This window comes from Mastigoproctus giganteus, chromosome 1 (assembly GCF_048544385.1).
Source record: "Mastigoproctus giganteus isolate SK-2022 chromosome 1, ASM4854438v1, whole genome shotgun sequence".
Classification (NCBI taxonomy): Eukaryota; Metazoa; Arthropoda; class Arachnida; order Uropygi; family Thelyphonidae; genus Mastigoproctus; species Mastigoproctus giganteus.
Window position 1 is genome coordinate 194,186,263 of NC_143575.1, and position 69,292 is coordinate 194,255,554.

The following is a 69,292-nucleotide window of genomic DNA, read 5'->3' on the forward strand; positions in this document are numbered from 1 at the left end:
ATTCTACAGTTTCATTATACAATTACGTTTTTCAGTAGGCAAATAAAATGTTTACTGGCCAAGAGAAAAAAAAAAACTGTTAAAACAAAACTTTCCTATATGGCCACATTATAAACTTCTAAAAATTGGCTATTCAATACTAGAAAATGTGGGCTAATGCTAAGTTAAATATGCTTACAAGGAAATATTTTTATATATTTTAGCTCGTCTGCGTGGGTAGCACAGTGGCATTGTCACCATCCTTCCCACACTGGATTGAAAAGGCCTGGTTCGAATCCCGCGAATGAAGCGAGGAACTCTTATGGGGTATTTTTCATTCCGTGGGTGAGTTAGTCGGTCTCAGACGTAGATAGCAAGATATTTCGTTCAATAAACAGGCAAATCGACCACAGAACACACGCAATTCACGAACATAATGCACTTGGGCAGCTGAAAATATATTCGGTGGCCTAGTGTTACTTTTTTTTTTATATGTTAGCTTATTAAATATATATAAATAGTTAACACAATCTAATCCATCGAATAAAATCCTTTTAACAGATGGAAATCTTATGTTCCTATTAGTTTCATGTTCAAATAGATAATCTTTCCATATTGACCGTGGTATACTGAATATTTCTATTTCAATGTAAGCATTTTCAGAAGACTGACTACTATATACAGGGTAGTAAGAGAATGGGTCTGAGGCAAGGAGGCTTAAACAAAACAGAGTTTATTGATAAGATCATATTAGAAAAGGTCATACACAAAGATTCACAGATGTTGCAATGAATATTCCTTTAAGTAAACTGGCAGACTATCCGTGAGTATATAAATAGTGATTAATTCACTATTAGACAAATATAACGTCTATACATATATTCTCAGCTTGAGTGATAATTAACCAAAGTAAGGGATTTAAGGGATTCATAAGCCATTTAAGGGATCATAGTTGTATTCCATGTGTGTTGTTTCCTCTGGGAGTCTTCTTCTCGCATGGTAGGTAATGAGTGAAGAGATACATTATCCTATTTGGTATCAATTATTAAACATAGGTAACTTAACATTATAAGTATACAATAGCCTACGTGAGGAGAGATACTCTTAAATTAGAAAGGCTAATGATATTCCGACTTATCAATCTGGGGAAAATAATCCACCCTCCTTAACCAGACCACTACCGGGTATTCCTTCGTTCTCGGTCCGTCGCCTTGGAACTCTTTCTTCAGCTCTCGCGTTGCTGGTTCTTCCGACGTCTTCTCTTATGCCAGTCTTTCTCCCAGGGCTTCCTTGCTTCTCCCTCACCTCTCTCTTCCACCCGTATATATTTCCTTCTTATCACTTCACCCTTCGACAGTCTGATCTCGGTTTGTGCGAGGGAGTTCGCCTTTTGCGCTCATCGGGGGGGGCAAGGGCGGGGGAAGAAAGTGCGGTACAAGAGTGAACGGTCGGATTTGTTGCCCTACCTTTCGTATGTGGTCGCTGTCAGTGGCCATATCACTGCATGTGACGGAAGCTTAGCATCACGTGACGATGATACTTCTGTTTGATCGGTGCGAAGTTTCGAGCTGCCGGATCTCAGAATCTCTATTTCGTGGAAAAGAGTGATTTTGGAGTGCACCTTATCCCTATTTGGACGGATGACCGATTTGCATAGAGGTGGAAAAGAAGAAAACACTTCTCTACCCGAATATATAGTGTGGGAAAAGAGAAGGGGTACCGGTAATATGATCGGTAAAATGTATGCATTTTACACCCTTCACGGCCACCACTGAGAATTTAGCTCATGGATTTACAGACATGACAGAACTCATGACCGAAATTCTGAGCACTTACCGGGTCGGATTCTTGCTGGGGGAAGGGGGGTGTCTGAAAGTATGTCTCCTCTTACAACTTAACTAACAGTAGAAATTCATAATCAGCAAAGTGTCAAACATATAGTCTCTTAGGTTCAATTCAAAGTGATGATGATGAGTCAAAAGGGGTTGAAACACAAGTTGTGACCGTATGACGCTTGGGCAACGCTGACTTTCCCCAGAGTTTTCCCTTTTGATAGTCTCTTCCTAGGGACTCCTTGTCTTGGGTGCTCAGGGGTTTGGACTGCGGTGCGTGGACTACCTTACTAGGGCTCAGCTATTCACGTCTTTTTTTTTTTTTCTTTCTTTCTTTGAAGCGTATGATGTTCTTCCATGTGGTGGCGCGAGGCGGCCTTTTCCATCTTCCATGTTCCTCCAAGGGATTGCCTTCCGAGTTGGAAATGTAGAGTTCTCACGACGGCATCCCTTTGTGTTCTGTGCTCATAACGAGGATGGCATTGTGCTGCTTAGATGGAAACCTGATTTGACGGAGGTACGACAGAAAAGTCATAGTCCTTTTTTTTTTTTTTTTCCTTTTCTGCATGCATCATTTCTCATACACATAAGAACATGAAAATAAAAGAAAATAGTGTTACTGTCTAAATCACTATTATTTAAGGAATACTAATACAAAAGAAAACAACTGTTTCCGAAAGTAGCTGGGGCTACTTCGGCAATAAGGATCACCTTGAAGGGGTCTATTAATAATCGCCGATCCGTAAATAATACAATATGAGAAAATTATAAAGAATACATATAAATATATACATATATGGACTGGCCATTTAGTATAAGTTATCTTGTTAATCATTCCATACTAATGGCTCTTCTAAGCTTAATATTGAGGTACAGTATATGGTATATGGATAACATTAATTCGATATAAAATATTGATTACATCTGGATAGAAACTACCATGGTTAATAAGACTATGATACAATATGAATATATATAATGTTTTTTTTTTTTTTTTTTTTGCTTTAACACTCAGTCGTCCCACCACTCAGATTGAGCGGGTCTCTTTCTCATCTTCACCACCCCTTCTTGTTCCAACCATTGGGTATATGCCTTGGCGGCGTACACCGCGCAATGCTTCTCTGGGTGATCCCACTGGCACATAAACCGGTCATTCTTTCTGGGCGGTGTCAATGTCTCTTTCTCTGGACAGGCAAAGTTCTTGATGTCTATAACGATTTTATCCGGGAGAACTGTCTGGATATAGCACAATCGCTCTCTCCCCTCGGTGAGGATCGTTCTATAGGCCCTGGTGAGTGGCCTAATCCATGGACCGAAAAACGTTGCCGTGCACTCTCCGCGTCCCCATGGGAGGCCCAGTCGCTGGTCACAGAGCCAAAGATTGTAAAGCTTGATCTCTTTCGGAAGTGAGGAGAATTTTGTCGCTCTCTTCAATACAATATTCCTGTGGAGTTCCTCGCATCCGATGATAGCTGCTTCCTTTGGGGAGGGGAAGCCTTTCTCATCTTTACAAAACTGGATGTCGATGAACGCCCAGTTATTGAAGGGGACCAGTGGTGATTGTTGGGGACTCCCTGTTGATAACATCTGGGAGAGCGAGGACCGGATCGCAGTAGGCCGGAAAGGATGCTCCATGACCGGCTCCTTGGTTGCTGACATTTTTGATGGAGTGGAGTGGACACTGGTTGGGCAAAGGGATTGTCCTACTGAACCGATGTGAGCCGAGGTCACCCGGATTCCATATTGGTCATTGAGGAAATCCCTCCTCCTTTCGTCTGGCTCCCTCTCAAGTACTGGCACAATTGACACTGTATCCCCTCGAGTAGGGGGGGTACAGGTCGATAGCCCTGCACTTCCGGGGCTGGGCGCAGAAGGACGGTCCTGTGAGTGGTGTCCGGGCGTCTCCGGGAAACAGACCACGCCGACGATGGCACTGCCGACACAGATACTGGGGGCGTATCTGTGTCGTATCTTCCTGCCCTTTTGCTGGCGCACTGAACGTAGTTGCTGTCCCTGCATTCCAGCCATTGTCTAACGAGCAGCTGGGGTGGGGGAAAAATGGCTCCGGGTTGGCTGAGTGCTGGGGCCTTGGAGTCGGCTGCGGAGGTCCGGTCCTGCTTAGCGTCCTCAGAAACCATAGCACCATACCACCAATGCATGGGGGTGTAGAGGCAGGACCAAAGCTTAAGGAAAAGTCCCTGTAGGTCTCTAAAGATTGTCATTGTAGCTGCTGTAAATAGGAAAAGAAATTAGTACACGAGAATATTAACCTCACATATTCGCCATTTGCCTTACACTTTCAACCTTTTGGTCGGAAGGAAATCCTTTTCACTTGTACTCTTTTTGCTCTTCTTCCATTCGAAGGGTCTTTTCATTCATATATCTCATTTATTCGTCTTGTTCTCTTCTCTTTTACACCATACGCTCTACCCGCTCTTACTTACGAAAACATGCCAAACAGGAGGACACAATAAATAGTCCGAAAAGAGTCACTGAAAGAAGTATAATAGGAATTTTTACCCAAGAGGTGAACCAGTCACTGATTAAGTGATGCAACCTTGTCACCCATGGTGTATGACCTGGTGCGAAACTGGACGTATGAGAACCTTGCGAGAAGTTTGGGTGACTTATCTGTAGGGCGGGGTCTTCTAGGCAGAAGTTTATGACTGTACAGGCAGTAATGGTTCTGCCAATGAGGCAAACCTTTTCGTTGTGGCACTTGGTGTCTGTCTTAAATTGTATGGTGAAGGTGGTGAGCTTCTGTGTCAGCTGAATGGATCTAGTGGATATAGATATATCCTGGAAGTTGACAGACACCCTTCCGGCGAGGCCCGTTGATAATGCCTGGAAGGTGAAGGTTGCAAGTGTATTACACGCAAAACATCCTACGGGCGTACTGATCTCTTCACCAAACTTGGGACACACTGTGTGGGTTTCTAGGAAAAACTCAAAGCCCGAGAAGGATACGTCCAACGTTAATGGGGCTGATTGTAACATCTTTGAGGTAAGCCTCCCCGAAGGCTCCAACTCCAGCTGGTGGGAAACTTGAATTTTTGGGAGCTTATTTACTTTGTTGGCTACCATCTGCTCTAGGTAGGATTCGCTCTTCTGACACCTAACTCTGTCCTCTATGGGCGTGTAGGCATTGTAAATGACATTGTATCATTCGGTCATCGAATATGAATTGCTTAGAGACACTATAGTTTGATTGTACATCACCGATTTCCCCATATTTGGATCGGGATGCTAGGGCCGCCTTGTCAAGATAGGCTTCCGTGGTATCTCCAGTCCTTAGGATTAGATGATGCTCAAGGATGTCGGTAGGCTGATCCAATGCTCCCAGTACCTGTAGTTTGATGTTCTTTTGAGTGGTAGCGAAGTTTCTTATCGCCAGCGTCTCGGTTGTTTCATTGGCATGGGTTTGTACTTCCACTATGTAAGGGCATGACATTCTTTCAATTTTCCGAACCTCATAAACTTTTGCGAAGTCTGGGACTAACCAAACCTGATAATGCAAACAGGGTTGGCTATCGATAATGTGGCAGCTCGAGCCACTGTCTCCTGCGATTCAGTTTGTAATTCCTGGCCAACTCAGGGATTCCTTGGTTATTGCGGCAAACTTATAGCCCTGCTTGCAATGTCGCCCCCAACGACAGTAAGCGTTTTGCAGGCATGCTACTACCTGACTAATGAGATGAAGTTCTGTGGGGAAGGTGTAGTATATCCGCTTCGTATGCCAGTGACAGCGGACTTGCTTGAAGGTGATCTGCACCTGGAACAGAGTCTGTTGGGTGTCCGAAACGAACCAAAGGCACTGTTTATATTTTAGATTCAGTAACGTTAACTTTGGTGAGTTAACTTTGGTCGACATCTTGCAGGGACGGGACAGGTCCGCTTGACACTCCTTCACTGTGGCATGTAGAATTTGATGGTTAGTGCAGGTGGAGCTTACCATGAGCAAAAGTGCCGCTAGGCACAGGAGGATTTGTAGAGGGGCTACCTGCAAGAGTGCCTTGGTTCCATGTGGGCATGCTCCTCCAGGTATCCCTGTACCTGCCAGAAGTGGCTCTAAGTGCTGACCCTGTGGACAGGCCGGCAAGGCTTGTCACACGCTAGGTGAGCTTGAACCCCCTCCACGTAAGGCTAATCATTATGATAAATACTCCGGTCGTTTTGGCAATTGATTTCAGAATGAGTTTGAAAAACCACATTATCACGGCTGCGATAATTCCGAAAGCTATGTAGACACTGTATGGAATGATGGGGGGGGGGGGGGAGACAGTGTCTGTTCTTTATTAATTCCCAGCAAAAAATGCAGCTCATTCTTTTACATTCGTCTCGACCTGTCAGGTGTATCGTCCCCTGTATCACCTTACCTTGTCGTGATATGAACAGGAAATTCAATGGGCCGGGAGTTAGTACAAATTCGCGAGGCACCTCCGCCTGCAATGGTTCTTCGTTAATCACAAATGTTCTCTGATTTCCGAACTTTCTTATAATTAAAGTGCCTTTCTCTAGTGTGATGAAAACGGGATCTGTGAACATTACTTCCAAGCCCTGTTCCTCAAAATGGGCCTGTTCATCGGATAGTAAACGTCTCACAAGTCTGGCCCGTTGTAAAACATCTTGAGGAATTGCTAGGGAGAGTGTCTCCACACACATCCTGTATGAAAGAATGAGCGGATTTCTGATGGTCTCGGATCCAAACTCTGCGAGCTAATAGGTCTCCGCTGCCTGCCTTTGACAAACACATGATGACTCCTGGTCACATTCTGACTCATAACAGTATTCCAAACTGCCTTTGCAGAGGTCTCTGCCGCATTCACATGGCTCCCCACTCCTCTCGCATTGGTACACAACTGACGATCCATTCTCATTCAAGGTCTGCTTCAGAAGGAAATGCCCTGGTGGGACCAAAGTGTTATTTGACAGAAGGATTCTGGATACCCACTGTTTAAAGCAAGTTCCACAGTCTACCACCAAACAACTGTTTTGGGGAATTGATCTGAGCAAGGCCGTCGAGGGCTTGCGTATTTCACAAACGTACACGTCATGTTTTACCTGTACGCGTATCAATAAATGACTTCTGTATTCCTTGATCAACTTTTCATAATTTTTAATCATGTCACAAACTTTTACATGTTAAATTCACGTTGAATTTACACATCGTTATGAAATCCATGGTGTTTATATCAAAGCGATTTCATTCAACGGACCATTGAATTCGCGAAAATATTCTTTTTTTCCTTTTTTTTATATAAACACCGTACTCATAAAGTGCATCAATTTAAAAAATTAACAATGGAAGTTTCATATCAACAGGGGAAAAACTACTGCATAAACCACCACTATTACTAGAAAAAACCAGGACATTATTGCGTCCAGAAAAAAAATTCGTAACACCGGGACAAAACTCTAAAATCCGGGGGAACAGGGACATCTGGTTACCCTATGCTAGAGTGATGTTATTGAGGGGGGTTTCTCGATTTTGTATTCCAGGAGAACATCCCTTGTGTGGGTTTCCTTGACGCTACATAAGATAAGGGAGGTATTAGATGCTTTCAGTGGTGATGGATGAGTTTTAAGATGGTCATGTTCATGTTGAAGTTCTAACAATGTCAAGGATTTGTTACTGTAGTGCATAAGACTACATGACTTTATTTTGTGCCTCTAATTGAGTTGTACTTTGTTTGGGATTAGCGGTTAGTGTTCTCATTTATGATATAACGCTTTTAAACTCCTGGAGTTCAGTGAGTCAATGTTGTCTAAGGTCTGTAATGTCTAAGAGCAATCTAGATAGTAGAGCCCTACCTCCTCGTGGTGGGAGTATAAGTGCCCGTCCCCACCACGAGGCTAAAGGTCGCGTTATGAAATCTCTTATTCCAGTTTTGTTCATTTGAATTGATCCAGTTTGGGGATCTCTGTATTTGCTTATTATAATTAATTATAGAATTTGTTGCATGTGGGAGAAAGCCCAGGAGATGACAAAGATGTCACAGCTCATTCAAATGAAATGGAATTTCTTACACTTCCTGCATCAGAAAGCTGCTAACGAGTTAATGCTTAGTTTCGTCTATAGGATGACGTTATTCATGAATAAAAAGAACCAAAGAAAAAAAAAATGGGGGGGGGGGGGCGTTTAATTGTAAGTGGTTTCAGCAGCACATGCCAGCAAGAATGGGAGAATTTCCATTCTGAACTAGACGCCGACTTTCTTAGAATGCAACCGTTCTTCGTATATAGAAACACTTAACGAGATGCTAAATTTTTGAGATGTTCATAGGCTAACTATATGACTTAAATGTTGAAAACTTAATTTACAACAACACAAGAGAAACTGCAAACATCTGTCATCGCACTATATGCAGACTAAAATTTGTAGATCGCGTAATCTCTGTGAGAATCTGTCAAACGAGATCATCAGATCTTACTTTTCCTGGCAATTTTTTTTTTTTCTGGGGTCGTATTTTAAGTGTGAACGACCTTCTCAATCTCATAACACCTTCACTAAATGCTGTTGCCCCTTAGTTCTCGAAAACATGTCGCGTTAAACACATATTGGCAGTTCTTTTTATAAGGCATTGTGACCTTATACAACAGGCCCACAACCAATTATGTTGTATCCACAAACGCAACCGAAGATCTGTAATCGTGTTCTGTTCTTTGGACCGAAGATCTGTAACCGAAGATTTGGACCGAAGTTCTGTAACCGAAGATCTGTTCTTTGGACCTTAAATTGATAGATGTGTTCTTAGCATTTTTGAACTAATTGCTAAGGCGATACTAGTAAATTTCAGGTTCAAAGGAACAACTGATGACAAGTCACTGTCTGGAAACATTACATCAGTGGATAGCAGTTATTGTTAAATAAGCAAGAAACCTAAAGAAATAGCGCGACGATACCTTGCTAAAACACTTTTCTCTCTCTTCGTCTTCTCTCTAGATAGATCAACCTCACATACTGTTTGTTGTAGTATTCTGTGCCACTTTTCGATTTGCACACCCCAATCTGATCTGTATTAGCTTCTCATTTGTTTCAATGTAGCTGACTTCTATCATATCTATGGAATAAAGAACTGGCGCAGTTTTTTTTTTTTAGTTGTCTAGGATGAAATTCAAGCGCGAAATTTCCTGTGAAACAGAGACACGTTGTGGGGGTAAGAAGAGAGTAAACTTCCAATATTGTGGTTGGTTTAAAGAACTTAGTACTATTTACGCGGATTCAGAAATCCGCGTTTAGTTTTCAAGAGTCCACACAGTACTAAATAAGAACAAACATCCAGAAGTAATTCTAACCTTAGTATTCCTCTCTAATACAGATAAATGGTTTTTGCAAGAGGCTTCGTAGTCACGAGCACATTTGTAAACTTGCTTATCCAAGAAAATTATCCATACATGGGTCGCCTACCGCAGGAACCTGGAGAATTCAAATAATTACTAATGGCTGTCCTATTTTATGAAAAGAAAATAGGGCAATACTCAACGAGCAGCTTATACGCTCCTAATTGCAGAATATTAGGAACCAGAATTTAGCTGGCATTTTCCACAACAGCTAGATTGTCCAGGTATAAATTGTTTATCCAAAATAAAAATATACACCAGGAAAACTAATACTATATCAGATAAGTCTAGCACTCAGTAATCTACTTCCGTTTTTAAGATCTGTTTAAGGAAGCAATAGCTGGCTGAATTACCTCGAATGTTAAAGACTATCTAGTTAAGTTGGCACAAGTCGCTGTTTTGTGTTCAATATATAAGAGGAACTCCATTAGACTATAAAAATAAAATTTATTTAAAAAAAAAACTTTCCACTAAAAAAATTAAAAGAAGTAAAATACATAAAATAGGAACTGTTTCTTAAACGGCTCCGTCATCACCACTCGTTGCTGAATCTGTTGTTTCTCCTGCCATAAGTCTTGCTTCTTTCTCGGGAGATTTTCCACTACTAGGCTTACCGGGAGAAGAAGTCTCCACTGTCAATTTGGCTTCGCTAGCTCCAACCCCTCCAGCTTCTTTTGCAGCCATTTCCTCTTCATCCATAGTGTCCTCACTTGTCTCCTCCGAATCAGTCGGTTCACTGTATCCATTTTCGGTGGTGGTGGTGGTCGACCTTTCGCTTTCTTCGGAAACTGAAGAGCAACTTGATGACATCTGGAGGTCTTCGCTCAGAGCAGCATCGTTTCCCGGAGTAAGAGGCCTTGTGTCGGGGTCACAGTGAATACACGAACAAACACATCTTGGCCTTTTTTGGCCAGGTAACTTAATCATTCGGCATGCACATCCGACATCACAAATCCGCGAGTGTCCACACTGTGGAGAAGGACACTGAAGTTCTATTATAAAGAGAAAAATAGCGTTTTGGTCAATATTATAAATTATCCATTAATACTTTAAGACATTAAATTCAGCCATATCTGGTGAATATAAATTGTAGGTTAGGAGTATCAGCGACTAAGTCCATATTGCTCCGTATACTGTTTGTAAATTGAGTGGGTTCTGTGGTCGATTTTCTGTTTGCTAGACCAAAACCCGCGTTTCCGGGAGAAAAAGCTATGCTACCCTCGCTGAGATAGACTAATTTTTATGGACCTTTCTCACGTTGTGAAAAATTTCCCATAAAAATTCCTCAGGTCATCGACGAGATTCTCGCTCGGGTGTGGGAAAGAACGACGATTCTACCAACTATGCTACCCAAAAGGACATCAAGGTAGTTAAAAGATAATTTATTCATCCCACATAAATTTACTCGTGTAAAAATTCCCTTCTCCCGAGAGAAAATGACACTGGTTTCAAGAATTACTAATAATTCGACATTTCATAAGACTCCTTAGTTCGACTACTAGAGATTAAAATGAACTGGATCAGTAATCTTTATTAAACTAATATCAATAATAGAAAATATTACCAAGTAGAAGTGCGCTACCGAATAATACTATGTATAATTAAAGAAAATAACCCAGAAAACAGCACAAACCCACTTACAACGAACACCAATCAAAAAAGTTAAAGTTGTAGTTAGAGTAACATGTTGACTTAAAAATTGGTGCTTCAACACATAGAAACGCAAAGCAGTATAAGGATTTAGCAATCTTGCTAAATTATACACTATACGGAGTTTGTATCTTGATTTCCCCCCCCCCACCCAACCTCTTTTTACTTCTAAATACCACATGGTATAAGATAAAGGAGAATTTTTATTAATGTAAGAAACCCGCTTTATGTCGCCCACAATTCTTGAGATTAAATATAAGACTTAAGAAATAAAAAGTGCCCGAAAAATGCTAAATATTCTACTTTCAGAAAAGAACAAAAGTTGTTTTTCTACAACAAAGAATGTAATATCACCAGCCATAAAACTCCAAGTATTAAGACTTTAAGCACGTAGAACATGCCATCTAAAATCTAAATAATTCTTATGCCTGCCTATCGTCTACTTTAGGAAGTAATTCAATTCAAAGTACGAATATCTGGAACTGTTTTTAAGAATTAACAATTACTTTCTACAAGTTGTATTTTGAAATCACTTCGTGTTCAAAATAACTACCATAAAAACTGCTTACGCTTTTCTGGTGAATTTGCCGTTGCCATTTGTAAAAATTAAAAATTGATTTAAATAGTAATCGCGACTCGTACGTGCCCCTTCTCGGAGTGATTTTAAAAGATCATTTTCTCAAGCATGCGCAAAAGCTTGCTGTCGTCATTTGCGTATTGGAACAATACTTAAAGGGAAAGGAAGAAATCCCCTCGACATTATTGACTTCGGTGAAGCCAATCGATGCAATTTTTCCACTTGCAAAAGATACCATACACACTACTGCATATTTTGAGGGTAAAATTGTTATTTTTATCTATAGTAGGTGCTACACACATTTAACAAGTTTTAAAAAATGCAATATTTTGTGTGGCTTTTTTATGATTATGATACAACTACCCAAAATCCGGCAATGATCAGGTCCATCTCACAGCTACCAATCACGTGAGCTTTACGTATGAGGCTTTGGTAAACAAGTACAGTACAATGAATTGCAGAAGTTTAATCCATGGAGTATACTTTTGAAAATCGAACACGTCTGAAATGTGACGCAAAGCGTACATTATTATTTTTATTTTGAAGTGAAAACTTCTTTAGGCGCGCTCCAGGCAATTTTCAGATGAGAGTAACTTGCATTCGTGGATTTACAAAAAAACGCAACCAAAATGCGACCGAGCATTCAAAGAACTTATCTTGGAAGCTACTAGGATTTACATACCAACTAAGAAATATTGTTCAAGGTTTAGGCCTAAATGGATGTCAGATGAACTAATGAGACATATGGCAGAGAAGAAAAATGCATGGGACACATACAAATTAACACATGACACAGAAGCCTATGGTAGATATAAGTTGATCTGTAACCAAGTTACAAAGGAGGTTAGGCAGGCGAAGGCAGATTACGAGAAATCTTTGGCAAGGGCTGCAAAGAAAAACAGCAAATAGTTCTTTACTTATGTAAACTCTAGAAGGAAGGGGATGAATCAGATTGGTCCACTTGATATCGATGGTTCAACTGTTGATGATCCTGCTCAGGTAGCTAACAAACTAAATGAATATTTTGCATCGACATTCACACGTGAGGAGTTATTCAGCAAGGGGAATGCCAGAGGTGTATTCAACTCTGGCAGTAAGCTAGATAATCTTGTAATAACTGAGAGTAAAGTGGAGGAGAAATTGTTGAAGATAAACACAAGAAAGGCACCTGGGGTAGATGAGATCTATCCAGTTATATTAAAGGGGACAACAAAGGAAGTAAGCAAACCCTTAGCCATAATTATGAGAGCTTCCTTGGACTCAGGGGAGGTACCCATAGACTGGAGATGTGCAAATGTGACCCCAATTCACAAAGGAGGATCAAAGGCTGACACAAGTAATTATAGACTTGTGAGTTTAGCTTCTGTTCCAGGAAAATTAATGGAGGCACTGGTTAAAGAAGCACTGCAGGATCATCTAGACAAGATTTCAATTATAGCTCAGACACAGCATGGTTTTGTTAAGGGGAAGACTTGCCTGATCAATTTGATTGGATACTATGACGCAGTCACAAAAGAACAGGATGCAGGTAATAACTTTGATATTAAATACTTGGATCTTAGAAAGGCTTTTGTTACTGTTGCACATGTAAGACTGCTGCACAAATTGGAGCAGTGTGGCATTGGAGGCAAATTGCTGCTATGGATAAAGGGGTGATTGAGGGAGAAGACAGAGAGTGGTAACCAATGGACACTGCTCATCGTGGACTAATGTTATTAGTGGAGTCCCTCAGGGTTCAGTGTTGGGTCCATTATTGTTTTCTGTATTTATAAATGATATTGATGATGGTATATCAAGCTTAATGTCCAAGTTTGCAGACGATACAAAGGTTGGCAGGGTTGTTAAGGACACTACTGACGCTATGCTGCTGCAACAGGATCTGGAAAGGTTAAGCAGATGGGCTGAGAGGTGGCAAATGAAGTTTAACATTGACAAATGTAAAGTACTACATATGGGAAACAGCAACCCCAGAGCAACGTATCAACTCTGTGGTACTACACTGACAGTGGTAGAGAATGAAAAGGACCTGGGGGTAATTGTGCAGGCAGGTATGAAATTCTCTGAGCAGTGCAGATGGGCTGCAAGAGTAACTCATGGTGTCTTGTGGCCTCAAGGCCACACCTTGAGTACTGTATATAGGTTTGCAGGCCTGATTTCAAAAAGGCTGTAGAGCTGCTGGAACGAGTACAGAGAAGGGCAACAAGATTAGTGAATGGAACAAAGGGTTGCTCTTACGAAGAAAGGTTTAAGTTTTGCAAATTACAGTGTCTGGAGACTAGGCACCGGCGATGTGATCTGATAGGGGTGTATAAAGCCTTGAATGGTTTGAGCAGGCCCAATGCAGATGGGATTCTTCCTCTTGCTCAGAATAATCACCTGAGAGGGCATAAATTCAAATTGAGGAAAGACAGATGTAGGATAGATGTGCGGAAATTTGCCTTTAGCCAGTGGGTAGTTGGTTGGTGGAACTGACTTCCATCCCTTGTTGTGGAAGTTGATAACCTAAATAAATTTAAGGCTCAGCTGGACAGGTATTTCAAATGAATGGATGGGTGAAGTGGAAGTATTTTTTTTTTTTTGACTGATGCTGCATACGCTTGCTTTTTTGCATCATATGTCACTACTAATGCTAATACCATAAGTAAATGCATTTCAGGCATTTTGAACAGTGTTATAGTTATACTTGCGTTTCTTTCGGGACTGATTGCGAGATATCCGCTATTTTGCCGGGCTGGTTTTTATCTCTTTGCATATGCCATACAATATGCTCAGGTCTCAGGAACGGTTTGGATACTGAGGAATCTTAACTGTAGTATGTTCCTGAAAACACCAATATAGTTACGTAACTGCCTAGTGGCTTTTGTTATACTGGCGTTTGCTCATTCGGGCTTCTTTGGATGATATTAGCTGTGTTGTGGGACTGGTTTTCCTTCTTTGATTGCATGTTCCCGAAAGTAACCCCAGTTACTCACATGACTGCCTAGTGGCGTTTATAGTAGAAGAATGGGCTCGCACCCTAAAAGACCTATTCAACCGTGTAGGGAATAGAACGTGCACCTTCAACCAGCGTTGTCTTTCACTACAAGGCCCTATCGATTATAGTCAGATCTTGAAGTGCCGCAATATAAGTTCTTTATTCTAACGTCTATGTTCTGATCATCATGTGAATCGAGAAGAGGTCTGAGGCAGAGATGTTTAAACAAAACATAGTTTAATATTGAATTCTACTTTCTAATACTACATACATAAGAAATATTCAATTATGCCTTACTGTCACTAACAGGAAAGGAAATGACAATACATTTTGAGCAAACACAAACTCATATAAATGATCGACTGCTTGGCTTACAACATTATTAATAAAAGAGGCCACTCAGGTGTTCTCATGCAATGAGGTGGAATGTTTAGGTGTTCTTCATGTGGACCCTCGTCTGAGGTTCTCCTCTCACTTGTGCTGACGTCTCATGGGTTTTGCTTGATTACTCATAGAGGGGGGTACACCAAGCAGGACTACTCAATCATCATAAATGATAGTGGTAGTATCTGCAACTAACTTGATACTATATTGATACTATCTGCAAGCTGAAAACTGAGAATCTGAAATTAATGATATTATTTAATTTTATGTGTTTTTGATGTTTAAATATATTTCCCAACTAACTAAACATGGTATGGTGGCTCCAGCTGTTGGTGTTACTGCAAGTTGAAATGTGAGAATCTAAAATTAATGCTTTTTATTTTATTTTGTGTTTTGATAGTTAAATTTTTAAATATATATTTTTTTACCCATAGCTATGTATGACGGCTCCATATACCTCTACAAGTTGAATTTGTCTCCCGATGTTTAGAGACACATTCTGTCTTTGGAAAAACCTGAAAAGTAATTGTCTTGATATGTATACAGTATTTATTTATTTTTACCATCATCGTGAAACGGTGGCACCTTCTATTGGTCCAATCTGCAACTTGAATTTTTACTCTATATTTGAAATAATTTAATGCCTTTGACATTTCTAAAAGTAACTTCTCAAATTTTTTAAGGTTATTGATTAATGGAAAAATTAAAAACTTATTTTCTAGTATCTAAGAAAAAAAGACAGACAATATTTTTCATATAGATATGTTTTTATTGACAAATAGAAAAAAAAATATATATACACATAAAAATTACACGGTGGGGTTATTGTCATGTTGACCCCTGTAACAAAATCTTAAAGTTGGGTTGGCATCCCTGCTTCTTTTGACAGCAGCATCAACAGCTCGCAAACAGCTAAGAGAAAGACCATTATAAAAGCCACAAGTACTCCTGTTTGGGTTGTCGTATAAGTAAAGACTCTCCGTCTAGAAAAAAAATGTTAGAAGATTACAATGATCCTCGTGTCATGGGAAGTTTCAGTGGTGTTAATGCATTACAAAAACATACAAAACTACCCAGGCATGTCGTGAAAGAGTACTTGTCATCTCAGTCTGCTTATGTGAGACACAAACCTCAAAGAGTCAATTTTCCTAGAAACCAAATAATAGTTCCAGGACTACTGTTATACTGGAGTTTACTTACTATTATCGTTCGGACTTCTCTGGATGACACGTCTGTGTTACGGGACGCTTTTCCCTCCTTGAGCACTTGTTCTGTCATAACCCCAGTATACTCATGTGACTGTCTAGTGGTTTTCTATATTAGGACAGTGGTCTCGGCCCTTGGTAATCCTACCCAGCGGAAGGGAATAGGAACTGCAGCTTTGACCAAGGCGTTGTGATAATACTCAAAACCATTCCAATTATAGTCAGGAGTTGACACCGCGATATAAGTTCTTCTATTCTAATTCTCTGCGTATTTATTAGTGTGAATGGAGGATAGGTTTGAGGCATATGTTAAAACAAAACATGGTTTAATGCAATCTATACAGAAATGGTACATATTTAATAACTACCGCCCTAGTGGCAGTGGCAAGCAGTTCCTAAATCATCTGGTTACAATAATATAAACTGATTTTATGGGAGTACTTAAAAGTTCTTGGCATTGTTGATGCTTTGGAAATTAATGGGCTCTTCACAAAGGTGTTCTTCGTGTGGATACTTCATCTCAGGCAAGAACTGACATATGACATAATGGCTATACAAACATGTTGGGTGTCAATACTAAAATACCGCTCCATTTAGGATAGCACTCTTAAGATACATCATTTTACCTATCGTTAATTTGTGAAAACCGACAATCTAAGTGATGCGCTATTTAAGATAGCAGTATTTAAGATAGCAGATAATACTCAACAATACCAACATAATAAATCATATTCTTGAGGAGTAAAGTTTATGCATAGCTGTAGGAAGCGATTAGAACTTACCGAAGTTATGACGACTCCTTCGGCTACATACGGGGCTCGAGGTCGGTGTCCTCATCATCTTCCTATCGTCCTCTTTCTCCGTTCTGTGTCTCTCTTCCACTCTTTTCACCAGACTTCACTGCTAAGCTCACGACTACTCTTCACTACTCCAAAAACTGCTTACTCTCGCGTTGATCTCACGTCTTCCAACTCTTCTGTCGGTCTCCCGTCCTCCTGGTATTATGCACCTTATCGCGTGAACTTTCGCCACCCCCCGGAGTCCGATCGAGGGTGGGGGCACCTTATTCTCACGCTGACACGACCGATAAGCTCACCAGTATTTGCCAGAGAGAGCAAAAGCTCATATTTTTCTGGACTGGTAAACTAACTTCTCCCTAACGACTGCTTATCTAGAGTAGCGACAACAGTGAACAGGGGGGTTGATACAATATTCGGATGATATTCAGACGTGTGAAGTCTCAACCCTCCTGAATTTTGGACTCTTATCGCTATCACGAGCTGGTAGTCAAGTTTGCCCTGTGTGTTTCTTAGTAATGTTTTCACTGGGATAACAAAGAAAACAAAAACACCTCTTTTAGCATAAGGGATACAGCAAAAAGGGAAGAAAAAGGGGGGGGGGTATGAAAAGTAGAATGTAAAATGAATGCATTTTACACCCATCATTCCTGCCACTGAGAATCTCAGTCTTGGTACCCAACTAAGACTGCCATTCTCGACTCTCCTACGGGGTTTTTGACCGTTTGGTCAGGGGGAATAAACATGAACTTTACTCCTCTTACAACATATAAAAGAAATTAATTACTAACATATTCTATGGATATAGTAAAAAGAAATACAAGATACACAAAACAAATGTACAACACTTGGTTCGGTGAGTGAATATGATGAATTTACACTTTCCACGTTAATTTCTCTCCACACGGAGGCCATTGTCCGCACTTGTCTATTGAGAAATTGTTTTTTTTTTTTTTTTTTTTTTTCTTTTCCCTTTTCCTTTCTTCTTTCAAAACAGAAGCTTGTACTACTTCTGGTTGACATTCTATAGCTAGAGAATAAGTGAGCACTTTGAAGCACAACAGGGAACGGATCTGGATTTCAAGCTGAGGCTGTCAGGCGGTCAAGGAAAAGTTCTTCCGTAGTCCATGATTCGGCGAAGTTATCCTTCGGCAGGCCAAGGAGATATACTGGGTGCTTCTCCTTCCAAGGAATGTTCTGGGCACTGCTTCTATCCATAGTCCTTACTTGGCTCACAGGCACGACATAAAACATAAACAATCACACAATTAGTAACTGTCCTTAGGTTATGGACACAAAGCATCTTGAGGTTAATTAAGCAAGTACATTATAATTGTATACATGTAACTAAACATCACAATAACATAGACATGAACTAATAACTAAGATGGATCACTGCAACATCCATAACAGTGATACCATATATGTAAAGTTGACAAGAATATTTAAGTTAGGTCTATAATATATATTTTTTTTTTTTGAATATTGTTGACCTTAGCAATATCCTTACACAGAAATTAATGAAAATACAACTCTTCTGTCTTCGCGCTTAATGTTTTTCGCCTTACGTTTGGCCTTGTCTTTCTTGGCTGTTAACACATGGCCTGGTGGAAAACCACTTTCACTGTTCAGTTCTGAGGAAGAGCTTTTCTTACCTTTACTAGACCGATGAATTCCAGCCACTGGGTGCAAAGGTTCACTGTGCGGACTGCACAGTGGTCCGCCAGGTGGTTCCAGGGACAATGAATGGGCTTGTCTCTTGCATCAGGCAAGAATTCTGGATCGGGACAGGAGAAGACTTTAGCATCCACCACAGTCCGGAAGGGAAGGACTTTTTCCAGGCTCCGTGCCTTTCTTTCCCCTACAGCTATGACTGTTTGGTATGGCTTCGTAAGGATGCTTAACCATGATCCGAGATGCCGAGATGCAAATGCTCCTGCCTTTGGGGTTGATGCAATACACTGATGGTCCCAACTTACTAGGGCAATCTCCTCTACTTTGAGCGCGCTTTCTTGGTTCCTGGCAAAGAGAAAATCAATGACGATCCACCTCAAGAAAGGAGGAAGTGATCCGAGGGGGCGTGTCGTAGGCGACCGGGGAAGGGCAGGTGTGCTCCAGGTCGGGTGGAAAAGGCGATCCACCATCCCAAGTCCACGTTTAGAAACCTGCACCTCACCTTTCCAATTTAGGAAACTTCTCATGCCATGGTTCGCGTAGTGACAGGGAAAACGCATTTCCAGGGATGCTTTGAGTTTTCTCCTCATGGGTTGATTCTGCCTTACTTCTTTTTGTTTCCGCTCTCACCAGGAAAACTGCTGTGGGGTTAGAATCAGCTCAGCTCCAGAAGACTCCTGACAAGGACTTGTGGGTTGATTAGGCGCTGGGATCTCCATTTCTGTGGGGGTCACTCTCTGTATCCAACGTAAAGGTGCTGGGAGAACGGTCAGCATTCTAGTGATGAGGCATAGTACAAACTTGTGAAACACCACCATCGTGACTATGAGTAGGGGGCGGATAAACAAAACTAGTTAGTGAAGAAATACTTTTATTCATGCATTCCATCCATTCCTCTCTTCCATGTTGAAGATTTGCTCCACTTACACATCTTTTCCTCCTTATACTTTCGAATCCCAGGTGAGGGAGTATCTGGTGCAATACACACTCCACAATTACACCTTTCATTCATTCTTCCTGTTCTCACTTACAACCTCAAATGACACTTTCTCAATTTCCTTACATTCCATTTTGACAACGAAATCCTCAATTCATTTGCAAATCAAAACATGCCATGCATGGAAAAAAATAATAAGATTCCCATCATAAAAAAAATATTTCGAAACCATTCTCTTATTTTGAAAATAGCCCCTGACTTTCCTGATTAGCACAATGTTCTATTTATCAGCAGCCTGGATTTTTGAAGGCACGAACATAAGTACACTACTTCAGCAATCTTGTTTCTGTTTTTTTTTTTGTTTTTTTTAAATAGTCAATATTACCTATGTGTTTGTTCTATATTGACCTTACATTAATACAATATCACTCACTACCTATTTTCATACATGATGAAGTTCTCATTAGTAGGTAAACTTTACTCTAAAAGAAATTATTGACGGAATTAGAATTCCGATTAATATTGTTTTGAGGATTTCTTTCCACAGTGAAGTTTTTTTTTTAAATATTATATATATAGATATGTAATACAAGAAAATGTATCCCAAGTCTAGATCTTGAAGCTCAGAAGTTACCTCCTATTCACTTAATTTTTCTTTTCTTCAGGAAAATGATAAAACAAGTAGTAACTGGGTGGAACCAGCCATTCCCAGGACAATTGCCTCACCTTGTCCCCAAAAGAAAAGCCAAATTTGATTTATTTTTTTTCCTGTTCCAAATCCAATCTCTTGAACATAAATTTTTGCTATGCAAACAGAGAGAGAAAACACAAAGGGACTAGGGGGCTACCGGTCATGCCCCAGACGAAATGCATCCTTCCTCTCTGCATTTTTTGAATAATTTTATATACCGAAGATATATTTGTGTGAGGAAAGTATTTGCTTTAATAATATTAGCTCAATGGTTATATTTGAATAGAATTCTGATATTAAATCACTGGGGTTTCTTTTCAGATTCATTAGAGTGATTTGTGCTCCTGCGTGAGATTAATAAAGATAAGGTGAATTAATTTCTATTTTTCTACCTGTGCCATTTCATAACCTGCACTCGTTTAGCCAACCATTTATCCAGCTGCTGATAAAACATACTGCCAGAATCCAACAAAACTGATCAATTTCTTCACCTCTGTGGTCACGTTCTTTGATCCTTTGCTTACCATAACTTTGCTTATCCCCTCTCTCTTTCTCTTGAAATAACACAAGTGTTTTTTTTTTCACATTAGTACAGGAAGATGATCTTCTTATCTAAAATCTTGATCTCCTGATGTCATAAATTTTTTTTGTACTGGTAAAGTGATATGTAAATTAAAAGAAACCTTTTCTCAATGGTCCTACCACAGTTTAAGCAGAAATGCAAATTAAATTCCCAATCATTCCTCATTCTCTCCTCAAAAAAAAAAAGGTCCATGCTTGCTCTTCAGATCTGCTCCTCTAGTTCTCAGTATTCTTTGCTCCTTTCATCTCATGCATCATCATGAAGGGGATATGTATAAGTGTGTATGTCTCTGCACCCTTCTCCCTTTTTCGATTTAGATATTTGATACAGATTCGGAATCGGACCTTTTGTACATAGATTGCCTTACAAGAACGTTAAAAAAATTTTTTTTTCTTTTTTTTTTTCTTATATATATATATAGTGCCTGTTGTTATAGCCTGTCTCTCTTCGCTACTTCACTATTCCCACTTTAGTCTCTGCAGGCATCTCTCAGAATACCTGCCAGATCAAAACTACTGCCATCACTTGGTCGAAGGTATTTCTCAGCAAGTGGTTGACCCAATATCCACTGAAATGCTCTTTCTATCCTATCTGGTGGCTCGCTTTGGTTTGTGTTTGCTTGAGTGTTGTTACTCTGATCTGGGGTGACACCTCCTTCTGCTTCGGCTACATTGCTGGGAATATCAACCACTGTTTCTGGGAATTTGCTGGGAATATCAACCACTGTTTCTGGGAATTTGCTGGGAATATCAACCACTGTTTCTTAGTAATGTTTTCACTGGGATAACCAAGAAAACAAAAACACCTCTTTTAGCATAAGGGATACAGCAAAAAGGAAAGAAAAAAGGGGGATACGAAAAGTAGAATGTAAAATGAATGCATTTTACACTACACCATACGTTTCAGTGTGACTCAGCAGAAGTTTCCAATCTGTCTAAAGATAATGGAGGAGTGTGCTATTTGCTCGTCTGTATGGATGCCTTTTCAAGATAAACCTGGGTAAGAACACTTAGAAATAAAACATCAAAGCAAATGGTAAAGGCATTCAAATCAATTTTCAAGGAAGAAACACCATTCAGTCTTAACAGCGACAGAGGGAAAGAATTTACAAATAAAGAAGTGAGAGCATTATTTAAGTCTCTTAACATTAATTTCTATACTACTAGATCAGAAAAAAAGGCTGCCATAGCTGAACGTTTCATCTGAACTCTGAAAGAAAAAATATTTAAATGGATAACTTATTCTGAAAGTAAGAAATATGTGCACATTCTTCCCGACATTGTAGCTACTTATAATCGAATGCCACATCGAACCATAGGAATGCCACCAGCCAATGTCTCTTTGCATAATGAAGAAGACGTCTACAGGAAATTGTACTTGAAAAATCCCAAAGAACAGATTCCTAAATTTAAACTAGGGGATCGTGTTGTTCTAAGCACAGGTTCTCATCTTTTCCGCAAAGGTTCTGGGGTAGTTGGAGTCGTGAGATTTTTACTATATCCCAAGTGTTGAAATGAAGACAGCCAGTTGTGTACAGAGTCAAAGACAAAACAGGCAAAACGATCGAGGGCACCTTTTATGAACAGCAACTACAACTTGTTAACATCCACGACACATTGTCTGTCGACATCTATCTTATTGAAAAAGTACTTAAGGAACAACGTGTGGGTGGAGAGCATCAATTATGTCTTAAGTGGTTAGGATATCCAGCATCCTACAACAGTTGGGTTTCGGCTAAAGATGTTCTTCTTAACCCTACCAAGTAACGCGTGCATGGATTTCCATCCCGAAAACACGCAGTCTAATTTTACTATTGTCTTACCCGATCCTATAGCTCTCAAAGGCAAGTGGGAAGTTGCACTGTCAGAAATACACATTTCTAAGTCGTGGGACAATATTTCCGAATGCTGGGCTGAATTTGCAACTCTGCAGAAAGAACAGCCAGCCAGGAACCCAGAGGTTTACATGTTGGATGGCCAGTACGAAAATTCGACTAAATTGATTGACCATATGTGTAGTCTTAATGCTAATTTAGAGCTTAAAGTAGTAGAGACAGAATTCAGGGAGAGATTCACAATTAACGTTAAGAACAGCTGTGAGATGCATATGGCTTTCCGAACAGCTGAAAAAATTCTAGGGCTGGCCCATAAATCTAAAGCCGGGAGTGATGCTGTTGTTATTGACAAACTTAGAACTTTCAAAGGCGAGTACATCAGAAAGTGGATACATAAAGGTAAAATTATGATACCCTCAATAAAGACTAACAGTGTCGATGTTGAGAAGGCTTGTGTTCATAGAACCTTCGACTCGTGATATTCGTGAGTATAAAATTCCTTATGGTCATTACAATAGCATCTCTGAAATTCTACAGACTATTGCTAGAATTGTCCCAGAAATTAAAGGTTCTGTTAATACCCATGGCTTTGTTTCTTTCGAAATAGAAAGCAGTGTGCATCTTCATTTTCCTGAGACAGGACTAGGTGAGCTGCTCGGTTTTGACCGTCTGCACGGTGATTTCGAAGGAACTGTGAGCTCGTGATTTCCATGCAATATAAATAGGGGTGTCAGTTCTCACTTCGTTTATAGTAATGTGATCGAAGATCAGATCGTGGGTGACACCAAAGCACCTCTTTTATGAGTAGAACCATTCGGAAGCAGAGGTTGAATTCTCGCATTTGGATTATTACCCTGTGCTTCTCTCAAACATTCGTTCTGTGACTGTTCAAATATGCACAGGCAGTGGTCAGATTTTTCCATTCAGAGGAGGGAAAACTCTAATTCAGCTGCATTTTCGACTCCAATGAACGCTTACGTGGAATACTACACTGTGCAGGCGGGGGGAAGTCCCTACTTTGCAGGAGCAGTGATCCAGAGAGGTCAGGGGCTAGGCAGTATATTCAGATCTGCATTTACATTTCTCCCTCCACTTCTGAGGCCTGCAGCTAAGTTCATTGGTCGCCAAGTGTTGTCCGTAGGTTATAATATGATCGATGATGTCATTTTGGGAGCACCCGTGAAATGATCATTTATAAATTGAGCTTCCAAAGTGGGACAGGCCATAAAGCAAAAAGTCCATAATCAAAATATCAGGACATCTTTCAATGATGCAGATGATGATGTCAGAATTAGATTTGTTCGCACAGCCCGCTACTAATCTGTGCATCGAACGATCTTCCTACATTACTTTCTTGCCTTCGGCATCTGTGGACACACCGGAGCGAATAGAATTTTCCATTCCGGGAACGTTGGAAGAATATCTGGACCTGGGAAAAACTTATTTGCAACTCAAAGTACAGTTAACCCAAAGCGATGGTAAAGAACTGCAATCGGGTGTAGGTGTTGTCAACAACTTTTTCCACTCCATGTTTAAACATGTTGATCTTTTCGTTCCAGATAAACTAATCAATCTGAGCAGTGACACCTACGCCTAGAGAGCTTATTTAGAAACACTTTTGAATTTTGACCACAGAGCAAAAAGAACCCAACTCAGTACAGAACTGTTCATAAAAGTTAATGTTTGCGATGTGTCACAAATGTTTTCTCAACCGGACAACGGTATGAACCAACATATGAAGTTCTTTTCGAAAACCAAAACTGTGGAACTTCTGGGTCGTCTCAGACTAGATTTGTGCCATCAGGCCAAATATATTATTAACAACATATCACTCTGTCTGAGAATGGTTCGCAGTTCGCCCAAGTACTGTCTGTTGTCTCTCAACAATACGGCGAAGGTTCACATATGTGAAGCCTGTCTTTTTGTGTGTAAAGTTAAGCTTAATCCCAACATACAGCTAGCCCACATGAGTGTTCTTGAAAAGGATCCACTTGTTTACCCTATTAACAGAGTTAATGTTACTTACTTCTCAAAGGTAGGTCCGACTCTACCAGAGACAATATAGATCTAGGACAGATCCCCACTCGTTTAATAGTTGGTATTGTGTCCAGTGATAGTTTCAATGGCTTCTTCAAAACCAACCCATTTAATTTTACCCACTACAACCTGTGCTATTTACTTCTGATGGCTGACGGGGGTCCAGTATACTTCCATACCACTCACACCCGATTATAAGAACGGGCATTATACCAGATCCTACCTGTCGCTTTTTACATCCCTAAACAAGTGGAATGTTATACTGGAGTTTGCTTATTCCTCGTTTGGGCTCGGGCTTCTTTGGACGACACGGCTGTGTTGCGGGAAGCATTTTCTTCCTTGGGTACTTGTTCCTGAGCGTAACCCCAGTACACTCATGTGACTGCCCAGTGGCTTTTATATTAGGACAATGGTCTCGGCCCTCAATAAAACTACCCATCGAAATGGAATAGAAATCGTGGCATTGACAGCGCTCTGTTTTCACTACAAAACCCTTTCAGTTATAGTCGGATTTTGAGTGCCGCAATACAAGTTCTTTTATTCCAATACTCTACTTACTGATCATCGTGTGAATGGAGAACAGGTTTGGGCAGAGATGTTTAAACAAAACAAAGTTTAATACATTATACTATAAAAATGGCATATACGGTAAATACAGCTCTAATTGCAGTGACAGGCAAATCATAAATCATTTAGTTACAGCAATTTAAACTGACTATATAGAAGAAGTTAACAGTTTTTTTTACATTATCGATAATCTGGTAATTAATGAGCTTTTCGTGTATGTGTCCTTCATGCGGATCACTCATCTCTGGCACGAACTGGCATGGGACATGATAGTTGTACTTACTGTCAGAGAAACATAATGGGTGTCAATACGAAATGTCGCACTATTTAGGATAGCACTCATAAGATAAGTTTTAACCTGTTATACAACATGTTATCTAGAGTGAACTTATGATAAATGACAATAGTAAGTGTTGAGCTATTTAAGATAACAGCGTTAGGATATTCTGTAACTTAACAATATTAACATAAATAATCATATTACTGAAAAGTAAGGTTTATGTATAGCTGTAGGGAATTATTATAACTTACCAAAGTGAAGACGACTCCTTCTACTGAGTGCGGGACTTGAAGTTGAAGATTCCATGATTCTGGGGTTTTCTCGATTCTCCTACTCTCTCACTTTAGTAACCAACTGCTCTCTACCAAAAAAACAACGAAGCACTCTCTCTCATCCTCTTGGGTATATCCTCCTTATCGCACAAACTTTCACCTGCCCGGAGCTTGGTCGGGGGGGGCAACTTTATTCTGATGCTGTGACATGAGACAAACCGAAAAGTATTTACCAGAGAGAGCGATGCTCGTATTTTTCTGGACTAGTGAACTTAACTTCTCCGTAGCGACTGCGATCTCGAGTTAAGATAATAATGGCAAAAGGGAATTTGTAACCGCGAAAGCATCTAAGTTCGGATAAGAATCTGACACTAGCGAATTTAACCATCCTATATTTATCGAAGAGCTGATATCAATTAGTCATGTTAGATTAGTATTTATGTTTTCCGCTGGAATGGCCAAAACAACTCTTTAGCAAAAAGGGCACAGCAAAAGAAGGGTAGGGGAGAAGCAATGTATGGGAAATGTCTACAAATTAATAAGAAAAATGTGGGCATTTTACACTCCTCACTACTACCCCTGAGAATTTCAGTTGGGGTACACAACTATGACTGAAATTCTCGACGTCCTTACTGGGGTTTGATCTTTTGTCGGGGGGGGGGGGACAAACATAAACATTCCTCCTCTTACCGTATAAAAAGAAACGTAACCACTAACCTACTGTATAGATATAATAAAAATAAAAAACTACAAGACACACAAACAAAACAAAGTGTGCAGCACTTCGTTCACTGTTCTGTCCTATTATATTTACACGTCTTAACGCTGTTCACTCTCCACATGGAAGTCATTGTCTGTACTCATCTGTTGAGAAATCGTTCTCCACAACACCACAGTCTGTGCTTCTTCTTGTTAGTAGTTCCCAGGTGTATTTGCATGAGCACCTTGAAGCACAATGGGAAACAGATCTGGACTTCCAGGCTGAAGTTGTCAGGCGGTAAAAGAAGAAATGTCCATGACTTGGCGAAGTTATTCTTTGGCAGGCTGGAGAGGCACAAAGGGAGCTTATCTCTTTAAGGATGTTCTGGGCACGGCTTCAGTTCATAGTCCTCACTTGGCTCACAGGCATGTCATAAAACATAAGTAATCACACAATTAGTATCTGTCCCAAAGCTTAAATATAAAGCATCTGGGATTAATTAAGCAAGCATACTATAATTAGGATACATGTATACAATTATATAATCATATATTAATAATCAATATGCATTAATGTCACATAAGAAGAAAATCATGTATAAGGTTGACAAGTATACCTAAGTCAGATCTTTTTTTTTTTTCCATTTTATTTTCACTTGTCCCACCACTCATATTTGGATGGGCTACACCTTGTCTCCTCTACTCTTTCTCTTTCCAGCCAGTAGGAAAATAGGGCGGCTGAGATCACAGCACAGTGCTGTGCTGGGTGATCCCAGTGGCATTTGGGTCGGTCATTAGCCTCAACCGCCATCAATGCCTCTCTGCTGGGGCACGAGAAGTCTTGGATGTCTACGACGGGTTTTGCAGGGAAAATTCCCCGGAGGAAGCGAGCTTGTTCCTCTCCTTTGGTGAAGATAGTGTGATATTTCCTCGTGAATGGTCTGATCCACTCCCCGAAAAGGACCGGAGAGAGCTCTCCCCGTCCTCATGGAAGGCCAAGCCGTTGGTCACACAGCCATAGATTAAGGAGTCTCAGGTGATGTGGGAGCGCAGAAAAACCTAACTTCCCCCTACAAAACCGTGTCTCTGCACAGCTGGTCGCACCCTATGACAGCCACTTCCTTTGGCGCAAGGGCGCCCTCTTCATCTCTGCAGTTGCAGGTCCACGAAGGCCCAGCTTGTGATGGGTACTGGAAACTTCTTAAGAGGTGTTCCTGTTGATGACAATTGCTTGAGGGAGGAACGGATGAGAGCGGGTCGGAAGGGGCGTTCTAGGACTCCAATGTGAGCATGGGCTACCCGAATCTTGAACTGCTCATTGAGGAAATCCCTGGTGTTGTCATGAGGCCTGTTACCCGGGACTGGCTGAATTTTCACGGACTGTTGTGTGGGGGTGTCCTGGGAAGCAGCTCTGCATTTTCGCGATGGATAACCTATCATCCGAGAGCACACGGTGGAAGAGCGGTCGGATAACCTTGGGAGGCATGCCCCTGCGTCATTGGCACCATTGGCACAAATACCTGGGTCGCTTGCCCCACTTGTCTGTCACTGTTCAGGTGGGAGATGTTAAGAAGGAAACTGATGTAGGTAAGGGGTTGGCTGCGCACTTTGTTTCCAACCCCGGTTCAGCCACAGTAGCATCTTTGGGATCCTCTCCTGGTCTTTTGGAGGAGCTTCCAGCCGTAACTGCCCACCACCATCTTGTGAAGACAAGGATGCAGTTCCAGATGTGCCTGAATGCATCCATCCACATCTTCTGATCTGTAGAGGGGGGTAATAGTGGGAGAAAAATGTAGCCATTACAACACAAACTAAAAAATAACTTTCAAGTGAGATTCACTAACACACACTTATCTCCTCTTTCACTCCCCACTCACTTTTCCTTGGCACAACAACCCACTCCACTTGTACACCTCACTTACTCCTCTCACTCACCTCCCAGTTGGAAGGCTAAGCTGACTCACATGCCTCATTTACTCTCCTAGTTCTCCTTTCTCTCGCATTTTTCATACGCTTTTAGAAGGGAGTCACACAGTTCACTTACGAAAACATGCCATACACGAAGACACAACAAATAATCCGGAAAGAGTCACTGCTAGGATTATAATTGGGATCATTACCCACGAGGTGAGTCCGCCGCCCAACAGTTGATGAAACCATGTCGCCCATGGCATTTGCCCCAGTGCGAAGCTGGACACATGTGAAACCTGTGAAAAATCGGGTGGATGATCTGTAAGGCGGGATCTTCTAAACAAAACTCTATATCTACGCATGCCGTAATGGTTTGGCCGATTAGGCACAGTTTTTCCTTGTGGCACTTGGTATCAGTCTTAAATTGTATAATGAAAGTAGTTGGTTCCTGTGTTAGTTTAATAGATGTGGTGGCTATTAATATCTCCTGAAAATTGATGGAGACTTCCGGCGAGGCATGTTGACAAGGCTTGAAAGGTAAGGGTAGACAGTGTACTGCATGCATAGCATCCGACAGGCGTGGTGACCTCATCACTAAACTTGGGACATACTGTGTGAGTTTCTAGGAAGAATTCAAAACCTGCAAATGACAGGTCTACAGTTAGAGGTGCTGACTGTAACATTTCGATGTGAGCTTCCCCGAAGGTTCCAATTCTAATTGGTGAGAAATTTGAGTTTTTGTGAGCCTATTTATCTTGCTAGCCACCATCTGTTCTAGATACGACTCACTCTTCTGGCACCTAACTCGGTCTTCGTAGAAGTGCATTGTATCATCCGGTCATCGAAATATTAGAGATGCTGTAATTTGACTGCACATCACCGATCTTCCCATATTTGGGTCAGGACGCCAGAGCGGCCTGGTCTAGGTAGGCCTCGGTGGTGTCTCCTACCCTCAGGATTAGATGATGCTCAAGGATGTCGGTGGGCTGATTCAGCGTTCCCAGGACCTGTATCACGATGTTGTTCTGAGTAATGGCAAAATTTCTTATTGCTAAGGTCTCCGTTGTTTGATTATTATGGGTTTGCACTTCCACCACATGATGACATGACATTCCTTCGATTTTCCGGACTTCATATACTCTTGTGAAATCAAGGACCAACCACACCTGGTAATGCAAACAGGGTTGGCTGTCGACAATATGGCAGCTCGAACCACTGTCTCCTGCGATACAGTTGGTGATTCCTGGCCAACTTAGGGACTCCTTAGTTATTGCTTCAAACTTGTAACCTTCTTTGCAATGCGCCCCCAACCACAATAGGCATTCTGTGGACATGCCACCTGACTAATGAGATGAAGTTCTATGGGGAAAGTGTAGTACACTTGTTTCGTCTGCCAGTGACAGCATACTTGTTTAAAGGTTATCTGCATCTGGAAGAGAATCTGCTAAGTGTCTGAAACAAACCATAGGCACTGTTTATATTCTTAGTTCATCAAAGTTACACAGACCTTCGTCGACATCTTGCAAGGGCGGGACAAGTCCGCCTGACACTTTTTTACCGTGGCATGCAGAATCTGATGGTTGGTGCATGTCGAACTAACCATCAGTAAAAGTGCTGCCAAACACAAGAGGATCTGTAGGAGAGTAACCTGCAGGAGAGGCCTTTGTTCCAGGTGGACGTGTTCTTCAAGGTATCCTGTACCTTTTCCAAAGTGTCTCTAAGTGTCATTTATGTGGACAGGCCGGCCAGGCTTGTGATGTGCCAGGTGAACTTGAACGCCCTCCAGGTGAGGCTGAACAACATGACGAGGGCTCAGGCTGCCTGTGCTACTGACTTCAGAATGAGCTTAAAGTACCACAGTAACACGACTACAAAGATCCCAAGGGCTATATACACGCTATAAGGTATGATGGGGGAGGCAATGCTTATTGTTTATTACTTCCCAACACAAGAGCTCATCCCTTTGCATTCGTCTCGACCTGTCAGGTGTATTTTTCCATGTATCACTTTCCCTTGATGTGATATTAATAGGAAGTTTAATGGTCCTGGGGCCAGTACAAACTCAGGAGGCACCTCCACCTGCAAAAGTTCTTCGTTAATCACGAACGTTTTCTCATTACCGAACTTTCATATTATTAAAGTGCCTTTCTCTAGCATGGTAAAAATGGGATCTGTGAACATAATTTTCAAGCCCTGTTCCTCAAAGTGGGCCTGCTCGTCGGATAATAAGCATCTCATAAGTCCAACCTGTCGCAAAATCTCCCGAGGAATTGCTGGAGAGTGTCTCCACACACACATCCTGTAAGAAAGGATGGGTGAATTCCTGATCATCTCTGAGCCAAACTCCATGAGTCAATAGGCCTCAGCTGCCTTCCTTTGACACACACATGAGGACTCCTGGTCACATTCTGACTCATAGCAGTACTCCAAACTACCTTTACAACGGTCTCTGCTGCATTCGCACTGCTCTCCATTCCTTTCACACTGGTACACGACTGACGTACCATTTTCATTCAAGGACTGTTTCAGAATAAAATGCCCTGGTGGGATCAAAGTGTTATTTGGTTTGCATATTTCACAAATGTATGCGCCATGTTTTACCTGGCAAATTTCAATGTCGGCTTCGCATGATATAAGAAGTATCCCGAGTGTCAAAATCCTTAGCAAATCTCCCAAGCGGAATGCCACGCTTGCTGCAAAACAGGGCCGTCGGTCTACAAAGATAAGAAAAGAACCATCAGTTTTGATAGTGACTAGGGGGATCCTATAAGTATAGACATACAAATAGACAGTTTTTTTTTTATTTTATTCCCTCCATGCTTCTCTCAGAATGCCTGCTGAATCAAAACCACTGCCATCGCTTGGTCGGAGGTATCTCTCAGCAAGTGGTTGACCCAAAAACCACTGAAGAGCTCTTTCCATCCCATCTGGTGGCTTGCCCTGGCCTGTGTTTCCTTGGGTTTCATTACTCTGATCTGGGGTGACACCTCCCTCTGCCTCAGCTACATTGCCAGGAATATCGTCCATTGTTTCTGCTCTTTCCACTGAAGCTGTCCTTGGTGCTAGTTCCTCAACTTGCGACTGGGGCGCCATAACTGACTTTGATGGGACATGAGTTACTCGGTCGCGACTATGTAAATTTTATCTGTGGGTCTGAGTTTAACTGGACATCAAACTGCAAACTGTCCATCCCTTGATAGCCCTCCGTCCTGTCCAAACTGCAGGAATAAGAAGAAAGATGCCTCTCATTCCTACAAGGACACTAAGTGTCCAGAATTTGACAAAGCACAGATGACCAATAAACTAAAAACTAACTTTATTCCTTAGAATCTGGTAAGATTTACTTGATTCTTATTGCTTCGTTTTCTTGTTGGTTCTATTTGAATCCCTGTTATTGTTAATCATTAAATTAATCTAAGTTTTTTTTTTTTGAAAAAATTATAGTTTAAATATATTGTCTTACTACATACTTAGGTTTCCTTGCTACACTGTATTACCTTAGTTACTCTAGGCTTAACATTCTGATTTACCAGCTTAACTCTGATGCTTTTGATTTTAGTTGTTGGAAACTTATTGAAACCAAAATTTAATTAGAACTGTTTGTACCTTTGGATTACACTGAATATAAAATTTTATAGTTAAATTCTCTTTTGGTGGTAACGTTGAACAATTACTTTTGGATAAAACTTAAATTCATACTTCAGTGTCCCAATTGCTGTCTTTCCCTGTTGTAAAATAATTTAGTAACCATGTGTAAATTTATTTATGGGCTAGCTACTCTGTGTTAATCTTATTATTTTCTTTAATTTTTAGACTGTTCTTTAGACCTTTCTCAAAAATTATTTTTCCCTTTTAAGAGTTATCTTAAAATTTTCTGAATTCTCCAACTAGTATATCTCTTTCTTCTTGGGTCATCAGTCTTTCTAATTTCTCCTTACTTTTTTTTGCTAATAGTAGTTCCTGGCTGCCTCCTCATGGCTAGGGACGGGGAGTCGGGCATTGTGGGCTCTTTGCCTCGGCTCCCTGCTGCTAAATGCCAGGTGCCGGCACACACACAACAGACAACATATCACACACTTAGTAAATACCTTTCTTCTTTCTCTCTCTCTATTTTTTTTCCTGCCGGCTTTTGGCGTATGCCTAATATACGGTGGTAATAGGAGAAACCCTGGGAGCCACCAATAAGTTTACAAGCATACTTTGTGGGTCTGAGTAAGTGCTTGCACAGCTCTTCCTGGTCTTACTAGCTGATCTGTCCTTGGGTGGCCCTCCTGATTTATTGGTGGGAGAGACGACCATGGGATTGATATGGGTATGCTCGTTGGCCTGGTCATTATTGGTCGGGAGATTATAGGTGGGATTAAATCACAATCCTCCACTAAAGGCTCATCAAAGATCCATATCTCTTTGGGCACTGATGCAGTGCTTGTTTGGTCTGGTGATTCACTACCTTCTGATTCCTCTGACTCCCCTATTCTCAGTTCGGGAAACACTTTCCTATCAATTACTTTTGTCAATCTGTCCACATGCACAATTTGTTTATCTTTGGGGTTGTACCGGTGCTGTATTTCATAATTCCCTAACAACGGCTGACTGATCACATGGTAGGGACCTGTGCTGAAACAAGCCGATTTCTTTGTAGAACCTACTTTTATCTTGGGGGTAAAAAGATAAACGAGGCTTCATACACGGATATTCTTGTCCACTGCAACTGATGCTCTGCAATCCTCTTGCTTCTGCACTGTTTCTTCCAAGTGCTGGGAGACAATTTCATAGGATCTGCAAAGGCGTGCACACAACAGTTCTGAATAGTTTTCCATAGGTGCATATGAGTGTCTCTCTTTGGAATGCCATAAGTCAGCACTAAATCTCTGCCATATATTAAAAGGTTGGGTGATTCCTGTGTGGAACTGAGTTGCGGCATGGTATACAGCAACTGCTAGGGGGACCATGACATCCCAGTCAGATTGTTGTTTACTACATGTGAAAAAATATTTGCTAGGGTGCAGTTCAAACATTCAACCTTAGGCTTGCACTGTGGGTGGAAAGAAGACGTGTGAAGCTGATGGATATTTAGTTTCTCACACCTGTCATAACAGCGAAGACATGAGGTTAGTACCCTGATCTGTTAGGATGTATTTAGGAATCCCATGTCTCGTGATTACATTGCTGATGAAAGCTGCGGCCACTCCATCAGCATAGCAGGTGAAATTATCCACTGCTATCAGTAGATATTTATGTCCTATCAAAGTCATTGGAAGAGGTCCTAAAATGTCCAGTGACACTCAAATCCAAGGTGAGTTCTCACTAGGGACTCTCATCAGGGCTGCTTTAGCCTTAGGGTTATATCCTCTATGCTCCATACAAGATGGACAAGACTGTATAATTCTTGACATTGTTGTAAATGCCTAACGAAAAGAAATTTTCTAACTTTCTCTAACGTTTTCTGTAATGCTAAATGTCCTCCACTGAGAACATTATCCTGACAAGATTTCAACACTTCTGTTTTCAAGCTGGCTGGAACCACTAACTGTTCACATGGCTCTGGGCATATAGCCTCAGGGTCAGGTAAAGTGTAGTGATACAGTATCCCATCATCACTCAGATAGAAAGAATCTGGGATTTTAGATGTTGCTTGGAGTGCTCCTTCTATTTGTTCAATTAATCCCTGTAGATTTGGGTCTTCTCTTTGAAGATTTTTAATCAAAGTTCTGGTTTGTTGTTGTGGCATGACCAGTGACTCTATGGTAGGATTTGCCAATATGGGAGCAACTAATTCAGTAGTTTTAGATTTCTTAGGCCTTTTATCTCCCTCTAACACTGCCCTTGAAAGGAAGTCTGCATTTCAGTGGACTCAACCCACTCTGTATATGATTTTTAAATTGTATTCTTGTAGTAGCATGCTCCAACGTACTAATCTGGGCAATGGGTTTTTTAGGTGGAGAAGGTAGCTCAATGGTTGGTGGTCTGTTATCAGTGTGAAGCTGGAGGCAATTAGGAATGGTCTGAACTGTGATACTGCAAAGACTATTGTCAAAGCTTTTTTTCTGTGGTACTATACATAGTCTCTGCTTTCTTTAGTAGTCTGGAGGCATAAGCGATTGGCTGTCTTTGATTTTCATCCATTTGTTGCTCTAGCACGGCCGAGATCACATAGTTTGATGCATCAGATGACACAAAAACGGTTTAGAAAAACCTGGGTAACTTAGTAGGGGTTGTGTGGTCAAAGCAACCTTCAGCTAGTCAAAGGCTTCTTGGGTGGCATTGTTCCAGGTGAAGGGGGTGTTCTTTTTGGTAAGCTGCGTTAGCAGCCTGGCTATCTCTGCATACTCTGGGACAAACCTGTAAAATCCTGCCATTCCAAGAAATGATCGCACTTGTTTCACAGTTCTTGGAGAACACACTCTCACATGGCAGCCACGTTGTCTGGGTGGACACCGCTTTTGTTAACAAGGTGGCCTAAATATTTTAATTACCCTGTGTATTACAGCAGACAATTTTGATGAATATAATTCATGTAATGAATTATTATGAAGGGAAATTTTTAAATATATTGAAATGAATGGAGAAACTAATTGTTTTAAAGGCTGAACATCAATTTATAAAAACAGTTATTTCTATCACACAAAAGAACTGTTGTAACTTTGAAACAATATTCTATTAGTTTTTCTTGGAAGCATTTTCTATTTGACACACTTGTTCCATATTGCGCATTTTATGGAAATCTGAAATTTATTTCAGATTTACATATTTTTCTAAACAAGTGTTTTATCATCATCACCACAAATTCGTGATGTCTAACAGCAGCAGTTCTAATAATTGCCTGAAGTGCAAACAATGCTTGCCCAGTTGAGTGACATCAGTACTGCTGCAAATAGGCTAATTACAATCAGGAAGCTGAAACTAAAAGTTTGAGCAAGTCAATTAACACCAGAAGTGATGACCAGTGCTGTTATTGGGCATGCACCATTAACTTAATCAGGAATTTGTTCCAGGTAAGAGTGCCAGCTGCTTTCTACGTGAAAGCAGCAGAAGTTCATGCAGGCAAAAAACCACTAGTTGATTTTGCACCTCAAATTAAGACCACGTGTTCATTTGTCCGTAAATTTGTTTAATTTATTCTCTAGATGAAGTTTTCAGAAGGATTTATACAGTCTTAGCCACAGTGTATTAGGCCATTATTTCCTCCCGTCTCAACAAGGTGTAAACTCAGATAAGCCAGTGATTGTAACACAAGGTTGCTTTACTTTATATTATGCCCAGTGTCAGTAGTACACTAATGAGTTGGAACTGAACAAATCTTGCTAATTATGCATTAAATGGAAAGTGTTATTTTGAGCATTCACCTGTTGACAAACTATGGTTTGTCAATGTCACAACTGCAAATAAGTGTAAGGTGGGCAGCATTCAGTAGTGGAAGATCCTTGAACCACTGACTTTTGGCTGTCACCCAGTCAAAAGCAACAGTTTTGATAGTACCAGACATTGAGGTACTACTGTTACACAAATTTTTTTTCTTCTCTATGGGATTAGGACAAGGAAGGTTTCTTCCCAACTAGACTTTTCATTGCTATAAATTTCATGCATAAAGAAGTTGCAGTGGATTCCAAAGCAAAGATCAGGTTAGTTGTAATTCAGACGTTTTTGCACTTCCAGTTTGTTAGATACTGGAAGTGCTTTAGTATGCATATATTGAGTGTTTATGTTATATGGTTCTGATAGACAACCAACTATTCCTTAACAACATTGGCTTTATTGTGGTTAAGGAATTAAGGGTCAAAGTTAGTTTACAAACAAGTGCTTAAAATTCTTTATTTCAAACCATTGAACTAAAAACTAGATAACTTAATTTAACATTAATTGAAATAAACAGAACAGTTAATAAAAATTAACTGTCTTTAGGAGATTGGCTGACAGGGTCTTCTGATGAAGTTTTCGATTCAGAGTCCAAAGTGGAAGCATCAATACTCGAAAGAGCAGAAGGAGTGACCCGAGGCTCGACGTCAGTGCTTTGTGACTGAGAATTAGGATCAGAAGTTGGTTGTTGAACTAACTCAGCCACTCGTGCAGTCTCTGCCACTAGAGTAACTTTAACAGCAGAAGGTTCAATTAATTCGCTTTCGCTTATTGTAACAGTTGCGTGCTCTGCACCAGGAACATCTCCAGAAAGTCCTTTAATAGAAGATTGATCCAACTCGCATTTACTGGTTGAAACTGTTGCTTGATCCACATTAGGAACAATTTCGGGAAGTCTTCCGCATTGCATACAGATGCAAGGACAATCGCAGCATTGAGTTTTTCTTGGAGGCAGTTCACGGCAAGGACAGGAATCTGAGCAGTTACAAAAAGAGTTGCAACTCATGGAAATTCTGGCTGAGCATAAAAAAAAATTAATTCATTAAAATAATACAAAATGCATGTGAACAAGATTTCCTTACCGTGACGTTAAGGAAATCTTGAAACTAAGTTAGATTAATGCCAAAACTTACAAAAGATTGAAAATAAAACTATTTGTAGTCACCAAAAAAAAAAAAAAAAAGTCTTTCCAACTGTGTGGCAATTTTGCGTTCTTATGTGTCTTTTTGTACGATCTCGTTCTTAGTTCCAGTAGCCACCCTTAATTTCTGTAAAAATTTAATATAGGGCGAGTCTCGAACGCAAGTTCATCTCCAACTTAACCCTGAGAACAGCACTAGCGCCAAGCTATTTGTGGAGAAAGCGGGTTACATATTTGACTGGTCACTTAGCAATCAAGAAGAAGCAAACAATTTACTTAATTGACAGTTTAACTAAAAAGTAACTATTATTGCAGTAGACAATGTGAGGAATAAATAACATTCCAAGAAGAATGCCCAGGGCCTTCTTCCCATTGCGGAAAAATTCGTCAGTCTCGGTCTGTCTGATAATAGACAGAACTCATACACGAACATTACCTTTTCGTTCAGTGCGAGTTGGTTCACACTATGTAATCATTGAAGCCCCTCAGCTATATTATCCTATCAGAATCACTTTTTTTAACCTGCCTCTAAATAGCATGGTAACAGGAAGAAATCCCCGGAAAATATCCCAGTTTCTCATAAGACTTAAGTATTATTAAGATTATTATAATACTTATTTTTAAGTTTTAATCTGATTTTGGTATCATTAAACTGATTGTCAGTAATGTGATTTTTGTAAACTGATTAAATAAACAGCATGCAAAGTGTTAAAAAAACATTTGTTTTTGTTTCCTCATTATTGTAGTGATGATATTAAAAAAAGTTTCACAATTTTAAGAATTGATGAATATAATATAGTACAAATTCGAAAAAGGTCAACAATTCGTAAATAAATTTATACAAGATATCTAATAACAAAAACAATTGTAATTATATATTTATTCAAATAAGAAAAATAAAAGCTACACACGAACAAAGTCATCAATGAAAGCATCAGATTTTACATGCAACGTATGCAGTGTTCTATTGCTCTTAAGTCTGCTAAAAGATGATCACCTTCATATTCCTGGCATAAAATTTGTTGCATTGCGTAATACATGCCTCGATTCTTTAAAATCAAAGCTGTATCACGCTGAGCCAGCTCAGTTTCATCTAACTGCCATCTCCAGTCGCATCTTCTGGATAAGGTATCAAATGGGCGAGAGACACTAAAGTGGAAAAACGATGATTCCAACCTTCTCATTGGTTGTTAGTTTTCTTCATCAGCAAGAGTAGAATCATGTGCATTCCGAAGCACTGGAGGGGGCGAAAAACCGAAATCTTACAAACTTGCGGGAAATATTGCCTACTCTTCTGAAACTGCCACTAATAATCTACGAGATTAACAGCAGGTACAATTCCTAAAAATCCATACCAGAAACATCAAAAGGGGGCAAGAAATGTCTAACATACGGCAAAACAAACTAAACTGAGTCTTGTGTACATACTTTCTAAACCCAGAAACTGGATTTTGTGATGGATATTCTGGCAGAAATAGTAAAGTATCCACGAACGGGAACACAATCACCTAAAACACTTAATGGTGTTAATGACTGTATGTTCGCAATCAACGTGAATTGCCGTGGGCAGGACGCTCATCTATAATCATACGGAGCTTATTTTCATGTGTCCATTGCATTTTTTGCTGCAGTACACAGTAGTAATGAAAACTTTTCTAACCAAAACTCTGATTATGTAAAGCTATTGAAAATGAGGAGCCACAGTGAAATTGCTACCATAAACCATTCTTCAGATTCCGATAAGACTGTCGTCAGTTGCAAAAATCGCAACTCGTTCTTTGGAGTAAGGCGCATTATCACAAAGGAGAAATCGAAGAAAGAAGGGAGCACCAATCACGAAAAACCAGATCGTGCAAACTTCAAGAGGGAGCCTCTTCGACCTTTGATTACGAATTGTCTTTGCAGTCTCTTCAACTGACATACGAGATTTATGGAATTTGGAAGCTGTGATACAGCTTCTGCTTAAGTTTCTAATGGATTACATCCACTACTAGAGGCTTTCACATTAGCAACACATTAAGGCCTTCCACTTCATGGTCAACAGGACGGCTGTTCACAAGCAGGAACAGGTTCCAATTTTAATGGTAAAGTTTTCAAACTTCCTTTACATTTAGGATCCATATTTCGAGCAACGCCAACGAATGTGTTTTGCAAATCTTAACATAAGAAAATCCGTTTAAACATAGTACCGTTTCCTTCGTTAGACTTGAGTTCCATATTTAAAAAAAAAAAAAAAAAAACAGCCTAGGCAACAATCCTAAAACTACCCACACAATACCGCTGATGAGTATACACTCAAATCAAACAAGTGATTTTCGTTAAGCTTTTAGAGCAATGGTTCCCAAAATAAAGTTTTTTCGCCGAGGGAAGGGGAAGAATTGTTCCACCGGATGTGAAAATCAATTCCAGTCAACCTCCCCCCCCCCACTACCGATTGAACACTGATAGCTAAAGAATTTCCTTGAAATTCTGTAAGATCGAGTGGTTAAGTATAGTTTTTATGGGCAAAAAAAAACAACTTTTTTCCCGGATTCAAATAGCTTATATTCCTGATAGCACTCTGAGTCTGGATCACTCTCGGCTACTCAAAAGCTTGCACCACAGAAGGAAATCTTTCCCGCGCACATTACTGCTTTTAAGGCCCATACTCTACCAATAATTCTTCGTTCGGGCGACCCGATCACGTGAGCAAAACGTGCCGCCAGCTATCAGGAAGATAAATGACGGACCCAGACCACAACTGTGCCCGCCATCTAACACTTGTCGCAAGGATATTCTCGATCCTAATATTCCAGATTTCCTTAAATCACCCCCCATCATGAAGCATTTAGAGCTGTATATAGATAACAGGGAAATTAAATTCCCTGACGGAGTATTAAAGTTCTTACAATTTTTATTACAATCAGTTGACCAACTTAAAGTATAAGTAACTTTCCTATACTGTAGTTGGTGAGCATCGTTTTCTGAGTGCCTACTCCAGGAGAGGCGTTTTCAAAAAAAAAAAACACCCACTTCCAGCAAATGTACAAACAAGAACTTGGCTTTTGTTCAGTATCTTCTTAGAGGGAAGGTTTTTATAAAGTAAAAAACCTTATATGGATTACACAGCTAATCGGACGATTTCGTAACCACAATTATTGCCGAATTAAGCTCATGGAAGTGAGCTTAATTCGAAACAGAGGAAACTTATCTACTCCCGAGTAGTCAGGCACGAGGGTGCATAAGTGCCTTGAGTGCGTAACTGCTAAATACGGTGCTGTTTCTTGTATTCTCCTCTGACCGTGTGGTCGTCCCAGAGTATAAACAGAAAGTTCATTCTGTTATAGCCTGCGAAATACCTTAACAGGTTCAGTTCATTCAGCTTAGTCTTTTCAGCAGTCAATAACTGGTACTGCACTCCTTTCAAGTAAGCTTGAAGAAAAGAGCTTCGCTATTTATAAAAGGTCAGAACAGTGACAACACTATCGAGTTATCATTGTCTTAAGGGGGATACCAGATCGCTTTTATAAAAGGGACCCACCTAAACAGTAAGAATTCGCTCTTCATTTTAGAATGCGGTATTCACAGAATTTTTCTAGATCCAAAGTATAAATACAATTAAAGCTTACTAATTTGAATTTCCCATATTCAAGTATCATTTATGATAGTCCAGATTAATGTCATCTGCGCATAATCAAAAACTTCGAGACTCACCCCGTGAGTCACAACCCATTGTGTCGAACCCTGGACTAGATAACAGCAAGTGTTTCAGATGAGGCTTTCTTTCAATAATTTTAAATTGCGTGCATCATGTATTATTTTGAGTGATATACAAATGGTAGCATATACTGTAGTGCTTTATTTTCTATTACTCAGTTGTCAAAGAATCATTCAAGCCGGATGAGAAGTTGGAATACCCTAGTTTCCACGGGCACACAACATTGAGGAGGTATACCTATGCTGTACTCAAGAGTCCTACTTATGAGTGTAGGAAACAGTTATGGGCCTGTGATATCACAAGATCAGATTTTGGGCACCTAAGTAGTGCAACAGCAAGCTAAAACACTAAATACCAGTTAGATTTAAGATAAAACATTAAATTTTAATTAGCATAAAAATATTAAAGTAATTTTATACGCAACTAGTTACATAAGGAATATAGAGAATTTGATTACGTTCTAGCAGTTCATTATTGTTGGTTGGGTTTTTCCCTTTATCTTTACCCTACTCTTATTCTGATAAGAATTGCGTACCATGATACTCAGCTAGATGGCATTAAACGTAGCTAAGAAATCCACGTTTCTTTTCCGATGTAAGTCCGGGTTAGAGCCTAAGCGGGATGCAAATCTTACCAGGCCAAGATTAAAACAAAGTGCAAACTCGTGGTGTGTATACAGCTCAGTTCCAGAATAAACTAGCAACACATAGAGGATAGAAGGAATGCATGTTCTTGCTTTTTTTATGAAAATCCCAAACACGAAAAGGTATCAAAACCTATAGTACTTAGTACCGTGCATGGGTTGAAGGAGAAGTATGGGGGGGGGATGCCGGAAACTTTGCTCTAGAGACTAAACATGGGTTTCACCACTTCAAGCCTCCAATAAGCAAAGTGGTGGTATTTCACCGGTTAATGAAAGTCATCTACTTTGGCCAAACTAAGCAAAGACTTTTCGCAGAATGTCAGCTCCGTGTTGACCCGGGTGGTGTATATAGCAAAGAAATTAAGTGATTTCCATGGTGAACCGTCACTTTTACCTGCTCTCCTTAATTTTTCCTATGTCGTTCCGGTCGCCAAATAAAGTAAAGCTCACTGGGAGTGGGATGCTATCTCCATTTTCCATCCCACGTAGACCTGTGCAGCAAATTGCAGTAGTCCACTTAAATCTCAGTGGACATTAACCGAATCTTGATATGCACCCATACTCTGTCAGGGATCTTCCCAACACCTGATCTGACACACCGCTGTTACAAATTTTTTCTACCCGGGAAATCCTTCCCTGAAAACAATCTCCGAATAGCCTCTTCTGGCCCATACGTTTTTACGAGCGAAACTTCAGCCAGTCAAGATGTTGGCTCCTGAAGAAGTCTCTCAAGAGTCTTCAACCTGGTTGCTCATTCGGGAACAGTTTCTGACATCATCAACCAATCAAAATAGGCGCACCTACACCTCTTAAGAGACGATTACTATCCACGCGGAAATAAAGGTGGCCAATTCTGCGCATTCTGTTCTACATTTGCTAAGCTTAATTAAGCTCTATTTAGCTTTCTCCGAACTCGAACTTTCTTTCTAACATACCAAGTTATTTTGCGCTGGAGCTTTAGTTGAGCCGCCATTTCTTGGTAAATCCGGTGCTTTTTAAAAAAAAAAAGACTAGATTCTTGTTCTGTAAAACTTCCATCTAACAAAAGATGTTATGATTAATCTTTTTGTTAATTACTCTTTTAAGTTAATCTTTTTATCAGTAAATGGAAGCTTACAATACAAAGATTGTATTGTTCATTTGCCCATACCTCCGTAATATTTGTCACTGCTGGTAATCTGTTCGAGAATTAGAAGATTCTCTTAATGTCATGGTTAAACTATTGTCATTTGTACTGACTTAGTCAAGCAACACCCAAGTAGAAATACTTAAAGTAATTTGTATAATTTGCTATATCAGGATAACTGAACTGTTAAATTGGCCTAGTGTTAAACTCCACAGGCTTGAAGACACTGCATATTTCTAGTCGTTCTAACAGTTTCTTAAACCTTTGAGGCTTATTTCCTAGTGCGTAATTAACTTTTCAATCACGCATCTTTAACTAGGTTCTAATACAGAGATTGAAGTCATGGATGCTTCCACCAGGCTACGAGTTAAGCCACTCTTACGACTACACTCAATGTAACTTGATTTGATTATCAGCAGTGATTCTTCATGCATTAAGAATCTGCAGATAAATGAACCACTAGGTGGCAGTGATCACAGTGTGCTGAAGTGGGATTTACTCAAAGAGGTAACTACCATTAGGGGTAAAGGGAAGGGTTATTGCTTCCGTAAAGGCGACTACGATGGACTGAGACAGTATTTAAATTCTATACAGTGGGACCAACTGATGTTACCAACAGCAAATTCAAAATGGGAAGCATTCAAAGAACTTATCTTGGAAGCTACTAGGCTTTACATACCAACTAAGAAATATTGTTCAAGGTTTAGGCCAAAATGGATGTCAGTTGAACTAATGAGGCATATGGCAGAGAAGAAAAATGCATGGGATGCATACAAATTAACACATGACACAGAAGCCTATGATAGATACAAGTTGATATGCAACCAAGTTACAAAGGAGGTTAGGCAGGCGAAGGCAGATTACGAGAAATCCTTGGCAAGGGATGCAAAGAAAAACAGCAAAGAGTTCTTTACTTATGTAAACTCTAGAAGGAAGGGGATGAATCAGATTGGTCCACTTGATATCGATGGTTCAACTGTTGATGATCCTGCTCAGGTAGCCAACAAACTAAATGAATATTTTGCATCGACATTCACACATGAGTTATTCAGCGAGGGGAATGCCAGAGGTGTATTCAACTCTAGCAGTAAGCTACAGAATCTTGAAATAACTGGGAGTAAAGTGGAGGAGAAACTGTTGAAGATAAACACAAGAAAGGCACCCGGGGTGGATGGGATCTATCCAGTTATATTAAAGGAGGCAGCAAAGGAAGTAAGCAAACCCTTAGCCATAATTATGAGAGCTTCCTTGGACTCAGGGGAGGTACCCATAGACTGGAGATGTGCAAATGTGACCCCAATTCACAAAGGAGGATCAAAGGCTGACACAAGTAATTATAGACCTGTGAGCTTAACTTCTGTTCCAGGAAAATTAATGGAGGCACTGGTTAAAGAAGCACTGCAGGATCATTTAGACAAGACTTCAGTTATAGCTCAGACACAACATGGTTTTGTTAAGGGGAAGTCTTGCCTGACCAACTTGATTGGATACTATGATGCAGTCACAAAAGAACTGGATGCAGGGAATAACTTTGATATTATATACTTGGATCTTAGAAAGGCTTTTGATACTGTTGCACATGGAAGACTGCTACACAAATTGGAGCAGTGTGACATTGGAGGCAAATTGCTGCTATGGATAAAGGGGTGGTTGAGGGGGAGAAGACAGAGTGGTAATCAATGGACACTGCTCATCGTGGACTGATGTTATTAGTGGAGTCCCTCAGGGCTCAGTGTTGGGTCCATTATTGTTTTCTGTATTTATAAATGATATTGATGATGGTATATCCGGCTTAATGTCCAAGTTTGCAGACGATACAAAGGTTGGCAGGGTTGTCAAGGACACTACGGACACTATGCTGCTGCAACAGGATCTGGAAAGGTTGAGCAGATGGGCTGAGAGGTGGCAAATGAAGTTTAACATTGACAAATGTAAAGTACTACACATGGGAAACAGCAACCCCAGAGCAACGTATCAACTCTGTGGTACTACACTGACAGTGTTAGAGAATGAAAGGGACTTAGGGGTGGTTGTGCAGGCAGATATGAAGTTCTCTGAGCAGTGCAGACGGGCTGCAAGAGTAACTCATGGAGTATTGTCAATGATATACAGGAATTTTTCCAGCAGGGATAAGGAGGTGATTATTCCATTGTATAAGGCGATGGTCAGGCCACACCTAGAGTACTGTATACAGGTCTGGAGGCCTCATTTCAAGAAGGATGAGGAGCTGCTGGAACGAGTACAGAGAAGGGCAACAAGATTAATGAATGGAACAAAGGGGTGCTCTTACGAAGAAAGGCTTAAGTTTTGCAAATTACAGTGTCTGGAGACTAGGCACCAGCGAGGTGATCTGATAGAGGTGTATAAAGCCTTGAATGGTTTAAGCATGCTCAATGCTGATGGGATTCTTCCTCTAGCTCAGAAAAATCACCTGAGAGTGCATAAATTCAAATTGAGGAAAGACAGATGTAGGATAGACGTGCGGAAATTTGCCTTTAGCCAGCGGGTGGTTGGTGGAACAGACTTCCATCCCTTGTGGTGGAGGTTGATAGCCTAAATAAGTTTAAGGCTCAGCTGGACAGGTAATTTGAACGAACAGAGGGGTGAAGTGGAAGTGGGCTTTTTTTTTTTTTTTTTTTTGGCTGATGCTGCATAAGCTTGCTTTCTTGCATCAAATGCCTCTACTAATGCTAATACACAGCGTTGGGCGATCCACCTGCGCTGACGCCCCAAGTCAGCCTTATTGACATAAGAATGGACTGAAAGTCGCCGCCATAAATAGTATTTAAGTAAACAGAATAAATGAAGTAGGTAAAAAAAAGAAAGGTCAAATGCGAATATTAAATTTCTATTAGACCAAGATTAAAATCTGAACAGAATCGATTCCATACGTTCGTGGATTGGCTTTTGTTTAAAAAAAAAAAAAAAAAAAACTCAAAGCTCACCTAATCACCCCTAAATGGGAGTGCGTCTGGTTGTGGTCTTCAGTTTATTCTCGTGGCGATGTGACTGTACATCGCCACGAGACCCCACCCGCAGGGTTAATATTAGTCATTCGTTGGAATTTCCCGTACAGGTACTGGAAAGTTGAATTATTCCGATTTCAGTTTTATATCGGAGGCAGAGGATGGCCTGATAAACAGTAATAAGACTATTATAACTTAACACAATTAAGTTCTCTGGCATTTACTGCAGTGAAGGGAATTTGTCACTCAGTGTAACTATTTATTTTAGTACGATAAATAAAGAGATTTATTATTATATATTTTTAAATTATGTTAAGTTGTAGATTTGGATTCAATCGTGTACCCAAAAACTTTACAAGCTCTAAAAAAAAAAAAAAAAAAAAAAAAATAATAATAAATAAAAGTCAAGTAGCACAGATTAACTGCGCAATTCCACGGTTAATAATTCCTCGTAAACAGGTCTTGACACATTCTGGAAGTGTTGCGAAGTTACCAGTAGAGAACAAACTGAAGTATAGTTTGTTTTTCTAACATTAAATAACTTAGATGTTTAGTTAAATTACTGCAGCTAAGTGAGGTTGGAAGAAACTGGACAATTCTGGACGTTTGATATAAGCATAGATATCAGTTACCTATTAAATATAGGCAAAATTCCTTCCATAAATTTAGGATTCATTTGGCAAGAAAGAACACATGGTTGGTTGGGTTTTATTGGCGCATTAGCAACTAAGGCTATAATGCGCCAAAACCTGGTCATAAAAAAGTAAAGCTTTCAGTGGCCTAAAAAGAGCAAATGACCATGTCTGCTTAACACTTCATTCCTTCCACAAGAGTTGACGACTCTTAACTGTAATTCTTAAACCCTCCACCCCACCAAGTTAGGACTCCGGTCATCAGTTAGCGTTAAATCTTACCTTCCTCCATCGATTCCTCCAGTGAGACAATCTGGTCACTCATTCTTTCATTGTTTGTCTGCGCGGTATCACTTTCTAGTTTAGATACCTGTTCCAATGGTTCAAGTTCTTCTTGAAATTCATTTGCGCTTCTAATCGGTCTAAAATATTTATCGCTCATTTTGGAAAGAAAAAACGCAATTTTTGCTTGCTTTTTTTTCCCCTCACTATTATAATAATACGAAACACACAAGTAGAACAACTGAAGCCTACGTTAACCATCGTACACTTCTTATAAGCATCGCTAACACTTTATGACGGGTTTAAGGTAAATCACGTGGCGCAAGTATTTGCATATCATCTGCAATATGGCCATCCAAGCAAAGCACACTTATTCATCCACAATAAATTATTCTTGTGAAATTGTGTTGGTTATTAACACGCTTTTGTATATTTGATATTTGTAAAAATTCGAAGAAAAAGTACAGTATATTGAATAAATTTACGCAATAACGTAATTTTTAAACAATATACGTTAATGAAATTTTCACAAATATTAAAAGCTCTCGTTGCTCTTGTTATTGTTTGCCTACTTTTGAAATTAGCACCGAGGCAACCAAGGCCATGTGGAATACATTTATAAATTGCGCGTATTCCATAATTGGTTCATATATCTAGCTAGATGACAAACACGAGTTTCTGGAATCAAAAAACTATGCAGACTCGCCTCAAACTAATTCTGTCACGTTGTGGAGAGGAAAAAAAAAAAAAATAAATAATAATAAAAATCTCCTTCTTGACGACATTTCTACCCAAGCATTTCCCACACGGTATGGTTAAGTCACCGGTAATAACCGCTCTAACCATGTGCTAGCAAGAAATAAATTATAAATTAGTGGTCTCATGATGTTGTGAATTAGGGCGTATGAAAAATTAAGTCCTATAGCTGTAAATTAAGGAATGGATAATATTAATTTTATAAATATTAGCGTAAATTTCCTTTTATAATGTAACACACGATTTGAGTTATGTATTAGCAAAGTGAAAAAATTTCAAGGATAAAATATAATTATAATATTCATATGATTATATGATATATAATAGTATAATAATTATAATTATAAAATACAGTATATAATCATAAAAATTCTGTTCATTTGTAGAAAAAATAGTAGAATGGCATTTCACTGCATTGCAGATAAAGCTAGACTGACTGCATATTTTTCAGGGGTAAGCTTAACTTAGGTTTACTGATGTTTATTAGTGTGTTTTAGAAAATTAGGGCCTACTATATACCTCATCCATGTTGAGTGGTCAGGGTGAGAATACAGATCTCTGCTTATTGTGCGTTCGAATCTGCCGACACCACACAACGTGAGTCCGTTAATATTAATTGCGAGCGCTGAGTCCGCTGTTATAAATCATTGTAATTGGAAAACTATTATTGTGTTATTAGGATGCTCCAATCATTTATTTATTTATTTATTTTAATTGTTTTCAACGGTCTCGCAATGTCTGACAAAATAAATAAGGTAGTATGGACTGTGTTCTATTCATTTTAATAAATATTATGAAATATATAAAAAAATGAACTTAGGAAACACTCTCAGAACCACAAGTTGAGGCTGTTAGTATCACAGTAAGCTACATAAGTTCTCCTAATCATTCATCTGTACGACGGAACGATGTATTTCTAGATGCCAACAGCAAACAGTGCACGACTATTTTTTTTCAGCATCCAATTGAACCATGCCAAATCACGGATGCAATTTGCTCAAGAAATTCCACCGGTAGACCAAGATATATTCAAGTATTTTTTAAGTGAAATATACAACCCAGCTCATTAACCACAAAGTCAGTTATCCACTCGTCCAAGACGGAATCTCATGACACGTACTTTAATGACAACCAGACTTCAGGCAATATCGATGAAAAAGCCAACTTACAAAACATCTTCGTCTTTCAACTTACACTAACCACTACTCCAAAGAAAATAGCAATTGTCATACTAGAAGATCTGACCTAATCAATAACAGTAACAAAGCCGAGGCAAAAAACTCTGGTTGTACATCATGCGAGATCGAATGTCACAGAGAACATTTCAAGACCATGAGCGACCTACTGATCAACAGGGTCTATTATTCGCTCATTCTATGAGCATAAAACCCCACCACGGAATGAGCACTCCATCACCGCTGCCAGGATTCAATCAAATGTCAGCTGAATCCCAAACTCGCACCACACTGATCATGCATTAGCTGCAACATTTGTACCAATCGAACGAACTTATCTGCTCCTGCTTGGCCAAATACTAAGCTGAGATTGGATTCACAGTCAACTAAAGGTACCTCAACTGTCAACTTCAAAAAAAGCTGCAAACCTTGACCAACAGTTACCAATTCCAGTTTTGCACACTAGTGAAACACAAAGACAGACATAAAGCAAAGAAAGCAGCCCATTCTTATTAAAATTCCAAGAGCTACATTCCTATCTTTCATGCACCAAAACGTCAGAAGTTTGTGCAACAAACTTGATACTTTGAACCAGATATACCCAAGCAGACAACTGGATATGTTTTGCATTTCTGAAGGATGGTTTGAACAGGAGCAAGAGTCCATAGTAATAGCAGCATCTGCTGGTTATGCACAAGCTTTCACCTCTAGAAAGGATTACAGAGGAGACGTTGCCACATTCAATCAGTTATTCTTCTCTTTATGCTCCCAAACATCCAGTGAGACTCCACGCTAAGAAGCCCTGGTTGTAACAACAGCCTAGTAAACAACGATTTATATTCCTCCTGCATCGAACTCTGAAATTATCCTAGATGCTGTGAATTTGATAATTAGCCATCTGCTTCTCTCAACACTCTACATAATGTGTGGAGATTTCAACTTTCCCACAAATTCAATACATCTTAAGGTTCTCCTTAAGCATTGCACTGAGTTTGCAAAAATTAACAACTGGCCCCCAACTTCATCTGGACCTGATATTTGCTTCCGTGGAATGCATTATTGAAGACATGTCTGAAATAATCTTTAGCTCTGACTACGACCCCATCTGCTAGAGCATAAAATGACCACAGCCACTGGAGCTTCCCAAGGAAAATACAATTCAGCGGTCGTTATGAGTCCCAAGTTTCTTAACATATCGAAATATCTATACGCCCGCAACTACAATCTCCTGGTCAGTTCTAGAGTCCTGAGATCTAAGATTGTCCATTAACCTGCTAACCAGATATCTCAAGTGGCAGCGTATGCATGATCTAATAAGATTCCAATATCTAAATGGGCAAAAGCCAGTTATCTAGTCGATCAGATAACCGCCATAATCAACAGATGTACTACATGTGGAAACGTTCCCAAGATGTCAATGATCGGATTACATTCTCCAGGCCCTTCTCAAATTCATCCAACCTTTTGAAAATCATGGAGAAAACTTTCTTTCGATACCTCAGAAAAACAGAGGTTCTACTTGATGCACCTCCAAGAGTTTACTGTGCTGTTTCTGAAGATCTGCGATTAATACACCAGCGACCACACCATGCGAACAGCTTTTGACCACCGTATAGATGCCTCAATTACATATATCGACTCAGAAGTTGCTTTTGTTTTTGTATTTGCCATCATCATATTACCTTTCGTCACCAATAAACCTAACTGCATTAGTTATGCTGATGACCTGAAAATATGAACACAAATTTTAGCTTCTGACAGCCGAGCTCATATCACTCAGGCAATCACCAAAACAGTAATGGAGATCACCAGTTATCTACAATTATTTGGCTTACGAATTGATCCAGAAAAAATCAGAATTCATGATGTACACACTGAAGAAATCCCCTGAAATTTAAATCCAGTTCTTGATAAGATTTCGATACCAATTGTCTCAACATTCCGATCTGAATTGATGCAAAGATGGAGTTCAATCACCATTTTGGCATGTTCTTCCTCCGTGCCTCTCAGTTCCGATGAATCGCGAGACAGCGCCTTCACTAGAGACGAGAAAGCCACAATCTCTAAATATATTAACACAATCGTCTTCCTGTCACTTCCATATGCGACAGAAATATGAGCATCTGAAGCACCAACCACTATTAAATCAGTCTTATCTTCTCATCAGAACACTGGCTTTTACAATAGGAAAATTACAAACAGAGGCTTCCTTTCAACTTCGAAGAACAGAATTTTCTATTAAGCTCACCATATGCAGTCTATCCGCATTCATCCAGAAGTGTTGATTTCTAATCTCAGTCAAACTCCTCACTGGCCTCATCTCTGAATCCATCATCCTAGGAATCCTGTATGTTGGAGCCTGCCTGCCTTTTTCAAAGCTACCACGAAACTCCTTGCATCCAGCAACCGTTTTAATCTCGCTGATAAGTTTACATCCTACGAAATGCTGTAGGTTGCCCAAGACCTTGATTCGGACTTCATCCTCTTTGCCGTGGACAAAGCATTTAAGGAATAAAATTCTGGACGAGGTTTATCCTCTGACAAAGCCTCGCCATCAATCTCCAGTCCTACAAAGCTGAACTGAAAACATCGCCCCAAGCAGAAACTTGATCCGTCCTGGAGGTTCCACTTAGGATTTTGGGAAGACGCTTAAAGTTGGGAACCTTGCCTAAGGTTCCCTCTTTTTTCGATGTCTACTGTCAAGTGCTGTAAGTTCTTCATATAATATATTTTTTTATCTTCCAATGTATAAAGAAATTGATTTATTCTAAATTAGAAAGTAAATGTATATTAAAGCGTAATTGTAAAATACATATTCTAAAAATTCCATTACATAATAATCTGTAAAGTCATGATAATAATCCCACAATGAAAATTCCTGGCATTTCAACATTGTCGGGTATAATGTAACATCATTTTATGTATATATATTTCCTTATTATTGCAACAAAATTTTTCTTTTTCAAAGATTAGTAGTTTGTTTAGATCATAACAAGGAAACTAAAGCTATGAAAAGTCTCACTAATATCGTGTCTGTAAGTTGCGTCAGCATTAAGGGAAATACAAATTTATATTTAAAAAAAAAATTTCATCTCTGAAGAATGCCGAATTTTTTAGCAAGACATTCTTCAGAGATCTAAGTACTGACATTTGGCTGAGGATTTACTGAATGATGTTCTTTCTACACCATCTAGAAAAGGATAGGATTCGAATTCAGTCAAGACGGAAAACGCCATAAGCTCCATGACGCACCTGAAAAATTTCGCCTATAACCATAATGCACCGGAAAAAATTTAAACAAACAAGACGGGAAAAACAAAAAATGCATCCTAAAGGGTATGTATATATATATAAATTTTTTTTTTACGTGCAGAATATAACTTTCATATAATCAATTTGCAATAACAGACTGTATCTTATTTTCTTTTAAAGTTCTGACAAGATTATGTTCATTCTTTAAGGTGTCTAAGAGTTCATTCTTCATTCTTCAAGGTGTCTTCTTATACCGAACAACTTTATAATCAGGAACATTCAAAGAAATACTCAAAAGACATTAGAATTTCTCAACTCCTTTAGTTCACATATTTAAAGAACATTCAATATCCTTTGAAGTACATAATCTGTCCCAGATGATTGTGCAACTTGGAACAATGATACGGTGACATTACTTTTCGAGTATTGCTTTTTTTTTAACATTATATTTGTTATTAATATTCGAAGAAATGTTTGTTTCTTGCATTAGGTTCGGCTGCTGTCCCGAGAATTGAAAGATACTTTCCATTGGAGGAAAAAGAACTTTTATTAGTATTAATATTAGTATTAATAGTGGAAAATAATGCAAGAAAGCAACGCAGCATCAGAAAATAAAATCCATTTCACCTATTATCCCCGCCAATAGTTTGTCCAGTTCTTCCTTGAATTTATTCAAACTATCCACTTCCACAACCACGGATGGCCCTCGTGGTAGAACAGTTGGTAGGATCACCGTCCTCCCCACACCGGGTAGAAAAAACCAGAGTTAGAGTCCGTTCGATGACGGGAGGAAATTTTAAGTGTCTTTTTCACAACGTGGTTGAGTTAGTTTTTCTCAGACGAGAGTACCATGATTTTTGATTCCATAAACTCAGGTTTTTCGCCCAGCAAAGAGAAAATCGACCTAAGAACACACAAAATTTTCAGACACTATACACAGAGCAATACGGCCTTAGTTGTTGATGCTCCTAAAATCAACAACAACAACGGACGGAAACTTGTTCCAGCAATCAATCACCTACAGACCAATGGCCAGCGGGTGGTAACCTAACCTCATTTGTGACTTGATTGCAGACGAGTTTATATCTACCATGGGCTTCTGTATCACCCGATAATTTATATGTATCTCATGCATTTTTCTCCTCTGCCATGTCTCAATAGTTCAACTGACTTCTATTTTCGTCTTGAATTGTATTTCTTAGTTAGTATGAAGAGCCTAGTAGCTTCTGTTATCATTTCCCCAAATGCTTCCCACATAGAGTTTGTTGTCGGCAGGGCCGGATTTACATATAAGCTAAACAAGCTACAGCTTAGGGCCTCGCATTACAAGGGGCCTAGTTCTATATTAAAAAAAAATCCTTTTTTAATATTGTCACAGGTGAATTGTAAGAGAGAAGGGCCTCACATGTTATAGGTTAGGGCCACAACAAGTTTAAATTCGGCCCAAGTTGTCGGTAACAACTTTAGTTTTAGTTGGTTCCACTGTACAGAATTTAAAACTAATATTAGTTGGTCCCACTGTACAAAATATAAAAACTGTCTGAGACCACTGTAGTCTCCTTTACCTGGTAGTTACACCTTTAAGTAAATCCCACATCAATACACTTCTACTACTAACATAAGAAAAGAAGTCTTTGCTGCTTTTTTTGGCATTCATTGCCAGAGACTTATCGTAATCTACCTTGGCTTTCCTAACTCCTTTGTGACTTAATTTCAGACTAGTTTATATCTACCACAGGCTTCTGTATCACCCGATACAGAAGCCTGAACTGTATTTCTTAGTTGGCGTGTAAAGCCTAGTAGATTCTATGATTATGTCCCGGTTAATCGGTGAAATTGCTACTTTTTCATTTTTTTTTTATTAGGAGACGTCTTTTCACCCCTCAAGCAGACAATCCAACCTTAGAATAGTTTATGGGCACAAAATATTAGCCCTCAATTTAATGGCAGATATAAAACATCCTCTTTTAAATATTTCAAATGATTGTGAATATACTCAAAAGAGTCTTGCTCTACACAATGAGAAGGGCTATCGAATCCGGACTTGTCCTCTCGGCATTCTTATAACGCGCTCATTGGTTGAAAGTGACCACCCCTTTTTTCTATTGCGTCCTGCATGCTTAAACCAGCGACATCCAAAGACTTCAAAAATCTTGCGATTTTTGAGGTATTTATATTCCTATAACCCTCTCCCCCTGTTACTTTGATAATCCAAAGTTTTGGTTAAAACTCAAACGGAAGTTTTAAAAAACAAAATTACCATTATTACAGTTAATTTATTAAATAAAAATTGGCAATTAAACTCTCCCATTTTGTTTTTGTGATAACTTCTAAATGTCAATGGTTGTATAACCTAAATAACAAATAAAAAAATACTTCATTTTTGATGCGTATGCAACAGGTACTTCCCATGATGCATTAAAGCTAATGCATCATGGGAAGGGAAATTTACATACACAAGTTTTTCGTAACGTAATGTCTTTGACACTATAAAAAGAGGCGTGTAGAAGAAGTAATTCGCTGGTCTTGTGTTGGCAGTATTTCGAAATGGGAGAGACCAATAAAGCAAACGGAGATTCTTCTGCCGGTCAGACAACCGTTGCTGCAAGTGAAGTTTCTCCCAGTCAGCCAATCGAAGAAACTTCAAGTCAGACAAACGTTGTTGCAACTGAAAATGCTAATGTCAATCAGACAAACGTTGTTGCAACTGAAAATGCTAATGTCAATCAGGCAAGCGTTGTTGTAAATGAAGTTTCTGTAAGTCAGCCAAGCATTGTGGTAGGTGGCTCTTCAAGTGAGCCAAGCATTTCGGCTAGCGAAGAAGTGTCTTCAAGTCCAGTAACTGTTCTTGAAGCAAGAGATTCTTCTGCAACTCCGTCGAGTGTTCTATCAAGTAATGATTCTTCAGCAAACAAGGAATTTGATCAAGCCAGCGTGTCTTCAAATCTTTCAAAGAAAGATTGCTTTTTCCATAGGTTTGTCACCTGCATGCGTGATTGTGTCTCGTCCATTACTTCAAAATTCAGTCGTGGTAGTGGTAAGTTTATCAAAATGATATTAATTTAAGTAATCAGAAACTTAACTTTTACAGGGTTGACTCTAATTCTGATTGGAGAAAAACTCTTGCGTATAATTGGCAGTTATTAGAAACTAGTGGAGCTCTTATCAAGACTTTGTTCGTACGGACACGCAATAAGTGCCTTAAGCATACATCCAATTCCTGAAAATTGTATGGCTAACTCTGTTTTGCCTTTGATGTAGTAAAAGTTCGCGCAGCTACTAGATAATGGCTCGCTAAAAAAAGCTTGGTCTCTAAAACTAGCTATGGCTAGTTCAGATTTAGCGTAATATGGAAAACTTGTGTAGCGTTCTTAGTAACGTAATTACTCTTAAGATCCGCTTTATCTAACCACCTAAGATTCTCTTGCATTTTTAGCACTTCTGCTTTGAATATTAACTTGGCTAATGCAAGAGCTTCCGCTTTCAAGCGGAGGTGTATGAATTCCTAAGCGCTCTAATCCTGAATGACTGGTAATCTTCCGGCTTTCAGAACTCGGTTGGCAAGTATACTTTGGCTTTACCTTAAGTATAACATGGCTATAAGCTTTGAAATAGTTATACTTCACAAGCTGTGAACCCAGCTTATGGAAGCTTCCCTTCATTTCGATATGGTACGTTCCCGTCATATAGTTTTTATTACTATAAAAATTACTGAGTTTGAGTTCCAAAAACTCAACCTGCCCAACAGTAAGGTTGTATGATAGGTAGCTAGCTTACTGTGTGGATGACCTGTCTTACTAGTTGCAACTGTCCTTGCAAGTTATCAGCAATGACAACTAGCTCAACTTAACGTGAGGATCTTCATCCCATTTGATCCAATAGATCGTACCTGTCATATTCTATGGTATGCTGTAGAGCTGCTCGTGACTTTTAATATGGTATTCTATTTATTCTTCAAGTAGCAGAGCCTGTACCGCTCGGAACTGACGCGTATTATGTATCGTTAAGTTTTCTATTTTCCGAATTTTCAAACCCAGATTGCGTTAGTCTCAACAAAGCAAACCTCTAGCACAAGTTTTTAACTGTGCTAGAATCTGCAATAGTTACTTCTGCTGAGCTTTTGTGAATTAGCTTCACCAGAATTTTAGGTGAAAAACAACTGATGCTGATCTTTCAATCGCGATAAGACTAGCAATTCAAACATTCCTCTGACTTTCCTTTGAATGGTGGAAAGATGCTTCGTTCTTGCTCTTCGCAAAACTAGGTTCTCCAAACTCCATTCCTTTCTAAACTTGGTCATACAAGACCAACTAGTCGATCTGTTTCATGCTGTCCAAGATGCTTTTCTTCACCACTAAACGAGTAATTATCTAGATAAAATGTTTATACCTAATACTCGCTTATCGTAAGTCTTAACTCGTAATAAGAATCGTTCACTTTGAGTGAACAATGGAGCAAATAATGAGCATATCCCTTATAAACCTCAATAGACGAGATCAACTCAACTTTCGGAACAGATCTACCTTTTTAACAAATAGATGTTAGGAACTATTCCTAGAATAGTTCCTTCTTGATCAGAAGCCTGCAGCGATATGTTGAGTGACACATGGCAGAGTTGTATTTCTTTTGAATACTTGCAACTTACTTTCTAGAAGTATTGGTCTGAGTATCTGAGTATGCTTAGTGAGTCTGCAAGAATCCATTTAATGGCAGAATTATAGGGTCTACAAACATTCCTGAATTATACTCTATCATAAGTTTCTCTGCTTTCGCAAGCAGTGAAAGTATGGGCTAGTAAAATTGCTAATGCAAGACTTGCAACTTCTATTGACTCAAAGCTGTAATTTAGTTTAAAAACTCGACTTGTCTAACAGTAAGGTCGTATGATAAAAGTAGCTAGTCTACTTGCTGGATGGCCTTATGAGTTTCAACTGACCATGCAAGTTGCCAGTAATGGTCATACCTCCTGGTATCGACCATATGTTGTTTATACTCTGGCACGACCACCGGGTTGGAGTTTACAGTAAATCAATACAAACGTTCATTGTATTTAGCAGTCACGGATTTGAACCCTGGTCCACCCAAAGATCGCATGCTACTGCACTCGCGCTCCTAACCACTCGGCTGCGTTTTGTTAGAGGAAAAACCGATGCCTAGTATCGGCGAGGATTGCTACTCTGCTATTGCAATCCAGTTGCGCCTTCAATAAGGAATAACGAAGTTTTAAACGTACGTAAGTTCAACCTCAACTTATAGTCCAGGTATAAAGTGGGGAGCTGCATTGTAGATTTACAATAGATCCTAAATTATTTGCCTCCATCCCCACGTAGGAAACTGGTATTCACACCAGAAAAGATAATGAGCACTCAAGCTAACTTACAGAAACTAGTGGGAGAGACTTATTTTGCAGTATTTCGTTTATGGGAAGTAATCTTTGGGTAAGAATTGCATCTGAGCCCATCCTTTCTCAAAGATTTCATTGAGTCTGCCTTCAAGTCTTGTCTATTCCCAAATTAAACTAATTGCTTTCTAACATTTTTATCTTTCAGATATGGTCTGTAGCTGTGAAGAAAATGCAGCATGTCGCAAGAGAAATATAGAATCAAATTCTGACGCAGGAACTGCTTGCGATCCCGACTGTGCAAAGTGTTTGAAGTCCTGCCTTACTGAAGCTGCCTCAACCTTATCTGAAACGGGAGCTACAGAATCAAAGGAGTCTAAATCGGAAGATTTGAGTTCAACTAGCACTCAAAATAAGAAAGTTGAGACTGGTACTACTGAAAGTGCAGAAACGGAAAGCATGCAATCAAGCAATGCAGAAGACCAAAAAACAGAAGTGGAAAGTGAGCCAAAAGAAACCTTACCAGAAGCATCCTCGACGGAAACTACAGAAGAGAAGAAAAGCACTTAAGTCGTGCAAATCAGACAACTCATTAAAGTTTATAAATTTGTCTATTTCTTTCTGTTAGAATTGACGTTCACATTTTTACAATAATAAAATGTATAGATTAATAAAGTTCCTTTGAAATACCTCAGTCTTACTCTAATTGCTAAAGAACTTCATCCATGAGCTGTAGAACACGCTCTGCTTAAAGTGAAGTATTCATTCACGATTTGATGAATATATCTAAGTTTAGTGCATATCTGAAATACAACACTAAATTCCGGTAAGGTGAAGGGGTTGCATGCGAGCTCAGAACCTAAACCTGAAATTCACTTCAATGAATATTTCACACATAAGTATGTATTTAGTTAATGAAATTGCTATCTTAATTCATTAAATTAAATACGAGTCTACAGTGGATAAATTGATGTCTTTTGTTCAGAAAAATTAAAGAATTAGCGGCGCAGTAAATGAACTCTTCGCATGAAATGCCACTAATAAGTGAACGGTTTAGTTAAAGTAAACTGACCGCTAGCACTTAATTCGTGATCTTAAGATATGCAAGATTAATAGCGAGCTTGCAGGGGTAGTTCTGTTTCAGTCCAACAGAGAAATATCATTTTATCGGAAAACTTCCATATTGATTTTTTGCACGAGCAAATTCGCTGAGAGATCTTAGCCTGTGAATACTTTAACTCTTTTCTTTGCAACAAAAGAGTTAATTAAACGCCTGCCTAAAAATTTGCAATCGCGTTTCATTTTTCAAAGTATTTCTTGATATAAGACCACCCTGTTTAATGATTTTCATTAATATATTCTTAATTTTGCATAAAAAATTAAAGAACATTCAACAAACATTTGGATTCCCGAATGTAATAGAACATTGTCTAATTCTGGAGTATTTTGTAATAATATAAAATGAGAAGTAGGAAAAGTTTAACTTAATCGAACGCGCGCCCTTTAGAAAGGAGTTTTGTTTCGGGATAAACAGGACAAAGAACTGAACTCCTTGTACGAAATCATTCCATGGGCAAGAAACTAGTTTTCATTTGAAGGGATATAAACAATGATTCAAGGACAAACCACGATTGAATGTAACATTTTATTATGTTAAGTGTTTCTAGCACCCCACCATAAAAAAACAAAGCCAGTCTAGTAAAATATGCCCTGGAACTATAACCCCCATTAGATAGGGCTCACTGAGATTCCATCATTTCAATTATAAAAAAACTACTCATTGATGATGTTCAGCCCTAACAAAGATGCCACCAGAAACGATACTTCAATGAAATCCAAAAGAAGTGATTGGTTCAACAAGGATGTGCTCTCCCAATGAGGTACATCATGGCAGACTATACACACTGTTAGCAAGTACAGATTAAGTATAAGTACAGATTAAGTATATATGATCACTTAATCACAATTCAGTCCAAGCTGAAACTCTTGCAGCACACAATTCAACAGAATGTTGAATAGCAGACCTTGGGAGTTAAAGGAGAGGCAAGCTGATTCCCACCAGTAATCCGAACAGTACCTTCTCTAACTGATGTTATAAGTAATTAATGGTTCAATTTCTGCCCCATTTTTGAAATAAAGCGACATTAGGTAAAATTTGACGCGTCTCGATTAATATGCACACAGCATGTGAAGAGTATTATTGTGATTAAAGACAATAGCTGCACACAGAATAGGATCTTGGCTGGAAGCGATCCGAGCAGAGGAGTATCCCGTAATCCTACGATATGATTCTTGGATACATGCAAGCAGGGTCCATAGGCTGTTGTTGTTTGTTATTTGGTTTTTAGGAGCATTAGCAACTAAGGCCATATTGCTCCGGGATATACGGTGGTCATTCCATGACCTTTCCGCATTCTCCATATTTGGTGGTGACGGGCTCGAACCCCGGTCTAATCAAGAAGCGTGTGCTACGCACTGCTGCTCCTTCCCACCTGGCTACGGAGGCGCCTAGGGTCCATAGGCATAGGGCCTACGAAGGAAGGGGAAAAATTAAGTCCTTTTCATTGTAACTAACAAAAACGAGCTGAGAAAAGTCCGCAATCGACTGTAGGAGCTTCAATTCAATACGCTATCTAGCGACTATTCTCGAAACTAGAAGAATCGAAGTGATGGTTGCTCCATCAGTCGAGGTAGTTTATTACTTATATAGTTGAAACGTGAGGCACGTTAATTGACGTGCTTCGCAGCAGTGTTAAAATAGAAGAATCATTTACCCCCTGCTAGCACATTTCATAATAAAAGTGCCTACGAACACCAAAATTCAGCCCTACATGCAAGTTCAATCTGCGCACGAAATCCGTAATTTATCTGCCACAACCACAGATTGTTGACCATTTAACTGGACAGAAATCATGGGATACCTACCTAATAACGGATAGGCCAACCTTTCGCCAGTATAAGGACAGTCACACTGCAAGGCATTGTCTACTAGTTCACGAAAGCATTCCACAGGTATTTCCATCCATGCTTGCTGCACTGCTGTCCATAATTCCGCATTCCTGGGTGGAGGATCCAAAGCTCGAACGGACTTGCCACACCATCCCAAAGATGCTCCACAGGGTTCATCTGGGGAACGGGGAGGCCATTCCATTGTGGTAAAATCTGCGGAATGTTCATCGAAAAATGTTCTAGTCACTACAACTCTGTAGGAAGCCGCATTATCCGGCTGGAAGAGTCCATTGCTCTGTGGGTGCACGACGACTCTGAAGGGATGCGGATGGACTCATAACCTGGACCGTTCGGAGATGCGCCTAGACGTACCAGGGGTCCCAACGTGTGCCAGTAGAATACGTCTCAGACCATTACCGATCGTCCACTTGTCTGAACAGTTCCTTGTTGACATGACGGGGGCATAGCCGCGTGAGGTTTCCACCAGATATGCACCCTCCCGTCAGCTCGAAATAACTGAAAACGAGGCTCATGGAATCAGGAAATCCGTCTCCAATCATTCAATATCCAGCGCCGATGTTCTTTCGTCCAGTCGAGGTGTAGAGTCCTGTATCGTGGTATTAGCAGTGGGACTCTTGTGGGTCGGCGGTTCCCATAACTTGTGTTTAATGATCGCCTAATGATCTTGGTGGAGACATTTCTGGCATTTCCCTCGTTGAAGTCGGAAGTGATTTGTGCCACTGTCGCTCTCTGCTTGGCTGAAACAATGCAAGACAGACATCGACGGCCACGTTCATCCACGACTTTTCTCCACCCACAGCCCTGTCCACGATGAGATGTTATTCCAGAAATGGTGTATCCCCGATGCACTCTTGAGAGGGAACCGCGCAATTTCTGTACCACCTCAGCGATAGAGTGACTCATGCGTCGGGTACCCACTTTCAAAGTCAGTTAACTCACAACGTTTATGCATACTGACATCGAATTACCTTCTACGTCAGGGGTTCTCAACGGGGGCGAAAATTGGTTTTTGGAGGGCGAAAAAATCATGGATATTACAATGGTTTGTGGCCCTACAAAGTTCAACCCTCCCCGATGACATCTTATTCCTTAATATTTAATTTCTCTCATTGGGATTTCTTTTCCCCTGAGACAACTGATTTTTAAAATATAGGTATATTATATTAGGAGTGAGTGGATGAATAATTGTGATAAAAGGAAGACAGTGGGCGTGATTTAACTCAACCGCCTTTGCCTTTCATAGGCATTAAATGCCTAAGTGCTTTCAGAGGTAATGCTGCACAATGCCGACACTGTTACTCCACAATTTCCGATAACCGCGACCTAGGCAGCGGCGTGGTGGGCATCGTTTATTTGTTTATTATTTTGTTTCATTGGTAAGTATATGAGGCTTGGATGGAATGAAGCAATGTTTCAGTCTATTGTTTCTGCTTTCTAAGCGGCAATTTGTATTGATTTATTGTTTCCTCGTGGAAGTTGTTTATTTTTGATACACAGTGCTTTTGTGAGTGACATGGACTATGAGAGTTACATAAAAATAGTTTAAAGTTTATATTTTATTATTTAATTCTTTGTAGTTATTTAACCTATCATCAGTCATGTCAAGTGCTGAAAATAAAGTGTCGACAGTATCTGGATGAATATCTAGCTTATGGTTTTATTGAAAGCCCATTCGACTCAAGACAGCCCTAGAGAGAACTATTGCACATAAGACACATGTCTTATGTGCAATAGTTCTGTTTAAAATGGGACTATGAAACCATCAAGACTTTTTAGAACACTTAAAAAGGAAACATCCTGATAAAGTTAGTACACATATCGAATATTTTAAAAAAATAAAAGAGGATTTTGAGCAATATAACACTGTTACTTCTTATTTAAGAACGATGGAATGATTGCGTCTTATGAAATATTGCATAAATCATTGCAAAAACTGGTAGTGCTCATAGAGTTGCTGAGACTGTTATACGACCCGCATTAGAGACTAGTTTCAACAGTGACGCATCAAAATCCTTCCAGTATTTTAAAAGCATTGCCATTGAGCAACGATTCAATTGGAAGACAAATCGATGAGATGTCAGTTAACTTTGAAGAACAGCTACGGTAATTGACAAACTAAAATTTTTTTATTCAGATTGATGAATCCATAGTTACTGACAATAAGGCCCTTCTAATGGCACATGTTCGTTATTTCAATGATAATTTTAAATTTCAAGAAGAGATGTTGGTTGTAAAAACTATAGAAACTGATTGTACTGGAGCTGCTGCTGCTTTTGCTGCTGTAAAAAGATATGTTTTATAGCCCGCCTAAAGGAAGTATATCCCAAAGTTCTTATAATGCACTGCTTGTGTACCGACATAATCTGGTCGCAAAAAATATTAGTCCAGTTTTTTATCAATCTCTCAGTATAGTTATTAAAATCATCAATAAAATAAAGTCACATACCAAATATGATCGCCTTTTCAGAAAGTTTTGTGTTGATAATGAAGAACAGTATGTGAGGCTTCTTTTACATACAGAAGTCAGATGGCTTTCTAAAGGCAACTGTTTAACAAGATTTGTAAAACCTTTTTTGATACGATAATTAGTTTTTTTAGAAAGCGAAGGAGACACAGATTTAGCAAAGGATCAGCAAACACAAAAACAACGTATACTGTACGGCTTGGATTTTTCGAATACATAACAAATTATCAATTCAACTTCAATGAAAATTAATTACGGTGATAGATTGCAAATGCATATTAAAAGACTTCACTGAAATATTGGAAATAGTTGAAAGCAATTTAATGAAAAAACAATTAGCATTAGCATTAGCAAGGGCACATGATGCAAGAAAGCAAGCTTATATAGTATCAGACAAAAAAAAAAACAAAAAAAAAAAAAAAACACAGACCCTTCTCATTTCACCCATCCACTTACTCCAAATGTGTGTCTAGTCCTGCCTTGATTCTATTCTTCTCCAAAAACAGATGGAAGTTTGTTCCAGCAATCAACCACCCCCTAGCTAAAGGCAAACTTCCGCACATCTTTCCTTAATTTGAATTTATGCCATCTCAGGCGATTATTCTAAGCAAGAGAGCAAGAGGAAGAATCGAATCAGCATTGAGCATGCTCAAACCATTCAAGACTTTATACACCTCAATCAGATCACCTCGCAGGGGCCTAAATCTCCAGACACCGCAATTTGCAAATCTTAAGCTTTTCTTCGTAAGAGCAACCCTTTATTCCATTCACTAATCTCGTTACCCTTCTCTGTACTCGTTCCAACAGCTCTACATCCTTCTTAAAATGAGGCCTCCAGACCTGTATACAGTACTCAAGGTGTGGCCTGACCGTTGCCTTATACAAGGGGATAATCACTTCCTTATCCCTGCTAGAAAAATTCCTGTATATCAATGACAAGACGCCATGAGCTACTCTTGCAGACCATCTGCACTACTCAGAAAACTTCATATCTGCCTGCACAATTACCCCTATTCACTCTCTAGCACTGTCAGTGTAGTACACAGTTGATACGTTACTCTGAGTTTACTGCTTCCCATATACAGTACTTTACATTTTTCAATGTTAAACCTCAGTTGCCATCTCTCAGCCCATCTGCTCAACTTTAAAAGTTCCTTTTGCAGCAGCGTGCTGCAAAAAGCGTGTCATTAACAACCCTGCCGACTTTTGTATCGTCTGCAAACTTAGCCATCAAGACTGATACACCATCATCAATATCATTGATGAATACAGAAAACAACAATGCACCCAACACTGAACCCTGGGAGACTCCACTAATAACATTATTCCACGAAGGGCAGTGTCCATTGATTACCACTCTCTGTCCTCTTCCACCCAACCATCCCTTTATCCATAGCAGCAATTTTCCTCCAACGCCACACTGCTCCAATTTGTGCAGCAGTCTTCCATGTGCAACAGTATCAAAAGTCTTTCCAAGATTCAAATATATGATATCAAAATTATTCTTTGCATCCAGCTTCTCTGTGACTACATCTAATATCCAATGAAATTGGTCAGACAAGACTTCCCCTTAACAAACCCATGCTGTGTCCGAGCTAAAACGGAAGGCTTGTCTTCCGTTTTAGCTCGGATGATCCTGCAATGCTTCTTTAACCAGTACCTCCATTAATTTCCCTGGAACAGAAGTTAAACTAACATGTCTGTAATTACCTGTGTCGCCCTTTGATCCTCTTTTGTGGAGTGGGGTCACATTTGTACAACTCCAGTCCATGGGTACCTCGCCTGAGTCCAAGGAAACTCTCATAATTATGGCTAAGGGTTGGCTTACTTCCTCCGCTGCCACCTTTAATATAACTGGATAGATTCCATCTAATTCAGGTTCCTTTCTTATGTTTATCTTCAATTTCTCTTCTAATTTACTCTCAGTTATTACATGACTATCTAGCTTATTTCCAGAGGTTAGTACACCTCTGGCATTCCCCTCCCTAAATAACTCCTCATGTAGATGCAAAATATTAATTTAGTTTGTTAGCTAACTGAGCAGGATCATCAACAATATCAAGTGGACCAATCTGATTCATCCCCTTCCTTCTAGAGTTTACTTAAGAAAAGAACTCTTTGCTGTTTTTCTTTTCATCCCTTGCCATCAAAGATTTCTCGTAATCTGCCTTTGCCTGCCTAACCTCTTTTGTGACTTGGTTACAGATCAACTTATATCTATCATAGGCTTCTGTGTCACATGTTAATTTATATGTATCCCATCCATTTTAGTTTCTCTGCCAAATGCCTAATTAGTTCATCTGACATCCATTTAGGCCTAAATCTTGAACAGTATTTCCTAGTTGATATGAAAAGCCTAGTAGCTTCCAAGATTAATTTTCTTGGAATGCTTCCCATTTAGAATTTGCTGTTGGTAGCATCATCAGTTGTTTCTACTGTTTAGAATCTAAATACTGTCTCACACCACCGTAGTCACCTTTACGAAAGCAAAAACCCTTCACTTTACCCGTGATGGTAGTTACCTCTTTGAGTAAATCCCACTTCAGCACACTGTGATCACTGCCACCTAGTGGTTCCTTTATCTGCAGGTTCTTAATGCATTAAGAATCACTACTGATAATCAGATCAAGAGTATTACTCCCTCTAGTTTCCTCTCGAACATGCTGCTGTAGAAAACAATCATCCAATAAATCCACAAAAGCCTTGCTAGTGTATGAGTGACCAACCCACAAATTCCAGTCAATCTCTGGGAAATTAAAATCCTCCATTATAAGACACTATGATTTACTGGCCCACTCAATTTTTCTACACAATTGCTCATTATACTCATCAGATTCATTAGGCCTATAATACACAACTGATCTCATTTTTCCTTTCACAGTGCTTATGTCACACCAAACAGGCCTAACACTGCATTCTCCACCGACATCAATCGGATGCACTTCCTTAGATTTTATGTGTTTCGTGTCCTGTCTATCCTTTCTGTACACATTGTACTCCCCAAATTCCAGTTCTGCACTGCTTATGTCTGTGTGACACCACGTCTCTGATATCCCAACAATATCTGCCTTTGATGTCTTGACTTGAGCACTTCAAGCTCATCAAATTTATTAACTATACTCCTACCATTGGTGTACATGCACCTGTTTCTACTCTTTGTTACCCTAACACAGCACAGGTATTTACTTGTTTTACTATGACTTCCAGCAATCCTGGAAATCCCCATTGCCTTGCTTTCCAGGCTGCTGCTCAATTGAATTTCAATAGAATCTGTGCAAGAATCACTTTAATCTCTGCCAGCTGCTACTGTTAATCTATTAGTACGTGTATTATTATTATTGTTGTTGCTCTTATATTATTTCTCCGTGATTGGGGGGTCCCACTCCGTGACAGGTACTGCTACCAAGTACACAGGGTGGTTGTAATGTCTGGTGTTACTGCCGGTCAAGGAAATCTCTGACGATCCTACAGGTGTTCGGGATTGCGACTTTCTGGAGTTCCTTGTATGTTTTCTCTGGGAGCCCTATTGCTGCTAGGCTGCTATTTATAGTCTTTGGTACCATACCGGTGGTTGACACGACGATTGGGATGGTTGATACTCCTTGCATATGCCACATCTCCTTGATCTCATGTCTCAGGTTCGTGTAATTCCTAATTTTTTACTCATGGTTTTCTGGACATTGCTAGTGTTCGGCACCGCTATGTCAATCGCTATGTTATTATTATTATTATTATTATTATTATTATTATTATTATTATTATTATTAGCCATATGGTGCAAGGAAGCCTGAGGCTTATACTGTACCAGGCAAAAAAAAAAAAAAAAAAAAAGAGTAACCCTGGGTGGGGGAGAGGAGAGGGAGAGAGAGCGCAGTAGAAGGAAAACACCAATAAATAAATAAAGAGAAGAATGGTGATATCCAGCTAAGGACCCAGGGTGCATCCCCCAAGCTAGCAGTTTTCCAATCCACCTAACTGCCTCGATAGCCAATATCTACTGCATCTACCCTGTTAAAAGTACTGGAGAAAGCTTACTGCCAAAGTTGTCGAATCAGATACTGGCTGGGCAGCCTCAACAAATTCATTATTCAATAACTACAAGATCAACAATTACTAACCTCCTCACAGTTCAAGCCGCGATACTAAATGCTTTCCAAGCCAGAAAGGAAATTGAAATAATTTATGCCGATATAAAAGCAGCCTTCGATAGTCTGGAAGTACATGCCTTACTTCATCTGGTCCAACACGCCTTCCAAATAAAAGGAAATTTGCTGAAGTTCCTACAGGGCCTACTTACTTGTCGGTCCATTTATTACCGCACAGATAGTCAGATCCTCCAACGCCAACTCTATGCAGGAGTTCCACAGGGTGGAGTCTTATCTGGACTCCTCTTTACCGCCATGATGATCCCGTTCTGCAAGGGTAGGGATGATGTATGCACTTATGCAGACGATATTAAGATCCTAACACCCGTCCAACCGTATGTGACCAATAGTGCATTGTGTGACCAGATTGATTATAAGCTTCTGAACTTATTCGTGTACTTAGACAAATTTGGCTTGGCCCTAAATCCGCAGCAGACTGTAATCATGGTGTACTCGCTCAAAAAATCGCCTACGCTCGTACACCCGAAACTTAATGGCAAACCTGTCCCAGTTGTTGAGACGCATTGAGATCTGGGAGTAACATTTGATACTAAACTTACGTTCAAGTCTCATATTGACCTGATTGTAAAGAAAATGAACTACTTACGTTGGGCAACAAAACAGCACCTCTTGCACGTGAAACAGACTACAACAACCGCACGATATTTAAGAACCACAGTGTATTCGGCCATTTTGTATGGCGCTGAATTGTGGGCGTCAGCCACCCCTACCCACATTAGGAGAATATATGGGAGTGAATTCTGGCTGCTTACACAATCTCTGGAGTCTTACACAATCTTTCCAGGGCTGAATTAATCGACAACCCTCTCATCATATACTCCCTCCTATCGTGTCTGGGCAGAATTGCAGACACTTTCACAATTCAACTCTAACTCACGGCTTTTTTTTCAACAATTTCATGGCATGCAAGAGTTAGCTGAAATCAATGAAACTGTAACGCCGCCTTTTCTCTCCGTTATAGCGCGGGCATGCTACTGTAACTTTCACCAATATCCATACAACCTTCAAGCATGCTCAACACTAAAATGAATGTCCAGAGAGTCGGGTTTTAATGTGCTCGTCTACCAGTTTGTATTAGGACATAAACCTCACGTGTTCTTCAATCTTATTCGTGGAATAAAATTGGCAACATCGGAGGGCGCTGTGTTCTCCACCCCGATTCTCTATTGACTTAATAGAGCCTCGAGAGTGGCCGCAAATAAAGGTTCTTTCTTAATTCGGATTCCGTGGTCCGTGTGTAACCAGAGAATGTCATGAGGCAAAATTAGCAAACTAACATGGTTTATTAAACAGCAACATTACATAACAACATTACATATAACATACAATAAACATAATATAACCGTGTCTAGTATCCAGATAATTGTTAAGTTAGTTTAAGGGATATTTGGTTGGTACATTAAATCTGTGTATCTTCATGTAGTTAGGCAAACAACGATTCCTTTCCTTTAGATGATAACATAGATATTCTCCTATCTTAGTGTTAAATGAGTAGCAAAGGTAATTGCTGGGTAAATAATAGAACACAATATGGTATCATTGGATAATATTACTTTACTGTTACAATCACATCAAACACATCTTGAAGCTTACTTCAATGAGAAGAAAGGTGGGTATAATATGACATACTATCATATACAATTCTATTGATTAAAATGGGGTGAACTTACCGCAAAGTTCCGAGCCACGTCGGAGCGAGGACTTCACTACCTCCGGCATCATCTTATCTCGCTTCTACTCGGGGTAATACCGCTCTCTGCCTCTTTTCTCCTTACTGCTCTCGAATCAACTCGACTGCGACCACTGGACCACGGCAACTGGACAACTTTCTGCTCAACGAACTGGACCACTCCCTCGACGACGACTCGCCTCCTCTCCTTTGTTCTCAATCTCTATATATAAGTTTGTCCCCTTTCTGCCGTCCCCTCTGAGATGCAGGTGTTCATCTGGACGGTCAGGCAAAAAGGGTTTTTGCTTGACACTTTTAGGACCTGACTCACCCAGGGACGATATTTATTAAGGGGCTTGCATATTCGTGCAGGGCTGCTATGGAGAAGTTTATGTGACATTCACCTCTCCCCTTTTTAGCCTCCCCACTACCAAACATTCCGCTGATACATGATTCAGTCGGCCTCAGTAGTATGACTCTTACAGGGGCGACTTTTCTCACTTCAGAGTGTCATATCTCACATCCTCTCTTTTGAAAACATGCGTCAGCCCACTGCCTGGGGGAAGATGACCACTCTCCACTAGCTGGCGGCACATGACGGGGGCGATACTGTTTCACTTGCGCGGCGTCACCTGCCCACCACAGGGGGCAGCGACGCAGCCTTCTCCGTTGGGGAGGGAGGAAGCTTTTACTTCTACAGGCCGTGGCAGAGAATTAGCGTTATGAAGATTACTTATTAAGATAAGCCCAAGAGGTAAAATAAAGCTATTTTACACACCTTTACCCCACCAGAAGATTTTGCGCACGTGAAAAGTTAATTTCTCGTGCTCAAAATTTTAAAGGGGTGTACGTACTCGTCGAATCGAGCATGGAGTTCTTGGACTATGGTGAAACAAAACACACATTTCTTCTCTTACATAATTGGGTTACTCTTTCTAATCTAAATAATATCTAAAATCAATTTATAATAACTTGTTATGTATTAAGATGGTTATCTAAGAATAATTAGTATCAAAGCAATACCGTTATATTGTTTTCACATAAATAATTAACACAATAAATGTTCACATGTTTTTGGGAGTCCAAATGTTCTTAGATGTATGTATGAATGTCTCATGAATGTCTCTTGAATTCACTATTTATACATTAACATGTTCACTGCATCACCTTCTTCTGTTTGTGACAGTTGATTCAGGCTAAGCACAGTCTGGTTGAAACTGTTTAACACTGGAACGGAAGTTCTTTGAAAGTTTCTTCTCCTGGTATGCTGAAGACGTAGTTGGTTTGTGACACTTGTCATTCGTTGTCATACAAAGTGGTGATACAACATGAAACAAAGGAACACAACATTAGTATCTGCCCTTATTTCTAATATAAGTTGTCAAACACATACATATTTGTCATTAAAGACACAACACATTACCATCAATAT

General features: G+C 39.7%; 3 protein-coding genes across 3 annotated transcripts; 1 reads left to right on the forward strand and 2 right to left on the reverse strand.

The window, feature by feature from the left end:
- Positions 1-9,668: 9,668 nt before the first annotated feature.
- LOC150091411 (uncharacterized) lies at positions 9,669-11,425 on the reverse strand. Its single transcript, XM_090390253.1, has 2 exons — positions 11,372-11,425; positions 9,669-10,144 (listed from the first exon to the last, which is right to left on the reverse strand). The coding sequence occupies exons 1-2, from the start codon at positions 11,397-11,399 to the stop codon at positions 9,669-9,671; spliced, it is 504 nt and encodes a 167-aa protein (XP_090246379.1). The 5' UTR covers positions 11,400-11,425.
- A 24,597-nt stretch (positions 11,426-36,022) lies between these two features.
- LOC150091412 (uncharacterized) lies at positions 36,023-46,246 on the reverse strand. The gene is made up of 2 exons (XM_090383762.1): positions 46,068-46,246; positions 36,023-36,597 (listed from the first exon to the last, which is right to left on the reverse strand). The coding sequence occupies exons 1-2, from the start codon at positions 46,225-46,227 to the stop codon at positions 36,113-36,115; spliced, it is 645 nt and encodes a 214-aa protein (XP_090239888.1). The 5' UTR covers positions 46,228-46,246; the 3' UTR covers positions 36,023-36,112.
- Positions 46,247-53,781: 7,535 nt separating this feature from the next.
- LOC150091413 (uncharacterized) lies at positions 53,782-57,161 on the forward strand. Its single transcript, XM_090390264.1, has 2 exons — positions 53,782-54,287; positions 56,800-57,161. Exons 1-2 carry the CDS (start codon positions 53,798-53,800, stop codon positions 57,159-57,161), a joined length of 852 nt encoding a protein of 283 aa, XP_090246390.1. The 5' UTR covers positions 53,782-53,797.
- Positions 57,162-69,292: the final 12,131 nt, after the last annotated feature.

Coding starts and splice junctions, on each gene's coding strand:
- LOC150091411 (XM_090390253.1), bottom strand. CDS start 11,399: ATGGCAACGGCAAATTCACCAGAAAAGC. Junction 10,145..11,371: donor GGCAAATTCACCAGAAAAGC/GTAAGCAGTTTT, acceptor TCTTTATAATAG/AACTTCAGTGTCCTTCTCCA.
- LOC150091412 (XM_090383762.1), bottom strand. CDS start 46,227: ATGAGCGATAAATATTTTAGACCGATTAGAAGCGCAAATGAATTTCAA. Junction 36,598..46,067: donor GGAGGAATCGATGGAGGAAG/GTAAGATTTAAC, acceptor TTTTATGCTCAG/CCAGAATTTCCATGAGTTGC.
- LOC150091413 (XM_090390264.1), top strand. CDS start 53,798: ATGGGAGAGACCAATAAAGCAAACGGAGATTCTTCTGCCGGTCAGACA. Junction 54,288..56,799: donor AAAATTCAGTCGTGGTAGTG/GTAAGTTTATCA, acceptor TTTATCTTTCAG/ATATGGTCTGTAGCTGTGAA.